This window comes from Nansenia antarctica (genome assembly GCF_963989245.1).
Source record: "Nansenia antarctica genome assembly, chromosome: 3".
Lineage (NCBI taxonomy): Eukaryota > Metazoa > Chordata > Actinopteri > Argentiniformes > Microstomatidae > Nansenia > Nansenia antarctica.
Window position 1 is genome coordinate 56,152,035 of NC_137688.1, and position 72,089 is coordinate 56,224,123.

At 44.1% G+C, this 72,089-nt stretch overlaps 3 protein-coding genes and 1 long non-coding RNA gene across 5 annotated transcripts in view; 2 read left to right on the top strand and 2 right to left on the bottom strand.

Annotated features, from left to right (window-relative positions):
- Nucleotides 1–11,924: 11,924 nt before the first annotated feature.
- On the bottom strand, nt 11,925–45,120 carry cdk19 (cyclin dependent kinase 19; the record flags this gene model as incomplete). 2 transcript variants are annotated; one of them, XM_080525506.1, is made up of 13 exons in its annotated part: nt 44,977–45,120; nt 42,023–42,098; nt 31,402–31,512; nt 30,723–30,863; nt 25,407–25,464; nt 18,230–18,361; nt 17,166–17,309; nt 16,783–16,852; nt 16,241–16,313; nt 15,930–16,027; nt 15,507–15,585; nt 13,941–14,183; nt 11,925–12,050 (listed from the first exon to the last, which is right to left on the bottom strand). In XM_080525506.1, exons 1-13 carry the CDS (start codon nt 45,102–45,104, stop codon nt 11,925–11,927), a joined length of 1,479 nt encoding a protein of 492 aa, XP_080381632.1. In that variant the 5' UTR covers nt 45,105–45,120. The 2 variants fall into 2 exon arrangements, with proteins under 2 accessions (XP_080381632.1, XP_080381633.1); XM_080525507.1 differs by lacking the exon at nt 18,230–18,361.
- Nucleotides 20,892–22,300, bottom strand: LOC308153561. The gene is made up of 3 exons (XR_013937372.1): nt 21,874–22,300; nt 21,435–21,645; nt 20,892–21,264 (listed from the first exon to the last, which is right to left on the bottom strand). It is a non-coding gene; the product is annotated as an uncharacterized lncRNA (long non-coding RNA).
- An 868-nt stretch (nt 45,121–45,988) lies between the features above and the next one.
- amd1 (adenosylmethionine decarboxylase 1) lies at nt 45,989–58,776 on the top strand. The gene is made up of 9 exons (XM_080525410.1): nt 45,989–46,283; nt 49,925–50,011; nt 53,584–53,710; nt 53,909–54,011; nt 54,186–54,228; nt 54,374–54,518; nt 54,828–54,920; nt 55,114–55,269; nt 55,416–58,776. Exons 1-9 carry the CDS (start codon nt 46,174–46,176, stop codon nt 55,557–55,559), a joined length of 1,008 nt encoding a protein of 335 aa, XP_080381536.1. The 5' UTR covers nt 45,989–46,173; the 3' UTR covers nt 55,560–58,776.
- Nucleotides 58,777–67,288: 8,512 nt separating this feature from the next.
- rpf2 (ribosome production factor 2 homolog) overlaps nt 67,289–72,089 on the top strand; it is a 5,355-nt gene continuing 554 nt past the window's right edge. The window contains exons 1-9 of the mRNA XM_080526854.1: nt 67,289–67,378; nt 67,829–67,961; nt 68,063–68,100; nt 70,640–70,679; nt 70,842–70,923; nt 71,024–71,100; nt 71,278–71,377; nt 71,561–71,663; nt 71,811–71,958. Coding sequence (XP_080382980.1) covers nt 67,356–67,378; nt 67,829–67,961; nt 68,063–68,100; nt 70,640–70,679; nt 70,842–70,923; nt 71,024–71,100; nt 71,278–71,377; nt 71,561–71,663; nt 71,811–71,958 — 744 coding nt within the window. The 5' untranslated portion in view covers nt 67,289–67,355. The remainder of the gene's footprint in view (nt 67,379–67,828; nt 67,962–68,062; nt 68,101–70,639; nt 70,680–70,841; nt 70,924–71,023; nt 71,101–71,277; nt 71,378–71,560; nt 71,664–71,810; nt 71,959–72,089) is intronic.

Below are 72,089 nucleotides of genomic sequence, written 5' to 3' on the forward strand. Positions count from 1 at the left end.
TCCCCTGGGTACATTATTCAAACCTGTCAGAGGACTTAGCTCTTTGGACACCTTAGACCTCTGAAGAGAACCCTTCTGTTGGTTTAACAACATATTTACACCACAATGCCAATCATTACTCCATGAAGATGATCAATGGTGTAAAAAGCACAAACATTTTTTTTACTAAAAATAAAAAAATAAGTATTGTGACCTGAGTGATGACCTGAGAGTGGGAGGCCATGTTCGGAGTTAAACTCACCACCAGCCTAACGCCCTGAAAGAGTGTGTGTGTGTGTGTGTGTGTGTGTGTGTGTGTGTGTGTGTGTGTGTGTGTGTGTGTGTGTGTGTGTGTGTGTGTGTTGGGGAGGGTAAAGATGAAACTGGATGGTTTAGTGTGTTAACATGGTTGTTTGTGACTTAGTGGTTCGCTCTGCTAATGGAAATGGGTTCCTCTGCTTTCTAAAGTATAGAAAAGCAGCAAGCTGTTGTGTTGAAAAGGTCAAGTACAGTAGAACTAACCACCCTAAGTAGTGTACACTCTGTTCAAGTACAGTAGAACTGATGACTCAGGTCATCACACTCATGTTAGTAGTGTGTATGTTAGTAGTGTGTATGTGAGTAGTGTGTATGTTAGTAGTGTGTATGTGAGTAGTGTGTATGTTAGTAGTGTGTATGTGAGTAGTGTGTATGTGAGTAGTGTGTATGTGAGTAGTGTGTATGTGAGTAGTGTGTATGTTAGTAGTGTGTATGTTAGTAGTGTGTATGTGAGTAGTGTGTATGTGAGTAGTACATGGCACTGTTCGGACGGCACCCTCGCAGCCCAGGTGTCATCAACACAACACAGACTGAGGAGGGTGACGACTCAGCTGTGGTTGTGGTTGATTTGCCAGAGGAGGATGTACAGGCAAAGACTGTCGAAGTTACAGATCTACATGCAAAGGTGATGTAAAAATGGCAATTTATGCATAATAATATCTAATAATAACAAATATGCATACAATGGCAATATATGCTATAAAATATGAATATGTTTCAAGGGAAAATTAATTAAATGATAACAATTTTTCAGATTTACCAGAACATCCAAATTGCCCAGGCATGGCAGAAAAAGACCTACGAGGCCCAGAAACAAAAGGGGGTCAAATCCTTTGACTTCAAAGTTGGGGATGAGGTCCTACGGGCAAACAAAAGGAAGGAGGGACGGAAAGGAGGGCGACTGGAGGCCAATTGGTTTGGGCCGCACATCATATCCTCCATCTCACCCAAGGGTGTGGTGATGCTGTCCAGCACCAAAGGGCCTCAGCTAAAGCAGGGTGTGAACGTTGCCCAGCTGAAGCCGTTCATCAGGCCTAATTTGAGAGGTATTATTATTGTTAATACAAGGACATACACTAAGTGTGTATGTGCAGTAACTGTATGTATGTGATACTTGCATAATACTGTATCCTCTCCATCAGAGTCCAGAGAGCCTGAGCCACCAGTCGTCCCTCCGTATCTGTGCGCTATGACCCCAAGCCAGGACATGCTGGTAGATATAAATGTCTACTTGATACGCAATCATCTTTTGTATGTTTGCTATTGATTTAAAGTATGTTTTATATCTATTACTTGTAGCTAAATTATGTACTGGACCCACAAAGATCTCAAATGGAGATCATTGTGAAGGAGGGGGATGTCTGCCTGGTGCGGGAGTAAAAATGTACTCAACTTGTGCTGTACATTTCTCTTCTGTTTTAGGAGAGCATGTAATGTTATCTGCTTTGTAAATGGTTGACAGATCATCAAACCTAAAGCAAAGGAGCTGCTTTTGGTGGACTCGCTAAACCCCGATGGTTTTGGCGACAGCTGTTACCATGGCGTCTTTAGGTTTTGTAACATAACGACAATAGTCAGCCCTGTTCTGTGGCTTATAAGGGAAATCTACATAATTCATAGTATTCTAATAATACAGTAAGACAGCTTATTGACCAGGGTTGTCAACTAATACAATTTAATTTATAACACATTTTCTTAGCAAACAACATGTCTGTAACAGGATACTATGAATTATAATGTTCGGCTTGTTCCAAGAAGCCTTGTTCAAAGTCTCGTTCAAAGGCTGTTTTCAAGTTATTTTGTTTACACCATGTTCAGTGGCTATCGTAACATTAATCTTTCTTAAAGCATGCAATAGTATGTTGAATGTAAGGAAACCCAGTAATATTAATTCTCTTGTCATTCTTTCACTAAGTCATATTGCAAGAGTAATTAATATACCATGTTCTGGTGCTATATTTGGGGGAAAAGAGACATTTATTATGTGTCATAGGTGACATTGTTAGGTGTTCTTGTATTGTAGCATTTTTCATATAGTTAAGAGTCAATTTGTCTGACACAAATACTCTTATGCTGGATTTTGACAGTGATCTAGCTCATCGCATCGCCCCAGGCCAGTGGGCAACCATGTACGGCAGAGACATCAAGGTACTTTTGTCCTGCATCTCATGCACTTGCACATGTCTTTATTATCCTTTTGACCACATAACTGTTATAATGCTATTAACACCTTGTCCAATTCTTTCAGGGTTTCCCTCGCCAAAACGCAGGGATTGATTGTGGTGTCTTCATATTGATGGTAAATTCCTTTCTATTCTATTGAAAATGTTGTTTATTTGAAATGGTCATAACCTAATAAGCAGATCTTTGCCTTTCACAGTATGCACTCTGTCTCACCACTGACGCTCCACTTCAGTTCACAGAGGTCAGTGTTTCTCTTCTCCGACGGTGAGGAGAGTCAAGGAGGAAACTAAATCTGTTACCATTAACATTCTAAACCATAACGGTTTGGCTGTTGTAGCATATATATATCTCTGGAAACACCCATTGCCCAAGCGCACAGAACCATTTTGACTTTACATTTCGTCTCTCAAATTTTTTAGAGGGATATGGGACACCTGAGGAGATGGTGGTGCATCGTTCTAATGGAACGGTTCCAGATTGAGGGGTAAGACTTCACTTTAAATGTAACTTCCGAAACCGCATTTGTTATACATTGGCTTACTTTTTTATTCTGTCACTATCTCACTCAAAGCCACGGGCAGAGATTTGCCCACTGGACCGATGAGGCCAGAGTGTTGCTCCAAGGGTCACTGCAGCCGGTTTTCAGGGTCCCCAAGAAGCGGAAGAGGGAACAGGAGGTGAGCATGATGCTGAATGGTAAATAATAGTGTTTTTTGTTAGTTCAATAGTTGTGATTGCACCATGCATTTTATTCCTTCAGTGTGAGCGATCTGACAGTGTGGTGGGCAGCAATGCCATAAGAAATGACCACAGCTATGCCGCAACAATGCAAGAGGAAGACGCCAAGAAAAAGAGGACAGAAGACGACAACTTGGGTATGTTTCTCTTCACCAGTACTGTATATTACTATAACCTTATATGAAAACGGTGCCACTACACCACTGGCTGTAGAACTGTTTCTATGGACCACTGTAAGAGGACTTTAAACTGTTTTTGTCTTGTAGACCGTGGCAAGTCCACCCTCCTGGGAGCGGAGTGGATGAACAAGAACGCCCACCGGCTGTAAGGGAAGGTCCAGGAGCCTGCTTTTCTGCAATTGGACAAAATACAGAGAGAGGAAATAGAGGCTAAATTGACACTGATTGAAGACGAAGAAGAACGTCAAGAATTGCTGGAAATATTTTTGTTTGAATTTGAACTTAAAATTGATTATGATTTATTTCTGTTAGAGGTCAAGGACAATCTTGGCATCCCTGTGTGCGCAAGTTTCAAGGCTCCCAGTTCGGAAGAGTGATTGATTAATTAGTGTGCTTGCAGTCGCAAATATAAAACTGAATCTGAACAGTAGTGTGAACTACATGTTGGTCACATTACCCCAAATGATAACGGTGGATGACCGATGGCCTTATTCACTTATTCCTTCCAGCTAGAGTCTGGATCTAGCTAGAGTTAGAGTCATGTCAGAGGGAGGGGCTTTTGACACGTGCATGCTGTCTGAGTCAGTCCATCCTCTCCATGGGCGTGGGTTAGATGTGGCTACAGGCCCCAAACATTTCCCAAATAAGATATATATGTATATGTACACATGCTATATTTCGGTTAACCTACACAATGTTTTTACTTGATTCCAGCTAATTTGTGAATGAATACGTTTTTGTTTGTGTATGGTCAATCCATTTTTATGTAAATATGGTTTCATGCTGTATTGATTTACAATAAATTCATTGCATTTCATTAAATCGTGTTGCTTTACTACAAAAAACACATCTGATTGAGGAAGACTACAAAACATTGAGGAAGGATTTGGTAAACCAAGTATTTCATGCGTCATATGGTAAGAAGAGGGGTGTGGCCATAGTAATTAATACATCTCTACCATTCTCTGAAGAGAAAGTGATAAAAGATAATAGGAGAAGATATGTAATGGACCTGGTAATGGTTGACCCTATTACATTAACCATAGCTAAAGGTAATTAATCTTTTTTTCATTTCATACCTATTAGTTTACTCTAACGAATTAAAATGATTAACAAGCATAATGGCACAGAGAATGCAGAGATGTGTATATATATACAAAGCCTATGGTTGAAATATATGTTGTTATTATTATTATTACTTTATTATCACATAACAGCTATTTGAAGCAAACTATGGAAAATGTATAACTGAGTAGTGAAATACTCAGAAATAGTGAAATACATTCTTAGAAATGTCTACCGTGTCATGATTACTTGAACACACACACTGTGACACATTGGTCACACGCGCGGGCACACACGCGCGCACGCGCGATGCGCGCGAAACACACACACAACACACAGTTTCAGATCTTCGGGTCTTCGTTGTCATCGTTGTCATCGCGAATCATAGCGAATCATAGCGCTACCTATGGCCGGAAAGGGCTGAACCTATGACCGGATCTGGTAGGGTCGGAAAAACCTCGCGGGTCGGAAATTCCGGTACTTACACCTGTAGCTCTGAAATGGTCTGATCCTGATGGAATTCGGTAGAACTTGAGTCCGATAGTCGTGGAATATCGATTCTGACAACCGAACACGCAACAAGCAGACATTTCTTTATGCTAGTAGCCGTTGTAAGCTATTTTAAGCGTACCTAACTCTGGATCAAGAATGTTGTTTTTGTCCACGCTTCCGTTGCCTAAACGCGCACGACTGTAAAAGGGGCGGGGGCATCATTCACCGGGGTTCTTCTCTGGTGAAGATCAAGTGAGAAAGATTGCTTTACCTTCATCAGATCCACTTGCCTTTGGCTTACCTGTATATTTTGGTCTATACCAGGACTTGAGAAACGAGATGCCCAACATTGGATTTGACAAACTCTGGCCCATTTTGCGCAACAAGTGGAAGAGTTTGAAGCAGCGGAGACAGGGTTGCCAGATGGGCTGTTTTTTGGTGGATTTAGCTGTTTTTAGACTGGTTAGGCTCGAAATTCTTTACATCAAATTATATACATCATGTCAGCTGTGTGCCAATCAATCAGGGGGGTGGCACCTGGGGTGGCCAATCAGATTTCAGGGGTGGCACGTGCTACCCCAGGCCACCCCCTGGACACGCCCCTGGCTGCACTTGCATTAATTAGTTAGGCCACATCATTTTGAGATACAACCAACAGAGAACAGATTTTAATAGGCCACATTTTGAGATACAACCAACGGAGAACAGATTTTAATAGGCCACATTTTGAGATACAACCAACGGAGAACAGATTTTAATAACAACAGCAGAAACAATTGTCATCTTCACTGTTTTATTCGCTGTCAATAGGCCTATCAAACTAGGCTATTTTACAACCCGACGGCAGTGCGCTTCAACGTTCATTCATTTGGAACTGCGAGAATGAGTAACGTTAGCCCGATTGCACTTGCATTAATTATAGGCTACATTTTGAGACCGGTCGGATCTATTCATACAACAAGGGACACAGCACTTTCCCGTTTTCCCCATATTGTCAGGGTATTTGAGCCTCGGAAAAGCGCTATATAAATATAATTTATTTATCAAAGTGGGTGTGGCTTAGACAGTTAGGGGGAGTGGCTTGTATCAAAGTGGGAGTGGCTTGTATCAAAGTGGGTGGAGCTTGTATCAAAGTGGGAGTGGCTTAGACACTTAGGGGGAGTGGCTTGTATTAAAGTGGGTGGAGCTTGTATCAAAGTGGGTGTGGCTTAGACAGTTAGGGGGTGGCTTGTATCAAAGTGGGTGGAGCTTGTATCAAAGTGGGTGTGGCCTGTATCAACGTGGGAGTGGCTTAGACACTTAGGGGGAGTGGCTTGTATCAAAGTGGGTGTGGCCTGTCGGTGGGGCCGAGCCGAGTCGGAAAATATCTGAACCGTGTCTGTGGCACCTACGGTTGCGACGCTAAAGTCCTTTAACCTTTAATGTCACACTAGGCCCAAAAGCCTGAATTAAAGTGCTGGGGTACGTTTGGGCCCAGGGAAGGGGCTGCAAAAGAGTCACACTCTTCAAACTTGACACACTCCTTCCCCTTCATGGGACATTACACGGCAAATCAAATGAAGAACTACACATCCCTGATGACAGGGAGATGACATAATATGTCATATTATGACTGCTCTGATGAATCAACCCCTATTTCATCAATTTTCTCTATATAACGACGCCGATCATTGATCGGCAACGACACTATATAATAGTTTGCCTAACTGGCCATCGGATTTGGGCTCCTAATATCTAAAAAGCACTACGGTTTTCTTATTTTATCGGATTAAAGTAGCAAAGACCAGACATTTCCATTGACCGCCAGTCAAACTTCTACACTTCTATCACCCAAAAAGGGGCGTGGACATGACGGGAGAGCAAAGTACCCGGATGCGTTGCTCTTATGAATTCAGATGGGAGGGATTAGAATCGGTGCTCTATTATTCTACCTAGCCCAGAGTCCCCGGATGAGTGCCTCTAAAACTGAACTCGTATTTTGAGAAAAACTGAATTGTATTTTGAGAACTGAATTGTATTTAGAGAACTGAATTGTATTTTGAGAAAAAACGAATTGTATTTAGAGAAACTGAATTTGAAAACTGAATGAAAATAATGAAAACTGAATTGAATACAATTCAATCTGTCCAATACAATTCAGTTTGTGCTCAGATTCAATTCAATCTGTCAAATACAATTCAGATCTGTGAAATACAATTCAATTTGTGCTCATATTCAATTCAATCTGTCAAATACAATTCAATTTCTGATGGCACTAAAATAGCTCCATAGGTTTAGACTAAATAAAACCACTACTCTTAAAACAAAGACTAAACAATACAAATTGCTGTGCCACCTGCCCAGCGGAGAGGACCCAATGACAATGAGGCAGACATCAGTGTAGAAACTCCCACACAACTTCTCACGTAAACACTCAGCACTTTGGAATTGATAAAAGAAAAGTTTAATCTGAAGCAGAAGAGATTTTATTACAATAGGGGATATAAAATAAATATACATGACTTTTTTCTAATTTAACAGTCATTTGTACAGTGAAATTAGGACAATGTATCTAAAAGCAGCTGAATAAATGTGTTTTCTTTTTATTTCCTGCATTGTGCAATTTTACTAATGAAAGCTATGGAAACACTACATTTAGTAGTGTGTGTATTCTGACCTTATCTGTGTGCACTCACACTCACACTCACACAGTACACAGAAAATGTGTTCGCGTTGACAGATACCTAGACCTGCAAAGCACGCTGGTCACATGCTATGGAGCCTGTGATTTTTTTTTTTTTAGTTTTTCCATGAGAATATAATTGTCATAGTACAGCCTAAACAAAATGACCATTAAAAATAGGGAACATGGGGTAAATAAGCTTCATCTTGAGAGACAGAGCACCATGCTACATGTTACATGAGTAGTTAACATTTCATTGAAAAGCTTTATGGTGGTCATGCATTATTACAGCAGCGCTTTGCAAATGGAGTGTCTGTCTGTCTGTCTGTCTGTCTGTCTGTCTGTCTGCCTGCCTGCCTGAACATACTGTTTAGAGGGTGACAATAAGTGCTTACATTTGGGAGCGGAATAGATAGATACATGCAACACTACTAAAGGGGTAAATGTGAAAAGGTAGTCCTAGGAGATGCACTACAATTCATATGTGTACTAATGTGTGTCTGTTAATATCTACACACACAGAAGAACTCCTTAAAAGGGAGCATTGTCTGGCTTATAACTTTCATATAACTGCCATATCTTTAGTGTCTAAACAAGACATTAAAAAACAAACATTAAATACTTTTTGATTTACCACTAAATATTTCAGCAATAACAGTGCATTAAAAGATCATTATTGTATCAATATGTTTCAATGACAAATTATTAAAATGTGTTCTTATGTACAGCATTTTAAACTGACCTAACTGTGTTTCAACAATGTGTTAGGACAATATCGATAAGAAGACACAATTCTAAATATTTTTACATTGTATATTTTGCAGTCTTTAAATTAGAGATTGGACACATTAAACTCAAAGCTGATATTTAGCCGCTTGCTGCCACATTTTATGAATACCCAGTTAGACACTACATAATAAAAAAAATAAAAAAAGAATAACGAAATACAGGAACATTTTAAAACATACTATAACAGAAGGCATACGGGAAAAAAAATAAAAAAATAATATCCTGAATATGCTTTCATGGCAACTTTTAAGATGAACACTCAGACTTAAAAAAGGCACTGTCCACACATTTAAATGCTTTGTTTCAGTCCAACAGGACAGAACTGAGGGGACTGGCGCTGACGTGAGTCCACTTGCCTGTGTGAACTATGAACTGACAGTGATGAACAAAAACAGCCCATAAGTAGCAGGGGGCCTGATGATCACACTGAGCAAAGACACACAAAGGTAAACGGGCAAAGACACAGCAAAGGTATAGGCCTACCTAGCAAAAGGGCAATAGCGCCAAAAAGTGTCACTGCCATTGCACATCAGTAACACAATAACATGACAGTGAACTACTTTATTTTGTATCACATGGCCAGTATCTAACTAGATATGATTATTAAATGTGATTATAGAGAAGAATTAACTTTAAAAAAACAGGAGCTATCGAGTTTACGAGCAACTTTGTGATAGAACGATCATTTAGCGATTGCAGGCTCTGTTATAGACAGAGGTCCCCTTCTATATACTTTATCTACAGGAATTAAGGCAGAGAAAGAACTTTTTTTTGTTGCATTATTCATATTATATGGAAATAATAAATATGATTGATTACTATCCACATATATTCGTGTTCTCTCTCTTTTTTATACAACATTTCATTTAGAGTGCAATTAACAATGATGTAAGAAACAAGTCAAGTGAATGCCTTCTTCAATAACTGCATTCAACATTAGAATGACAAAAGGAATGGATAATCCAATCATTTCAAGACCATAAGAAACCTCTGAAATGGACATAGTAAACGCATGCTCTCGTAAAATTGAAGAATTTAAGTGAAAGCTTTCTCTTTGATTTTGCATAGGAACTGTTTGACAGTTATTGCCCCGCTGTAACCTGTTAGAGCTTCGACAGAATAATACCGTGACACCTCGTTTTAGTATTTCTTTATATATATATATATATATATATATATATATATATATATATATATATAAAATTCATTAAAACAGTATCTAATGTATCCTCAAATCTTTTTTAAAAGTATACTTCAAATACACAAAAAGAGAAAAACCTTTGAATAGCTGCTGGTTTTGTTTCTGTGAAAACACTGGGTGTTCTGTGAAGGCTGTTTTAATCCACTGGATCTGTGGGCCAGACCACAGAGAAACTAGAAAAGCGAGTCCAAAATAGATACAGTGACATATCAACACCAGAGAGCTAGTTGTCATGCAGAACCGTCTAGATAACCATTAGGAGATCATCTTCATCGGGGAGCAGTGCCTTTTACTCATCTGGTGTGTTGGCATTCAACGCAACACACTTAACACATAATTCAGCAACCTAGAATTCAACAACCTGTGAACTACACCACAGGGTGATCCGAGTACCACTCAGGAAGGAGAAAGGGAAACATTTTCCACCGTCTCTGCATAATTCGTGGATGTTCCAGTTCTCTCTATGGCCACTAGGTGTCACTATGTTTTTCCAAATTCCTTCACCGGTCACAAAACAAGCTGAAGTGGTTCTCTTTATCCTGTGTATGTCCATCTCATATTTTACACAGGATAAATACTATAAGAAACCACTTCTCTACCTAGGTTAATAGTGCGTAGCCAAGGCGGAGGAGTGGAAGGATGGGGGTATGTACTGTATGGTTAACTAAACCCATCTTTGTTCTTCTAACTCTTTGCAGATCCTTTCAGCAGTGCAGTTTGTTAACTCAGTAAGAAGAAAACACACTTTGAAAACATAAAAGGGCAGAAATGAGACAATAAAAGCAAAAAACAACCGTACATGAAAAATTAAATAAAAAACATCAGGCAGCAACAGTCTCAGGGACATTATGCGTACACTGTTAGCTGCCCTGGAGGATGACACACACATTCAGTGACCTTCAACCTCTAGGTGACATGGTATAATCTGGCTACCCAAGGCATACACACATCCTAAAACCTTTGGCCACACATGAGAATATGGATGTCACAAATATGAGTGCTGAACAGAAGGGAGTGACAGATAGATGAGTAGGTTGCTGTGTGCGACCAGATGACAGGGTTTACCTATTCGGTTGTTAAGTCTGATGTCAAACGTGACGTTTAGCAATTTCCGGGTCCAAACCAGAAATTCCCCGCACCAGAGTACTACAGCGGTAGAATGACAGTTCAATCGTTTTTTTGACTCGGATCCATTCATACAACAAGGGACACAGCACTTTCCCGTTTCCCCCATATTGTCAGGGTCTTTGAGCCTCGGAAAAGCGCTATATAAATATAATGAATTATTATTATTACTGAGGCATTTCGAAGAGAGCGCCTCAGCCAACGTTGGACCCGGAAACACGTCACGACTTAACAACCGAATAGTTGCTGGAGAGAAATATAACTTACTGATCTTGCTGAAGACTGTAGAAAGGACTCGAAAATATTCTTCCCATGCAGACTTTCAGATTATAAATCCAGACCAACGTAGGTCTAATATTACAAAACAGAACGTTAGGACAAGATTAAGATAAATGTAGTATTTTTCCCTGCAATGACATCAGCTTAAGAACTGACTTTCATCTGTACAAATGTGATTCCAAAGGGGATCTTTTTCTTATCAGGAAAGGGGTTGGCTCATTTGTGTTCCTTCCACTTTGATTGTAATTGGGATATAACAGATATATCCACGGTCATTGTATAGTGATGACTATAAAGGGTTCTTTTCCTGTTTCGTCCCATCTATTCAATATTGAACAATATTTACAAAAAACATCAACGATCAAAAGTAAACTTGAAAACTCTACAGACAAAACAAGCAAAAACAAGTCTCTTGTTAAACAAATTGAAAAAAGGTGCTATACAGTATACGTATATAAACAGAGCTGCAATTATTTCTCTCAAAGAATTAGTTTTCTGTAAGTGCCATGGTTCATGGAGTCTTTGTGTAGTAGGTGTGTGTCGAAGTCACACCTGACACTTCACCTTCTTATAATCTATTATCAACCAATTTTGTCAATTGGTATAAAATCTATAGCTACCTCTAGAGGAGGCAGGGTTTGGTTTGGTTCCTATGTTGAGTTTGCCTTCATATTGCGGTGCCCTCGGGTAAACTGGAGGGCATTAGGTGGAAGAGAGGCCAGGCTCAGTGGGAAAGGGGGTGGGGTGGGGGGGGGTGGTGGGTTTAGAATGACGATTCGGTGACTTCTAATCAGGACATGGAGTGATGCCTCGGCTGGAGCTGAGGGGGTACGCTGGGGTTTGCTGAGGTTGAGGGTTGGTTTTGTAGCGATGTAGAGACCCCCCCCCTCTACTGTGTGGGGTACGGCAAGCCTCAGTAGCGATGGGACTGGTGGGAGTACTGGGAGCTCTGCTGGGACGACGATGAGTATCCCATGGTGCTCTGCGTCTGAGTAGAACCTTGGACGTTGCTTTGGTAACCGAGGCGGGAGCCGGAGTGCTGAGAACAGAAAAATGGAGAGGAACTTGAAAACGTTGGACGACGACAAGTTACAGTCACCATGGGTCCTTTATCACTCAACAACACTCGAAAAAATACCATTGTTTATTGTGATGGGTATGGCTTTCAAAGTCAAACATAAATGCTTCGTGACCTTCATTCCTCAAGAGACTATGTTGTTCATGAATGAGATGGAAAACATTCAAAATATGAAGCACAAGAACAGCCTTCAACCTGCATACCAACACACTCCCACTCCTTACTGTGGCGTTTTGATTAGTTCGTTAAATAACCCCTTCTACAGCTGTGAGGAATGGTCTGATATGACACTGGCTAACTGACAACCAGTGTTCCTGGGCATGATTCACTATGTTATATTAAATACCAGACTGTGTCTGTGGTCATGTTTCTGAGAAGGCAGACAGTCACTGAGAAATAGGGCTGAACTGGGCCCCAGGGGGCAGGAGGTGGGGATGGGGGTGGGGGTGGGGGGGAAGAGAGATCCCTGTCGGGATATGAGGAAGCAGAGCATGAGTAAAGCTACTGACGCATAAGGACTTCAATCGAACTTCTCTCAATCATCCACTTAAAGCTACAACCTGTCCTACTGCACACACTGCCTGTCTGGGATGCCATCTACACACACGCATGCACGCACGCACACACACACACATACACACACAGACAGCGGGGGAGAGAGTGGTGCACTCTGGGATAGCCCCGGGGAGAGTGATCAATAAGGGGGAAAGTAGGCCGCTGATTGTGTGACGCCACAGCCTAGCTCTCTGTCCCAGTCTGGCCGTCCAGAAGGGGGGTATTTATACATCTGCTGAGGCTTGACTTTGAAGAGCCTAGCAGCTGTCCACATGCATTCTCAGCCCCCTGCTAAATATAGCCTGGTTGGCAGGACGACACCTCCAAACAGGCCACAGCTGAGGTCCAGGCAAGGTCACAGATGTCACCTTTACCTCATCTTCTTCGTCACAAGCAACACTCTTTTTCCCCTGTCCTCCTTGTTCTCTCTCTCTCTCTCTCTCTCTCTCTCTCTCTCTCTCTCTCTCTCTCTCTCTCTCTCTCTCTCTCTCTCTCTCTCTCTCTCTCTCTCTCTCTCTCTCAGCCTGTGATAGGGCCAGAGCCAAAGCTGAGGCGCCAAGACAGGGAACAACAGGGGGCAGCACAATGTTTTGCTGTTTTTGCAATGTTTATCAGTTGAGTAAGTGTGAACTGAAGACACGACATTATCAGGCTGATATAGCATGGCTTGCATTCCTGTTCACTCACACAATGCTTCACTCTTGTCTGAGTTTGGGGGGGGGGGGGGGGGGGGGGGGTTGGGGGGGTTATGTCTACTGTGTGCACACACACACCACGTGTAGCACGTCCCTGACATTCACCTCTCCAGCAAGCATTTCGGAACTTGAGCACTTTGGGGCAAAGTTCATCGCCATGCACTTGCTCGAGTCATAGCAATCATCAATGGTGGAGCCTATTGCTGTTCTAGGTCCATCAACTCCTGTAGTTCCGCCTAACTACTGAATGAAGACATTCAGTATCGTGTGCAAGCGATGTATTGTGTACTGTTATATTGTGTACTATATACACAGTTGTATCAATTCTAATGACTGACAAATGAAACTACAGCACTTAGAGAGCTTTCCACACTGGGGCAACCCTGGGCAGGTCACACTAACCCCCTCTGTCTTCAAAAGTGTTCCATCAAACGATGAGGTTAGGGTTGCACAAATTCCCGTAAGTTTCAGAAACTTTCCGATTCCATATGGAAGCATTAGAAATTATCGGAAAGTTTCCCAAACTTAGGGGACTGTTTTGCAACCCTAGGTGAGGTCAAACCCTAGGTGAGGTCAAACCCGGGAGGGATGTCCCTCTAACCTGGTACTCTGACTGCAAGACCCCGGTGCCTGAAGACGCCCCTGAAGGCCCGAAGCGAGGTTTCTTGTTGGGAGGCCCCTGGTCCTGGCCGTGCTGCAGGCCCCCCCCTGCGTTGCCCCCCGTTGACCCCGAGGTTCCGTTGGTCTGAGCGGAGCTCTGCTGGGAGGGAGCCTGCTGGGCTGCGGACTGCTGCTGGGTCTGAGCCTGCGTCTGCTGCGCGGTGGTCTGCTGGTGCTGTTGGGTCTGGTTCTGGGAAGAGGAACACACAGAAATGTTCCGTTGGGACAGATGAAGAGAAACAGACGTCCGTATACTCTGGGTTGTAAACCCCCTGCTCTGTAGCAAGATACCAAACATTTTCCTATAGAAACAGTATATAGTAGTTAGGGGTTAACACCAATGGCATATCCACCACTGATTCTCGAAGAAAAATAACTTCATTTCACTATAAATGCCTCCTAAGCTTAGTTCAAGCTGTCTTACCCCATCAGAACTCATGAAGGAAATTGAAACCAGGCAACATAATTACTCAACGCTTGGTTAGAGAAGTAGCCAAAATGGACAGTGATCAATCATTGCCATTGTTCACGGTATTGTGGTGTGCGTTAGGGGGCCTGTGGAAATGGAGCGCTCAGATGATTCACAGGGAGAAGAACCACACTGGGAGACGGGTTTCTTATGGGCTCCACGAGGCTGCTGCACGTGAGGGGCCCGACTGAAACAATGTGTCCCTCTCACGCTCCGCCCGCCCGCCTGCCTAACTGTGTGCGACTGACTGTGAGGCAACCCTTGTATCAGGTGTTGCCTACTTGACAGCAGCTGCTAATGTGATGCCCGGGCTTCCAGAATTCGTAGAACCCGGTGAGGACAGATATCCCTTGCTGTAACAACACCTTACACAGTACACTGATCTGGCTTTGATATCAACGCACACCTACTCTCTCTCTCTCTCTCTCTCTCTCTCTCTCTCTCTCTCTCTCTCTCTCTCTCTCTCTCTCTCTCTCTCTCTCTCTGTCTCTGTGTGGGTCGGTTGGACTCATAACATGATTCTTGGTACTTGTGCTCCAAGCCTTCTATTGTCAGCAGCACTTTGGGCAGGGCCTCCTCCGCTAGCTTGTAGGCTAACAGGGGCCGAGGTGACCTCTGTGACCTTTACCTCCAGAGGCTGTTTGACCTCTACTGCAGACGGTGGCTGGCGGAATGAGAAACCAGAAGAAACCAGAAGAAACCAAAAGGCTCATTGTAAAGGATGGAATGGAATATGGAATGTGTTTGATACCGTTACTTGTTGTTCCACAGCCTGTCCTCTGGGTTTCTACCTCAACCAGCCTTTCTGTCCTGATTGGGCAGCTTGTGGTTTTTTTGGGCATTGTCTTCGCTGCCAGACACACCATCGACATCACATGGATTTTTACATAACTGTGTGACACCACTCACTCAGAGAAGGTCAATCTTTAGGTCAATCTTTATGCAGCTCAGCTGCAACAACCCAAAGCATTCCCCCCCATGACCTCTACAGCTCAGAAAGCGTCCCCTTTAACTCTTCCATGAGCTTCAGAATTGTACCTTCTCTGTTTTCTCCTCTGGCTCATCTTCATTCAGAAACTCTCGTTTGGGATAGGGTATCTGGCATCCGGCAAACACACTATGGGTGAGAATAAAGAGAGAGAGTACATTGTAATGTTGACAGACTGGCTGGGGTGGGAGAGGGCAAAGATCCTGATCTCTCTTTTTCAAGAAACCACAAAAACCACATTCAGGCCATTCCAGATAAACAACAGGAAACTAGAAATGACATCAACCAGACTATGAAATGCCAATTCACCACAGTTCAAGGCATAAATTGGAATTGGCCTGTTTTTATTTCATGGAATCAATGTTGTCCATTGTGACTGTAGTTCACGTGGTTGTTCAGTGTGAGTGTATAAATAGGTGGATGGAAGGAGGCTTTGATTGAGTAGCATAAAGACGTAGTTGAATAGGTCTCACTCAGAAGTCGGTAAGGGATCCTCCAGGAAATAGGGGTCCGATAGTGCCTGTTCAGATGTGATCCTTTTGGTGGGGTCCATTGTAAGGAGTTTCTGGAGCTGGGGTGACACATGAACGTTACTGAAGTGAATGACACCCTATCAGTCCAGCCACTGTTTGCACACCTTCACCTAGATTGAACCTCGCTATCCCATAATTTACAATGTAAAACACACTACCGTTATCTATAACTATGGTTATCTAGATAGTCTCGTAATCCAAAAACTGGCAGTGTTTTTCCACCGTTCAAGAATCAAACAGTGGTTACTTACCAACAGGAAAACTTTGCTGTCAGGCTTGACTTTATGCTTCTCCATGTATTTGATTAGGCTGCTATTTGCATACCTGTGAAGAGGTGAAGCACAGCACATGAAAAACAGACTAATCTCAGAGGCTGCCAGGCTGAGAGAGAGAGAGAGAGAGAGAGAGAGAGAGAGAGAGAGAGGATATAGTTAAGAAGTGATGTAAGTGGTGTCAAAAGGTTAAGGGGTTTTACAGTAGACAGAGGAGAAAGCCAAAGGGATCGTCACAGCGTCATGCCTCCACTTTTTGTACTCCAAAGTACAAAAAGATTTGGACAGTCCTTTATTCCAGCTGCACTACGACTCTACAACCAGGCCCTGCAGGGTGGGGGAGACCTGGAGATGGAACTTTTGGAACTTTTTACTTATTGAGCCTGCACTGTTTTATGTTTTTTATTGAATGTTTTTCTGTTTTCTGTACTGAATGTTTTCTGCCCTAACTGAGCTGTTTGACAACAAAATTTCCCCATTGGGGACAATAAAGGTTTTCAATCAATCAATCAATCACTCACGTGGTTCTCCTGAAGTCTTTCTGAAGGGTAGGGTATTCTGGCATCTTCCTGATGTCTTCCCAGTCCTTATCTGAGGAATTCAAAACACAGACATCAACTCCTGACCGTGCATAAAACAAATGTTTAGATATATTAAGTTTCATATTTTTACCACATGTGGCCTTCGATGCACTGAAATCTTTTGTGCGACAACATGTATTATCAGAAGGATAAGGTTGATTAACATATTAACATATGCTTAACACATGTATGTCACTGGTTTCATGAAATATAGTATGTACGTCATTTGGTTTTCAAGACAAATAAAACTAAGCTTAAATGCAAAGCTATGAGGGTGAAGCCTTAGGGTGTGTGTGTGTGTGTGTGTGTTTGTGCTTGAAGACCTGCTGGGAAGCCCATGACGCTGAATATTCTGTCCAGCTGGTCGTGGTGGAAGGGGTTACTGGTCTTAATGTCCTCCTGGCGACAGTGAAAGATGGGCTCTGACGTCAGCAGCTCCGCAAAGATGCAGCCAATCGCCCAAATGTCTGCAACAGGCAGGCAGCGATTAGCCTGAGTGGTCTGGGGTTGTTCTTAGCAGGGACATATCATGAGGAATGACGCCTCAAGGGCTGTGTGTGTGTGTGTGTGTGTGTGTGTGTGTGAGCGTGTGTGTGTGTGTGTGTGTGTGTGTGTGTGTGAGCGTGTGTGTGTGTGTGTGTGTGTGTGTGTGTGTGTGTGTGTGAGCGTGTGTGTGTGTGTGTGTGTGTGTGTGTGTGTGTGTGTGTGTGTGTGTGAGCGTGTGTGTGTGTGTGTGTGTGTGTGTGTGTGTGTGTGTGTGTGTGCGCGAGGAGGTCTTTATACTACACTACATAATACAAGACAGAACTCTAGTTTACCGTCTAGACTGCTAGCAACTTGCACTGAATATACCTCACACTCGACTAAACAGGAATTTTTGCCTTCTGATGGATGTGAATGCCAAGGGAATGTTAGGGGAAACTATATGCAGCGACGTGATGACAGTCCCGTTGAGGAGAATGTTGACTTCAGCCTGTTGATTCCGCCCTGGAGAGCTCTATTGAGTAACTGGCCAGTATTCTTGGAATAGAGTCTAATTATATACATGAAGACACGCCTCTTATGCAGATAAAGCCTGCAGGCCCTTACTGCCAAAGACAACATAATGCAAGTGCATGTCAACTTACACTGAGATGCAACTACAGGTAACTCTAAACACTTGCTCGTTGGTTTTGTATAATAGAATATCATTCTATAATAGAGGTTTTGTAATGTATTAATATCTCAACTCATATGTGATCTCATAATATGTGCTTTGGCTTCCATACAACATGGTTGCAGAGTATATAAACAGGCTTGTTCAGTAGGAACGTCTTTCAGGTTACACAAGAACTCGGGTTGGCCCAGTTTCCCCTCCCCTGTTCCAGGGGGGCATATGATGACTCACCGATAGCTTTGGTGTAATGTCGGGCGCCCAACAGCAGCTCGGGGGCCCTGTACCAGAACGTCACCACCACGGGGTCAAGGTCCGCCAGAGGTTTGAGCGGAGAGTTGAAGAGTCTGGCGAAGCCCATGTCGGCTACAGAGAAGAGTATTATAGAGGGGTGGAAAAAAGAAGAACCTAGTACCAAAATTGACACCAATGCAACACAGGACTCAGCCTAAGCCTCAGGGTACTCTCACATAGTGTCTCACACACGCTGTGGTAGCTAAGGCATGCAAGAGTTTCATGAGAAAGAGGCCGGTTTGGTTTCAGGCAGAATCCTTACTGGAGCTCTGAAAAACAGACCATACAAAATGACTGATCTATAGAGCTTGTCAAAGCCACTCTTTTTTTTTTTTTAATGGAATGATTTCGGTTCCATCCAGAAACATGTTTGGGGGAGGGGTTTAACTCCATGCAGTCTGTAGTTGTATAATGGCTAGGTCTGCTCTGCACACGGCCCGAGATCTCACGGGGCCTGTAGTCTTATAGGAAGGCTCTAAAGTGAAGTGGCATGCTTCTAGGTCTCACCCAGCCCCTCCCATACCAGGCATCACAGGATTCAGTTACACTAAAACAATCACTAAGCACTAACGGTCGCTTTTCAAGGGGTAAAAATAGGGTCTGGCATTGCAGACTTCTGACATCATCCCAGAAGAGTACCATGCTGGGTTATGCAATACTTGTGTCTGGTCTGAGACCAGATTTTGCTCCCATGAAAATAGACCCTCAAGAACCTGGGTGAAGGTTAACTACTGGATCCATTGTTGACTCCGTCTGCTCAATACACCCTTGTTGATCCTGCATTGAAACGGTTACCTCACTCAGCATTTCTCAGCCGACCCACTTGTACGGTGGCCGACAAGGGCAAACGCGCTGCAAATACCGGAAACGCGCTGCATATAGAGAAACGCGCTGCAAATAGAGAAACGCGCTGCATATAGCTCACAACACAACGGAAGTGTAGAAAAACGCTGCAAATAGAGAAACGCGCTGCATATAGCTCACAACACAACGGAAGTGTAGAAAAACGCTGCAATTCAGTTCACAACACAACGGAACTGTTCTCACAACGGAAGTGTTCTGGGGGGGAACGATAAGTGGAACGGACCGGAGACGTGTTTTTGAAGTTCCGAAAAGCAGTTCTGAAGAGGTTGTGGAGTGAAGAGGCGACATAAAAGGTACATATTATATTTCTTATTTATGTCTGCAGATAACATGTGCTGTATTTCAAACCGAAGGGCTCATTCTATGCCCTACACCCTATGAAGGGTTCGTAGAAGCTTGTGCAGTGGAGGGATTCTTTATTGGGAATTAGCCGTTGGATCGTATTCAGACATAACGTAGGCTGGTTCTGTCAAGATATTTGTTGGCATTATGAGGAGGACAGGTGACTTCCTTAAACCTGTGAGAGGGAAGTCACTTCCCCTTGATGTTCAACCACAATGGTCATCTGACCAACTGTTGGATGCTGCTTTAAAGAAGCTGAAAGATTTTAACCAGGACATGAAAGATGTTTCCTATGTCTTGCTGTACCCCGATGGTCAGGAAGTTCGAAACATTCCAGGAACAGACACCGCTTTCACAGTGGAGAAATACAAGGAGGCCATTGGAAAGGCCTACCAAAGAATAACACTGTACATTTGCCCTGGTGAACAATTCACAAACAGTTGTAAGTGCAAGTTTCCACCTTGTTTTAAGCTCCACTCTGTAAAACTGAGGCAATGAGTGAAATTCATCTTTATACCCACATCAATTATGCCAATTATTCTTTTTCAAAGGTTACAGTGGACAGTCTTCAAGTGAAGATGATGACGGTGTGGTTCAAATGGTTAATTTGGCATCTGGAGACAGTCCACTTTCAGACACCGTGGTCAGTTTGCATCATGGCATTTCTCCTTAAATAAAGTGAATTGACAATATTTTGATAATATTTTCATTTGATCTAATCTGTCATTTGTGTGTTGTATGCAGGTGTGGGACGGTCCAAATGAAGTGAGCACTCCAAATGAAGTGAGCACTCCAAGAATGGAGAACATTTTGCAAGGGTAAAACACAGCACAGTCAACATGAACTTTTCTTGCACAAGCAGCACAATACAGTACAGCAGTTTAAATTGTTGTTTTTTGCCAGACCTGCCAGACGCTTACAGACAGCATCTCATCAAGTAAGAAAATCCATATCCTCTAGTGTTGAATGTGTGAACCTGAAATTATGAAATGCCTGTAAATAATTTCATTAATTCACCAAGCCAAACTACATGTAATGTGTGCTGTTTTAGTTACTAAGCCAATAACACTGTCATTAAATTAACTGCTAATTTTTGGGGTAAAACTAGGATGGAGGACAAACCGCAGTCCAGGAACAAGACAAATGTGCCCGGGGTCAGAATAACTTCTACAGGTAAGCTGTGTTGACAGATGCAACCTTTACACATTTGCTAGTTTACTCAGAATTGTGTGGATTTTCAATGTATTTCTTGCATCTTTGTCAAATGTTTACGGGCAGTGTGCACCAATATGCCAAATGTGCTGGTATTGTATGTTTTAAACCTAATGTTTTTCAAAGAAACCAGACGAGGATTGACATCTGAATTTAAGCCGTAGGTATTTTTATTTTTCAGCTCAGTGAAGCAGGGTGCACAAGGCGACAGGAAGAAACCTGTGTACTCGGATTCTGGAGAGACTATCTTCTTGACACAGAAGGTTTATTTTAATTATCTCATCATAAACACACTCCCTACCCTGCAGAAGACCTGAACAGTCCCCAGATCTTTTAATTATGTCATCTTGATATCATCTTCTATTGCTGGCAGTTCCATTGAAATATTATATTTTACAACTAAACTAAATCTACTTTTTTCAGAGAAACAAACAGGAATCTTCCTCCAGGACATCCTCATGTTCGCCACAGGACTCGACGCACTGCCTCCCTCTGGGATCCAGTCACCACCCAAAACTGCTTTTTCTGCGGACATCACGCTTCCCAATGAGCAGAACCTGCGCCAACACAATAGAGATACCGATGGCCATGAATTACAATGAGTTTCAGAACAACATGGACTTTGGGATACAAAATTCCCCAGGGTTTGGACTACAGTAAACTAAACTGGCTTAACTAGATTTCAGTAGTTAAAGGGTTAACTTTGTTCTTTGAAATGTGTACTCACATATCATGACATATCAGCCATGTTCTTCAGTCTGATATAGTTCTGTACACCAGACTGCCAGGTCAAGGCCTGCATCAGACCAAGCCTTCTCTGCAGGTTCTCAAAGTGTCCCTGGAGATGCTGATCTCCACATGGACTGTAGGTAGACTCCGAAACAAACTGGCCTAGTTCGTGTGGTGGGACTTTGAACCCACAGCCAGTTCTGCCAAACCTGTGGGTAACAGTTAACTGGCACACTAACTGTACTGTTTTCATTAAAACATTTTGTTATAAATGTATCATTGTATCAAATAATCATTTTTTAGAGAAAAGTATTTCAATTGAAAGCTACTCAACAGGCAACTACAGTTGATTGCATTTTAGACAATTAGAAGTACATGTGAATTGTGAATGTAGAAGTACAAGAATGAAAAAATAATTGTAATTGATAGAACCAAACCTGTGAGGCAGGTTGTACATGACATCTGGTTTCCCAGATGGACAACGAGACTGGTGAACAGGTCTGATGGTGTGTGTGTTCCACTTTTCCCTGCATTCATCAAGGTCCCGCTGTAGCACACCCATGAACACAAACCGCACTAGGCATGTGTGCTCATGACTGCCACTGAACAAATCTCTCTCCCTCAGGTCATTCATGAGGTCCATCCAGAATTGAGATCTGAAAAAACACTCAAATTAGAGATGTAGTTTGTTGTAGGTGATGCATTTCCATGTAATGGATTTAGAATTAGCATAATGATCATCAAACAACAGAAAACCTGCAGTGCCACAAAAGGTATTTACTAAATAGAAGGGGTCCCTCTGTGTTTTAAGGTGTTTCTGATCAGTTCAGTGGAATGGAAATCAATGCTCCAACAACTAGATGTACCACCAAGTAATCAGAACGAATGAAATTCCATGGGTATTTTAAGATATACTGTGTTCCCTACTAGGGGTGTAAGAAATATTTTAAAAGTTGAGGACACCTCTGTTTGCGGAAGTATGACCACCAGCTTTCGATTCGTTGGTTTGCTGTTGAGGAGCCATACATATGACTGGCAGCCCCAGCAAAGTCATCGGTGTGTGAAGATCTTAAGCTGTTTCCATTTTGTGCAATTTGTGTAAGTCGTGGTGTAAACATCATAGACGGCAGAAAAACTCCTGCTGCTCCAGAATATAAATCTAGAGATGAGATTCTAGGTTTTGAGGAAAATAAACCTATTCCTTCTTCATCCCCATATCCCTTCCTTTAAAACTCATCAATAAAACATCACAGGGTGTGTGTGTGTGTGTGTGTGTGTGTGTGTGTGTGTGTGTTCCCTCATCCATATTCCTATTACGGTAGAGATGGGGAAAATACAGTACCAGAACACACACACACACAAACACACACACAATTATTTGTTTTTTAAATTTGTTTTTCAGATTTTTATTCCTTTTTCACCCAATTTGGTAGCCAATTGAACCCAACCTAGCATCCAATTATCCCCTGCCTATTGCGAAGGATCCGCCGCACGACCCCCGTGGCCGGCAGTCCCAGAGGAGGCCGCCAGGCAGACTAGCTGACTGGCTCCTCGAGCCCAGCACCGTTTTTTCCGGCACCCCGGGGGCGCTGTTGCGCGACGGATCCGTGTCCGGAAATACTCCTATACCCCCCCTCGGGAGCGGCCGCCCAATATGCCGCTCCCCGTGTGTGCCCCAGCCATATCCGGATCTGGCGAGCTGGGATTCGAACCCAGTCCCCGGTGGGCAGCATGCACTAGTGGCCAGTGCTTAGACCGCTACACCACCGTGGGGCCACACACACAATTATAGTATGGAACCCCAGCCAGGCTGAAGAATCCCTCCACTGCGCAAGCTTCTACGAACCCTTCATAGGGTGTAGGGCAGGGGTCGGCAATAGGCGGCCCGTGGGCCATTGCTGGCCCGGCACCAATAATATTTGGCCCAGCAGAATATTTTGAGAATCCACTTTTTTATTTTTTATTTTTTTTTACAATATCGGACCGACAGTCCAACACCGCGCCTATAATGTCCGAATAGAGAATCTACCTCCACCTGAATAATGCGTATTGTACTTGTATCCATGTTGAGAGTGAATGACACAGGGACAGACAATCAGGCAGCGGGGTGCACCGAAGCGCACTGACGCTGAACCCCTCATAGTGAATCATAAGTAGGTGGACAAGGCGTGGTGCTGAAATAGCCAACATGCGGTGTGTGGTTTGAAAAAAATAACATCAGCTCATTAAATCATTCAAACGTAATGTTTACGTATGTGACTGCAACACACATATGAACAGTAACAAAGCAAATTCTGTTTAATTTTCTGAAAAACATTGACAACAAAATCGGCGCAAAGTGGTGGTAGGCCTATGCTCCTGAAACGACAGAGCAAACGCGCTATTAGGGATAATAAGTACAATGAGCCATTCATTCAAAATATACAAAATACAATTAGGTTATTAAATACAATAACGACAGGCTTGGTACTCACTTAATGTGAAAAGTGGCATCTCCCATCGGTCACTATTTGCTTGATATCTGGTGATATTGACGTCACTTTAATCCGCAGGCAGTTTATTTTTATTTTTATGCATCAATCGATTCCTCTCGTGCGTCTTTATCACATTCATTGACGAAAAGGACGACTTGTATAGAAAGGGAACATCGTGAGCACGGAAGATGTGAGTCTCACAACGGCTCTGCATTGATGAAACCAGGTAGGATGAACGTATAGTTCGCTGTCCATTCCTCTTTAAATGCCCTGTTTCCACCGTCAACTTTCCTCTTTAGACCTTTGGAGAGTGACATGATGTTTCTCTTGCTAGCAGGTTAACTGTTTAGCTAACTTCACCCGGCACGCAAACAACCAATCCAATAATAAATAATGTGACCTTGTCTGGGAGGAGGGGGGAATAATTCCGAATAAAACGATGTTAAATAATTATTAGAATAAGTTAGGCTGCGATACATCGTCAGTCCACATATTTATTATTCAAAACTATGGAAAAGGGTGAAACTACGTTTCAACGTTGTTGAGAATCACAACACAAACTTGCTAGTCAAGCCTAATACTGCAACGTAATGGATTGGACTGCTACCTAGTTAACTAGAACACTACTTTACATTGTTAGCAGGCTCACAAAACAAGCTGTGTTAGTTGACTAGCGATGTGTACATTTTTCGAAAGAAAAGTCAAAGCATTAGAACGTGTCACATTTTTTAACAATCAATTACTTAAATTAGCCTTTGATTATGTTCTGGCCCGCCATCTAGTGGCTAAAAAAAAATTTGGCCCGGGGCCAAACCTAATTGCCGACCCCTGGTGTAGGGCATAGAATGAACCCTTCGGTTTGAAATACAGCACATGTTATCTGCAGACATAAATAAGAAATATAATATGTACCTTTTATGTCGCCTCTTCACTCCACAACCTCTTCAGAACTGCTTTTCGGAACTTCAAAAACACGTCTCCGGTCCGTTCCACTTATCGTTCCCCCCCAGAACACTTCCGTTGTGAGAACAGTTCCGTTGTGTTGTGAACTGAATTGCAGCTTTTTTCTACACTTCCGTTGTGTTGTGAGCTATATGCAGCGCGTTTCTCTATTTGCAGCGTTTTTCTACACTTCCGTTGTGTTGTGAGCTATATGCAGCGCGTTTCTCTATTTGCAGCGCGTTTCTCTATATGCAGCGCGTTTCTCTATATGCAGCGCGTTTCCGGTATTTGCAGCGCGTTTGCCCTTGTCGGCCACCGTACACTTGGCAAGGCAAGTGGATTAACCTACCTATGTGTCAAGTGTTTGAAATGTTGACACAAATCTACCGAAAACACCCTACACCCTACAATTACTTAAGTACACATGCATATTCACCACATTCCTCAGCCGGTGAAGAGGTTTTACCCATAAGTAGTGAAACAAGTAGTGCTGCTCTGTCAATCATTCATCATGTGCATTAACCTGATTGTGCAGATTTAGCCTTTAGTCTTACCGATTTTCACTCTTCCCCGTTCAGGGCCCTCGCCCATGACCAGAATATTGGCAGGTTTCTGAAGGAGAAAGACAAACAGTCAATTGTCTTGCTTCAGAGTGTATTACTGCTTAAGCTCTCACAGACTCCTCAGAAGGGCATTTTTGACATTTCTTCCCACCCACCCTCGACTGTTTTTGTTTTTACTGTTTTACTGGTGCTGTCCCTTCAGGGAGATCTTTTTTTTCGGCTAGTTCATGTAAAAAAAAGCCCCTTAGAGAAGACCGACAAGATAAACTGGTAAAGCGAGTGCTACAACCCTGCTCGGAGGGAGTCAAAATAAATACTGAAAGATTGCATCATCGATGATATTACTGATATCATTATTGATATCAATGTCTCCCCTGGGTTGGCGGGGGTAACCCACACCTGAGCCTCATGGGAACATTGGGCCCATCCACACAATTGAAGTTCATGAAGGTTCAGACGGGCACTTAAAGGAGGACCGCACTCGGCCCTCAGGGATGGCCTCACGGTATGCAAAACATGTCAAATATTCAACCAGTTTGGTTCCCACCACCCTAGCTTCCATCTGTACGTTTGCTCTGTGTTACCTACCCACGGGGGGGGTTGAGGTTATGGGTTCCCATCTATGTATATTATTTGTTTGTTTCATTTCAAGCAGGGAGCTATATCAGAGAGGAGCCATCCATTGACACCAAACCTAATGTATTACCATTTGCATTACTGTAAGTCCAAACAAACTGTCTCTATAGTGGAAATCCTTTAGAGTGCTTCTTAAGACATGAAATGAAATGTCATGCTTCATAGAATAATTTACCCATACACACTACATTCAAATCAACCGATAGTCTCAGATGAATGGAGTGTATATGGGAAGAGTATGAAAGGTAACAATAAATATTCAGTAGTGTAAATCGATTGTGTCTGTGCGTGATTCTAGTCCAGTAGGATATATACACTTATTTATTTCATCATGTTGCCTTCCGTCTGCTAGTCCCCTGAGTCGCAGTGTGTGAATCTGAAATCTCACAGGATACAATCTGCTCAACAAACAGGGTCTGTTGCTATAGGAACAGCGCTGAGAATAGGCTCTGATAGGCTCAAACGCACAACAAGACTCACCACTATCAGCAAAGACAAAGATGAGAGACTCTTTCATGCCCAAATGACTGCCTCCGCTTTCAAAGTCGAAATTATTAAGTCAATAGATTCAGCCCAAATACATTAACCCCCCCTCCCTGACCCTTCGTTTGAAAAGATCACATTTCCATTACAGACAAACAGTTATTACACAAATAACGGTCGAATAACAACAGAAAATGAAAGAGTCGTGAAAATGTCAAACGACCACAACCAAACAAGGCAAATACATTTTGCCGATATGGCCTTTCTACAGGGATCTGGGGGCTTTATATCCTCAGACATATGCAAGGTTACACAGGAATGTGAGGAGGTTCTCATGCAGTGGGTCAGGAATGGGAAACAGATATTCCTGAATCCTCTGAGGGGACTGTTAACTCAATCCCTACGGAGGGGAGTGACATCTCTTTTTACCAAACCGTACTACCCCCACGTCGAGTCTGAAATAGCCCTGTTTCAGGCCAGCCCAGCGGCACGCTACATCCCTACATGTAGGAAGTAGGCCTACAGTATCCTACAGCACCATTATTAATTCAGCTTCTTCCTTCTTGCTCTTGCTCTAGCTCCGCTGTCTGTTTTCCCGCCTCTACGTGCGTCATGATTAAGTAATGACCCTGTTTTTCTCAGCAAAAGGCATCAACCGCCCCGGTGACGGACCCCTCACAGTCCATACTGCCCATGAAAACACAGCAGCGCGGGCCTGTCGCTGCCAAGTGTACACAGGAGAGGGAGGGAGGGAGGGAGGGAGGGAGGACGCATATTCACACAAAGGACAGTTGGTGTGGCTGCTTTTTTCGGAGACACCTCAAGTGACATGTGACCGTGGGGATTACGCCGGCTAACAGACAATATTGGCATCATCCGGTACGGACAAGTCCTTAAGGACCGGTCGTGAAAACAAGCCACAATAGGCGGAGGAGAAAGAGAGAGCGCGACCTGTGGTCGCAACCTGGCGACAGGGGGGAAAGACACCTTTCAACAAAGCCTAGCCTATTCTTTTGGCTATTATCTCTAAGCGAAAAAGGCCTCGATTTCTTCAACTCGTTCATCACCCGAATCCCATTTTCTTTCCCAGAGATGGGCGGTACAGTGTATTATTCAGGTGAACGCCCCTAGCCTTAGCGTAGAGCTGCCAACTGCAATGTCAGCAGCATGGTGGGAGGACCAGGACCTACCCAGGGAAGTGGCATCTGTGCTGCCTGGTCTGGGTTACATAACATGAGCAGGGCGAGGGAGGGAGGGGGGTGGGCCAGCCTGAGCTGCTGGAGATGGGGTGGCTTTCTGCAGTGGTGCAACACGCAGCAGAGCACAGCACAGCACAGCACAGCTCAGGCACACACACACACACATACGCACACACACACACACACACACACACACACACACACACACGGTTGAGTGTTGCGTAACAGCAGAAGTAGTGGAGCCATGAAAGACATACTGTTACGAGTATCTACCCCTGTGGCTTGCTCAGAGGACTAAGACTAGTAACAACTAGTAACAAGGCCCACAGGAGATTAGGAATGCCCCCCCCCCCCCACACACACACACACACGGCTGTACAGAACACCTTAGTTTGCTGAGTCTACATAGGAAGGAATGGGACATTTCCCACTGAACAGCAGCACCTTTAATCTTTCCTACTCAGAACCATGGCACTGTGTGTGGAACTGGCAACAGACACATCGTGCTACCTGCGCAAATGATACCAACTATACAGCTTCACACACGCCAGCACGACAGTGGGATTTGCATAGAACTTAGTCCACAATAGCAGGAAGCACCAGCATTGAGAAAGCACACTGACTGCACTATGTCAGCCTCGGTCTAGAATCAGATACAGAGCAGGAACGACAACAGTGAAATTCATCCTGTGGCAATGAAAATAATTGAAAGGGGCCGGAAGAGTTGCCATTCAGATAAGGGGGCTGTGACCTTCCCCTACTGTGGGAATGTGTTTTTAGAGGAGTATGACTGAGCACAGTGGCCATCTGCTAAGATAAAAACTTGCTGGGGCTGCTGTGGCTCAGGAGGTAGAGCCGGCATCTAATGATCGCAAGGTCAGTGGTTCGATCCCCGGCTCCTCCTGTCCACGTCCCGAGGTTTCCTTGAGCAAGACACTGAAGCCCAAATTGCTCCCAATGAGCGGGCCGGCGCCTTGCATGGTAGCTTGCCACCATTGTTGTGTGAATGTGTGTGTGACAGGGTGAATGAGAGGCCATTGTAAAGCACTTTGGAATAAGGCGCTATATAAGTGCACAGTCCATTTACCATTTTGCTGGTGCAAAAGGAGGAGTACTGCAGGACTTAAGGGCCTAAGCTCCTATTAGTCGGTCCTGAGGTCAGACATGAAATCAAACACGCATTGAGTCCACCGCCCCTTCTGCTGCACCTCCTGATGACACATCCACTCAGATGAACACACGTCATAATCCTGGGCTACAGCAATGAATTCTCAGTTGATGTCAAACAATTCTCAGGGAGTGGTGGCTATGAGAACATTTCCTGAATTGGATTCTATAACTAGGCCATTATATGACATCATATTTCAACAAGATCTATTTTGGAATTCTCCCCTCATCTACCCATACCCATGCCGAGCTATGTTGTTTAGCAATCAAGATCATAATAAGATAAGCAATAAGATAAGCATCATCAAACATGATTTTTAATCCTCTCCGAATGTAATCCCTCAACTCAGATTTAACCCCCTGGAATAAAGACATTGCTGGCTTTTAGGCCTATGAGCTCTGTGAACCATTCTCCCCCCCCCAGCCTTCCTACTCCAGGCTGGAATGGCCACAGTGAGTGGCCCCAACAGATTTCTGCGTATTTATACAACGTGACAGCCAGTACACGCACCACCACGTCGCCATCTGGGGTTGCTGGGGGGGATTATGTAAAAAGGGGAGGAACCCTCCGACGGGAGGCCTCATAAGATTCCTGGAGCTGTGGAATTTGCCCTAGCCGCTCGGCCCTCTCCTGTGGCAGGAGTCACATCCACGGACTTGTGCTGGGGACGCAATGAGTGTGTTGTGGAGAGAGAGAGTAAACACCTAACAGCTGTGCACAATCAGTCAGAAGGGATGAGATTCCACACGGCCGTTCATCCGTGGATACAGACATTTATCAGGAACATTTAAAGGAACAGCCTGACCGCTGCAATCTTCCTCTATGTCACTGCAAAACAAAATAAACAGTAGCACCAAAACAGGTTGGGGGTTTGGGTCACTCAGGAAAGCGAAATATGATTAGCCAGGGACAAATAGAGAATTTGAGTCGCTGGTATGAGATATGAGAAATAATAATAATAATAATAATAATAATAATAATACTACATTAGACTTATATAGCGCTTTTCTAGACACTCAAAGACGCTTTACAAAGTGAAGAGATCGAGTAGTAGAATAAAAAGAAACAAAAAATAAATAAAATAAACAAAAAATAAATAAAAGAAAGATTACTATGGTAAATCTAAATCTATGTGTCTTTGTAGGACAAATAGAGAGACACGCACACACACACACAGCCCAGTGTAATCGGCTGGGGGGGGGGGGGGGGTTACACGGCTAGATAAGCGAGTGTGAGGGAAGAACACAACCCTGTGGCCTCGCTCCAGCTGTGCCAAGAGCTGACCTTCTGCTACAGTGAGCCCAGCAGAGGCAGGTGAAACAGCCCTCTCTTCCAGGAAATGACTGTGGGAAAACTGCGGGGGAGAGGATCTCACAGGAGTGCTACAGAGTGGTGGTGGTGGTGGTGGTGGGGGGGGGGGTCAGAGGATGGACCAGGAATATAGACAACATTGCCAAGATCCTTCAGCTCCACAGCTAAGGGGCCCAGAGTCATAACAACAAACTCTACATGGATATTACAACACCTGAGACAGAAACACCATTCTGTTTGCTGGCAAAAAACCTCTACTTCATCATCAGGGTGTGTTGGGTCTGGGATTCTCTTTTAAGGGAACACAACAAACTACTGGTATAGGCCTACGTACAAGTATATGACTTATATTAATTATTTACTGACTATATTCAGTATTTGTTATAGGAGGTGTATTTGTACAGGATGTGTATTTGGTACAGTAGGTGTACAAAGGTGTCAGTGACAATGTGTGTGTGTGTGTGTGTGTGTGTGAGTGTAAAAGGGACACTGTACTGGAACTGTACTCACCAGATCTCTGTGGAGCACCCAGTTGGCATGGAGGTAATGGATCCCGTCCAGGATCTGATACAGGAGGGACTTGACCATCCCCCGGGGCAGCTGCATGGGCTTCTTATTGGCCTTGGAGGCACGGTGGAACTTGATGATGTGCTGAAGAGGAAGAGGAGAAGAGCCATGATCCAGCCAAACGCAATGTCGTGTTTTTCAGTTCCACACAAAACCCCAGACACTGGGTCAAAGTGCCTACTTTACGCAAAAGATACTTTGAGGTGTGCTTTGCACCTTTTCGGGGACTAGTGGTCCATTGTTTATTTTCTGTTCTTTTCTTTTAACTTCATTTTTAAAATGTAATTCATGGATATGCCCGGGTTGCTTATCCCTGTCTTAAGACGATAAAAAAAAAGGCCAATGAGAAGGAGGAGCTAGATTCCTCTGGTAGTCGTAATTAGAAGGAGGAGCTAGATTCCTCTGGTAGTTGTAATGAGAAGGAGGAGGAGCTAGATTCCTCTGGTAGTTGTGATGAGAAGGAGGAGGAGCTAGATTCCTCTGGTAGTTGTAATGAGAAGGAGGAGGAGCTAGATTCCTCTGGTAGTTGTAATGAGAAGGAGGAGGAGCTAGATTCCTCTGGTAGTTGTAATGAGAAGGAGGAGGAGCTAGATTCCTCTGGTAGTTGTAATGAGACACCCACCCAGAGGTCGTGTTCGGCATAGTCGAAGAGGAGCCACACCTTCCTGTCACTGTGAGACAGGAACACTTTCTGCAGGGCGATCACGTTGGTGTGTTTTAGTTCTCGTAGCAGCTGGAAACAGACAGACAGGCAATCCAACGTTTAGAAAATCTCCATGAGTAGGAATCTCATACGGCAAAGCAAGCACACTGTATAAGCACACTGCACACAGGCCCTTTTTTTTATTGACCTTGATCCCCCCTGTGCAGGGCCGGTCCTAGGCATTTAGGTGCCCTAGGCGAGAGTATGATTTGATGCCCCCCCCCATCCCCCCAAGTTTTAGGGGCGCCACCACCACCACCACCTCATTAAGCCACCAGTACTGCCTCATAGTTCACAAGAGGCGAGTGTGACTAATCGAAGCGATAGAGACAGTAGGCTGAGACATATTTTCATAGAGACATGAAATTCATAGAGACATACATTTATTTAAAAAAAATAATAATAATGGGGGGGGCATTTGGCACCCTACCAGGCATTTGGCGCCCTAGGCGACCGCCTAGTTCGCCTATGCCTAGGACCGGCCCTGCCCCTGTGCATACAAAGACCCCACCCATAGGATGTAGTATATCAAGAATGACTGGTTTTCTGTAATACTGTGGGCTGTCCTTGTAGGCCGTATGACGTAACAACAGCCTCCCGTGTCGCCCTCACATTAGATTGATCGGATCAAGGAGATGAGCGGTGTGGGCTCGGCTTCATTCGATTGGAGAGGGGGGGGACATTAGGGAAGGACATCCGACGGAAGAGACGATGTCACGACTCATGAGGGATTGTCACCGTGTAATCAGATGAGCGTTGTCTGCAAACTCACCAGCCCCGCTCACACACAGCAGCTCCAGCCACTGACACACCAGCCAGGGATGGAGCTGCTGCATGGATCTGTTACGTAAGAGGGCGACGGACGGTTCAGCGCCACAGTGGCGATAACACACGAGCCCCGATGCGCATTGCGCAGCTGTGGTAGAGCAGAGCCCTTCCAGTCTGCCTTCGGTAGAATCAGTACACAGACGAGCTCTCTCTTTTTGATATCACGTTCAGAATCTCTAGGGACCCCCCCCCCCCCCCCTGTTTATTCATTCTCTATTTCTACAGCACCTTCTGACATTTTGATGGCCCTCCCGTTCTGACAAACAAACTAAATCCCGAATCGATTGTGCCCTTTAGACACACCGCCGTCTCGACGGGATGCTCGGTGGGGGGAAAGAGCTGAAATGGGGTCGTCATCCAGCGAGCCCGGGCGAATGAATTATTCATCCTGTACACCTAATGTGATTACTCTGTGTCACCTGACCTGCCCGTCCGTAGGAAAGGGATACCTCGGCTGTCCCTGTGAGCCTGGAGACACCTTATACTTAAGACCGGAGCCGGGGGGCGGGGTAGCTCTCAGGGCACGGCTGGAATTTCAGAGGGTTAGGGCCGATGTCAGACTGAGTTACAGGGAGGAGCGTGTACTGTGTGTGTACTGTGTGTGTACTGTGTGTGTACTGTGTGTGTACTGTGTGTGTACTGTGTGTGTACTGTGTGTGACTGTGTTACCCCCCGTCCCGTTCTGTCAGTCGTTGAAAGTGACATGCATGCACACCCACACTCAAGCGCACGCGTGCACACACACGCACGCAAACATGCACGGGCGCACACGCACGCACGCACGCATGCACACACACACACACACACAGACACACACACACACACACACACACACACAGACACGCACTCACTCACACACACACACACACACACACACACACACACACACACACACACAAACCTGTCTCCCTCTCAATTCAACTCACAAGGCTTGACAGGCACTGTAAGCTTGGAGGGGGAGGTGGGAGGGGTGAACAGAGATGGGGGAATATAATGCTCTGTATTGTATGCAGCATGTTTGATTTGGCCTTTGGATGGTGGAGAGGGGGGGGTTATTGAGGTTAGTGTTTAATTACAGCCTAATCCCCTGGCTATGACACGGCATTGTACTAATGAGCCCTGGGCTTACGGGTAGCTCTAGGAGCTGCACACACACACACCGCCCAAACCCAACGTCCACACCAGGCCTGCTGTTTTCACTGGTATTCTCAGTAAATTCTCTCTTTGTAATCCACTACACCAACACAGGCGGATCATGTGCAGTACAAATATTTTCACAAAAGCGTGTAAGGGCGCTTACAGGAGGAGAAGAGCCCCGGCGTGGTGCAGCAGGAGAGCTGCTGTCCCTGTGTCTGTGTCCCCCAACTGTCCCTGTGTCCATGTCCCCCAACTGTCCCTGTGTCCATGTCCCCCAGCTGTCCCTGTGTCCATGTCCCCCAACTGTCCCTGTGTCCGTGTCCCCCAACTGTCCCTGTGTCCATGTCCCCCAACTGTCCCTGTGTCCGTGTCCCCCAACTGTCCCTGTGTCCGTGTCCCCCAACTGTCCCTGCGTCCATGTCCCCCAACTGTCCCTGTGTCCATGTCCCCCAACTGTCCCTGTGTCCATGTCCCCCAACTGTCCCTGTGTCCATGTCCCCCAACTGCTGTCCCTGTGTCCGTGTCCCCCAACTGTCCCTGCGTCCATGTCCCCCAACTGTCCCTGTGTCGATGTCCCCCAACTGTCCCTGTGTCCATGTCCCCCAACTGTCCCTGTATCCATGTCCCCCAACTGCTGTCCCTGTGTCCATGTCCCCCAACTGCTGTCCCTGTGTCCATGTCCCCCAACTGCGTTAGTCTGGAGGAAACACTTCAGTAAAACCTTACGGCCGTGATCAGATGCCTGTAATAATCCTCCCCCCTCGACTACAGGAAGCAAAATAGCAGCCATCCTGTGGGAAATATTCTATGGAAAGACAGCCTGTGACTCAGCCTCTTTGTGGGGGTTAAGCTGAGTTCATAGTTCATTCAACCCATTGCTAGACCTGCTCTAGCCTACTCCGGGCAAGAGGGCAAGGACAGAGCTTGTGGCGAATGGTGTTATGATCGGAATTGTGTCACTGATTCTGTTTCTCCATCCAACTGGAATTCGGTTTTCTGCTCCGCTGGCTTGCCAATTAAGCTAATGACAGTGGCAGTTGATGTCAAAAGGTCAGAATATGTGGACTATCAATCTGGGTAATCCATAAAACACAGGCCAGAACCCAACGTAATCAATCTTCTGTCAAAGTACATCCCAATGTCATGATGATTACTCATCGGATACATTTTACAGGTATAGGTCCTGAACAAAATCATACCTTACAGCAGTGAGGTAAAATGACAAACTATACCTATCCTGTAGGCTATGTTTGTCAAATATCAGTGGCAAACATTGTTAAAATAACAACTGAAACCGGTAGAACGAGTAACACGTGAAAATGAGGACACTGACATCAAAACAACAAAATGCCAAATGCATTTCCAAAAGCACAGGGTGGTGACTATGAATGTGTGGCAACATTAATGGAGCATGCCGTTTGTCCCAGGCCTGTTCTGAGAAAGAAATGGGTCATGTTTTCGAACAGCTTCGCAGGGAATGCTCAGGTTGGATCAGGTCCAAATGCTCCCAGCTAGGACAGACAGCTAGGACAGACTCTGTGGCCAGGTCACAGCTAGGACAGACCCTGTGGCCAGGTCACAGCTAGGACAGACTCTGTGGCCAGGGCCGCCAGCACACTCCTAAAAGGGACACATAAGAGCTGGACCCGTGAGGTCTCTTGTTTTTTCAGGCCCCCACTGATTCTCATATACTGCACAACTCCGCACAACATTGAATCAGTTGAACTATTAAAATATGGAAGGGACATTTAGCTACATCAAGTCCTGGCAGTCAGCATAACAGATACACTGTCGAATTTCGAAAAGGCTTTAAGATCAAAGGGGTTCTGTCTCACACTCCGATCTACGGCCAAGACCATGTCTCAATGTGGCTTGGCAAAAAGGTGGGGATAAAGAGAGTGTGAGGAACCACTAGGAAGCAGCCCAGCCAAGCAGTCCTGCAGTGTGCTGTAGTGTAGTAGGGGACTGATTAACGAGTTGGCGTCTCTCAGATGGGGCTACAGAGCACTGGGTCGATAAATCCGCGGCAGGCTGCTGTGTTTAGAACTGAGACCGCTGCTGGTCCAAGTGAAACACTACGGCTCTGTGTGTGTGTGTGTGTGTGTGTGTGTGTGTGTGTGTGTGTGCGTGTGTGTGCGCGTGTGCAGATGTGCATGCCAAGCTTTTCCCTGAGACTGAACAAAGTGAAGGCAGAGCAAGCATTCTGCTCCGCAGCAGCCAGCCATTTGCTCTGTTGTCACGCCGACCCTGCTGACGCTGCTAAAAGCTGGGGCGTTGAGTAGGCTCACCATGGTCTGCTGCTCTGTGGAAGACTAGCGTAGCATATTCTCAAAAAGAATGGATACCCTCAACGCAGGTCTTCAGCCCAACAGAATGCCCCAGAAGAACATGAGGAACTCTTATTGTGATTTAGAGTCTCCTTTGTGTGTCGTAAACTATGTCAAATAGCACCTTTTGATTCGAAACCCATTCGCTTTCCACGACCATCAGTACCTCTTCTACTATTACCTTGTTATGGAACTAAATTCAAAATGTAATATCCTCTCCACTGACTAACTAATAAAGCCTATCCCTCCCGGACACCTTGGCACTGGCAAGCATATCATCCATGGTAACCGAGTGGGAGAGCCTGTCAACGAACTCCCTCTGCAAACACAACCGAAATATGGTCATGTTTGCACAGTGATCCGAATACTGAGGGAGGATAGCTTACAGTGGCTAACTGAGCCTTAGCACTGACAGGATAAACAGCATAGACTCCCACCCAGGGCCCAAGGAGGGACCCAGAGTGGAACCACAAGATGACCACAGGACCCACTGATGTGTACCAGATGTCTCTGTGTTCTGGAGCACCCATTTCTCCAGTCCTCTGATTGGCTATGATTGGCTATGATTGGCTATGTCTCTGGGTCATTGTGATGCATAAAACGGCATTGATTGATCTACCTCAACCAGCCTCCCCTGGGCCTCATTTATAAACATTTGTAGGCACAAAAGAAGGCATACGCCAATTTATGGATTTATTCAAAAACTAACTTAATGGGAGAATGTGCGGTCCTCCACGGACACTTTGACCCATGCGTAATAAACTGCAGAAATTAGAAACTGCGACTCCGATGGCAGAAGGATGACATTTGAGAAACACTTCGAAATGTATACCATTGTGTAAAATAAATCTAAACAAAAACATGATTTAGGATAATAAATACAAGCAGAAATATCTGTTTTTGCAAAATAAAGTTACGTTTAAACAGACTCAGGCAGGCAGCTACGAGTGCACAGTTTCATTGTTATCAAATGTTCGTTGCCCAGAATTTCACTGGGTGAAATTTCATTTTTTCTGCTGTTTAGCGTTTCACTGACCATTTATAGGCAACTATGGGTGTTAAAAGGGTGGGACAAGACGCTTGCTCATGTGCAATCGAGTTTGAGTTGATTGTGATTTATTAAGGGAAACCGGCGTGTTATAAATCAGAATATTTTTCTGCGTAAGCACTTTCTGTGTTTCGTCCACCTTTTCACGTGAATCCTCCGCAGTTTTTTAACGAGGCCCCTGGTTTCAATGCATGGTGTGGTGTTTCAACATGGCACGCCATTGGGGCAGTAAGACATCATGTGCACCAGTTTACAATGTGCAGCCTACGTCAATCAATGTATAGTGTAAAATATTTGAAATACAAAAACATGGGAACCAACAGAGAAGAAGATGGGTGGTTATTTGATCTTTCTTTCACCCAGACAACAGCATAACAACATTCCGGCCTGTAACAACCAACAGCAAAATATAGGCTAAACATAACTGGAGGAGACACTTAATTGTTGGGGAGAGGCAGCCATGTTATGATTGTTAGGAGAGTCGAAGCGGATGCTCATTAACGGTAAATACAAGTAAATGGACTTGAATTACTGTATTGATCTGAACAACTGTGTTAACTTTGCACCGAAACAGTCAGTTCAGGGTGATTTGAAAGGCCCGGAGGTTATTTGACACCAGTAATACTTAACTGGCAAATTTAACCATGGGGCAAAACAATCTATACAAACCCTTACATGGGTTGTGCGTGACCTGAAATTGACCAGGCGGCAGCCCTGCTCTCTTTACAGATCTATCATTAGGTATCTGTTATTCAAATCTATCTTCTATTCACATTTCTGAAAACAACACAGTTAAGTTAACACAGTTGGGCCTAAATGTTTTGGCAATGCTTTGTCATGGGAAAGAGAAGATAATAATCTCAACACCCACTTGTCGGCAGCACCCTAGTCATGTACAGTACTTAGACAAAAGCCATTGTTGATGTTAATAAAACAAAAGGGGAAAACAGGACTGGTTTCAGGGGAACGACTAAGTTCATAAACAATGTTTCAATCCATGAAGGTCAAACTAAACTCAATAGACTAAGTCTGAGGCACCCACACCTGTTAAGTTTGGAAATAGATCCTCAAAATAGATTGTGTGAAAATGATTGCACAATAAAAAGGCCTCGCTGCATTGGACAGTGGTCAGACTTTCCATGTGACTCACAAAACACTTTTGGACAACCAGTGAGAAATACTGGCAACTCTCAGGCCACTCCACAGTGAGATGCGATCAAACAACAAACTACTGCTCCATGGCTGAGGTGGGGGAAGAAAAGACAATGACACATAAAAACACCAAAAACAGGCTGAAATAAAACGGGTTTGGTTTAGTATCGACTAGACATTGGGCCAAAGGGCCCAGGAGAACATTCTGAGCAACAGATAAACACAACCAAGTGAAAGTACTAGAGACTTTCTCTTTAGCAGAGCTCATTACAATCTGAAGTTTTTACTCAGAGGCCTACGCAGGTCAGTTAAACACCCATAACCTCCTCCTCAGGATTTACCAAGTACTGTCTAAACATGATCTCCTGTGTCACAAGGGTTGAAGAGGTGAGGTTCAACAGGATGGTCCACATTATGCAACCAGCTGCTTAATTCCTGTTTAAATTGTCTAGTATCGTACAGTACAGCACAAGCAGTACAGTATATTGGCGATATACTGTACAGATTATTTGGTATCAACAAGATACAGAAACCCTCGCTTACAATGCAATGAATAGTTTCATCGGTTCTGAAGTCTGTTTTTATCTAAGATCCATTGCCCAACAAGTCTCTGGGGAAGGAAAACATTATCCAACCCACAATTCAAAAGCCTAAATGAATCCCCTTTTTAATGATTGCCTGATTTGAAAAGGTACATTCAGTTGTACTGTTATGATTTTTCCACAACTTCAGAAGGGCACCAACATGGAAAATGTGAAAAAAAGCCATTTGAATGCACCAAACCAATAACACATGGCAGTGACCCCCCCTCCCCAGCCTCCCCCCACCCCCTCCTCCTCCTCCCTGCCACCGACTCCCCCCCACCCCTCTTCCTTCGGGAATGTGGCATGCCAAACGTTAACCTCTTGCACAGTTCGCACAACGGAGCGGGTGGTGGGGGGGACGGGGACAGCACAAAGAATCCATTGTTCTGTTTAAGCAGAGCTGGTCTGGGAGACTTTGAGCGAAACCAATTGCTGGTGGCTCTCAGATTCTGCAGGCACCCCACCGCTCTGCCTGGCTTTCTATGCTCCACCTAATGGTGGTGGTGGGAGCCTCCCGTTGTACTGCTCACCCCCTACCCTACCCCCCAGGTGCTAGTTAACGGTAAATACAAGTTTGAATTACTGTATTTATGTGAACAACCGTGTTAACCTTTCAGCGAAAACAGTCAGTTCAGGATGGTTTCATTTTGACAGAAAAGGCCGGAGGTTATCTGACACCCTTAATAGTTACCTGGAAAATGTAAGGCAAAACCAACCATCCATAGGAACCCCTACATGAGTTGTGCATGACCTCGGTATAAAATGGCCCCTGGTAGCAGCCCTGCTCCCTTTACAGATATATCATTTTGCATCTCTTATTTAAATACATCCTGTATTCACCATTTCTGAAAACAACACGTTAAGTTGGGCCTAAATGTTTTGGCAGTGCTTTGTCAAAGGAAAGAGAAGATAATAATCTTAACACCCACTTATGGGTCAGGGCAGTGCCTGTACGGCCACTCCCTCCTGACCCTTCACATTCCTCACCCAGAGCGGGGGGCCACCTCCTGCTGGGGACCTGTGAGGTAGACCCACATGGACTGGATGTGGTGTTTAGGAGACTGCAGGTGTGCAAAACAACGGTACCTTCATTCATTTCCTGTATTGTATGTATGAGTGGAACTGACAATTTACTTCGTACTAGGTTTCTGTAGCTTTACTCAACACACAACATTAAATTGCCATCATCTTTCACTGAGCTCGTGAAACAGTTCTGATCTCATCATGATTCACAGACTGATCTCATGTGTTGTGTTAGATGATCATTCCCAGTGACAGTAACTTGCTCCTTGTTTGTCAAAATAATGTTGACTCAACTTGGGAATGCCTTGGGGACATAGGTCTCACATGACGAAGAAACTGTCGTCGTCGTCGTCGTCGTCGTCGTCCCCCACCCAGGGCAGAACACTGCGATCTCTGACGCTCGCCTGTGGCAGGGAGGAGGCGCCAGGAGAGAAGACAGGAAGGCCTGTAACCTGACACCTCACATCAGGGTGCGGCCACAGACTGTCATAAGAGTATCCACTATGGAGACACAAGTGAGGTGTGTAAACACAACAGACCATTGTGTAAACATCGCAGGCGAGCCGAGGTGTTGAGGGACACCTGACCGGTACCGTTGGCGAGTGGTGGGTCGGGACGGGGACGAGGACGAGGGGATTTGGCTGGGCTGGGGCCGTGGAGCAAGCCAGATGGAGCTCATCCAGTCCCTCTGTGCATCACTGCAGAGCCGAGGCGGCCGCTTGTCGCTAACACACTTGCACCTCTGCACAAAAGACCCCAGTTATCCTCCCTCTGCTGGAGCTATGGAGCTGGAGATCGCTTTGAAACTCACCACTCTGCTGACAGCCATTGACATTGTTGTTTTTCTTTACAGAGATTGCTCAGTCAAACCATAGCTCCTTTTAATGCCCCCCACTAATGGGAATATTGATTTTGAGAAAGGAAAAGAAAGTAACAAAATGAATGTTTCTCTATAAAGATGTAAGATACTGTTGCTGTGTGTAGCCAATCATCATCAAGTGAGCTGGACTGTATTGCTGGTGAAAACACAGAACCAATGTCATCACAACAGGAGAAACTAGGCAACATAACTGACATTGTGAGGATCATGTGTCACATACCTACTGACAACGGCATGTGGGTAATATGCACATCAGACCTTTACATAACACAGCATGTCTACCACATGTCTCTGCTGTTCCTCACAGAGGACATGATGAATGACACAAAGATAAAGCTTCAGCTGACACCATACCCTCCTCTTCTGCATTGTGTTAGCAAGAATCACTATGTGCACTTATCGGCCTGTGTAGCATTTTCAGATAAGGCACACTAACACTAATGGTTTAACCATTTTACTGTTCTACTAAGGAGGACCTGTGGTGTCTTGCTATGGGCAGTTGTTTAGTTGTGTGTGTTTGTGTGTGCCTGATTGACTGATTATTGGCGGCATCACACAGTACAACCGCGCAGACCATCATTGTATACACACTAGTGTATACACTTACCAGCACTACCTTAATTAGGCCCCTATACTTTCTTTTATTTATTTTTTGTGTCTTTTTATTATTACTACTCAATCTTTTCAATTTGTAAAGCGTCTTTAAGTGTCTAGAAAAGCGTTATATAAGTCTAATGTAGATTATTATTATTATTATTATTATTAGTGTGTACGCTCCCTAGCATGTGAGTAAAGATGATGTGCAGTGTGCATGGCCATGAGGAGAATCGTCCACTCTGCAGGCACTTCTAGGACATCCTATTACATCAAGCTATTACTTCCTGTAAACATGTGGGTACAAGAGTAGACTCTCCAGTGGAGGTGCAACAGCGGTCTTAGGCAGTGGCGGACTCAGGCTGTTTGAAGGGCAGGGGCTAAAAAAAAAACAGGGCACCTACTGCACAACATCTCCCCATCAGTGCACATGGTCAAGTTTAGACCATTGGAAGGGCAGCCAATAGGGCACATCCTCTAATTTTGCCACTCAAAAGGGCACTTTAGTGTGACGTTTTTCAACTGTGGGGGCACATGGTCAAGTTTAGACCATTGGAGGGGCACCAATAGGGCACGTCCTCTCATTTTCGCCACTCAAAAGGGCATTTTTGCCACTCAAAAGGGCACTTAAGAGAGGCCCTGAGTCCGCCAGTGGTCTTGGGTCCCTGTTTGTGCCTTTATCTATCTCCAGCAGCTGCCCAGTCGTGGCAGCCTCACTAAGGATCATGTTATAGGAGGAAGCTTTATCTGCAAGAGTTAGAGATTACAGTGTGCATAGTAATGGTTGTAATGCCTTCTCTGATAAGACGAATACATGGAGATTACATTTTTTACAAATAACGTTCAGAATCTGATTTCCAAGAGAAGTTACGATAGGCTATTGATTTAGAAAATCGGATTAACTCTTCATTGCCAGATTTAAACAAATACAAACATGAAAGGTCTTTGAATAACATTATTAACTCACTGCGATTTCCCTGCAAGCAGACATCGATATTCCAGTGCCTTCAATTTGTTTTAGTGCATACTCCTTCTCATCTTTCCTGCACAGAGACAGACAAAATTAAATAAAGACAACATTACAAACCAGGTTTATTTGTTTGGCAATGTAGCATACAAGGCCATTTACATGTTCTTGAACAGCATAGTTAGATTAACGATATATACAGTATCTGGTATAACGGCCGGGAGTTTATGAGGGAGAGCAAGACAGAAAAGGTGGGGAGAATACAAAAACGTTTGAGATGATAGATAGCCAGTCACGTGCTCAGGAAACAGTGGAATCTCTGCCATTAGCAATATCCTCTGGCTGAAGACTGCTATTCCCCCGCCACAGGAGTACTCTGTTGTTGTTGAGTGCAGTCTCTCCCCAGAGCCCTGATCATTATCCACATCTCGCCCCCAATGCAAACACAGAGCTCAGATTCAGCTACACCTCAAGCGGCTCATTGTGCTTTCTGACAACACACACTGCAAAAAAAAAGTATCTGTCCAAAAATTGCTGTGTCAGTTTAACACGTAGAGCTTTCTCCCTTGTGGTTTTACATTTAGAGGATATTCCTGTGCCCTTGTAAAAACCGGCTGGTGGAGAAAGGCACCGAAAGATGTGCCTGCCAGTAAAGAAATATGAGACGTATTATGGCGTGCACACGTACAGTGCACTGCGATGCAGGGAACTATTGATTATTTGAGATAAGCAGCGTTCTAGTGTGGGGAGAGCAAACCTAATATTGATTCTTGTGGAAATATTATTAGGACATGAGGAGGATGGACCTATGTATGCTTTTTAAGGCACATGGGGAAATATTCATGGTATCAATGTTATGATGAAGACCATATACTGACTATTTCACACAAACAATGGCTTTGTCTGATGATCATTCTGAATGAGTATGGGGCCTGTATGTATATCAAACATTTCCCTTCAGATGTGTCTCCCTCTCTCTGCTGCATTAGCATGTGAATTCAATAACATAATGGCCCTGATAGGTCTTGAATATGCATTTTGTTAATTTGCACTCCAATTAATTCAGCAATGAGCACAAAAGACAAACAACCATACTGACCTGTTATGCTTTACAAAAACTCCTTTTAACTCTTTCAATCATGAAAAAAAACTTAGGGAAATGTCAAGTCTACAAAAGTAAGAAAGTGAGACGAAAACAAGAACAAATGTGAGGAAGAGGTGGTGGGTGCGGGTGTGGGGAATGGATGTAATTCCAATTCTTTCACTTTGCTATTTTCTTGAGCAGTATTCAAACACCATCCAGATAATGGTAATGGTGAATTACAACTTTTCTGGGCCTTCACATTAGATTAGTGTCCAGAGGCTCCTGGAGGAGCTGGTGGGTACCTAGTGTGGGTAGGGCCGTCGCACAGCCCACAGGGCTGCCTTTTGTGCCTCGCAATAGGCATCCTGATTCACATTACCAAACTCACATACATGTATACCTCCCCTCAGTGTACACAGTCGAAGCATATCGTCTTCACAGCCCGTGAAAATAGTGACTCACAAGGCTAATATCAAATACTTAGCAAGAGGACCAAGATAATAGTATCAATATTTGGAACAGTATAGGACAACATACATCATAAGGTGCTATAATAAAATACATTATGAAAAGTGTTTCCTAAGCTACTACGTATGGACAGATGGACAACAGGACTGACAGGCTATCAACCTTAAAAAAAACACTGAGTACACTAGTCCTCTGAAAGTTATGCAAATAACTGAAACATGCTAGGCTATTTCCAGCATCAACTAGGCTAGGTTTACTGGACTATGTCTTATTTTCTCTGAGAACAATAGCCTAAAGACTAGGTCTACAATATTGTTTTTGGAGTTTGTAAAGCTTTTCTAACCAGTGAATAGTCTGTTTATTGAAATGAGTAAGTGTGTGACCATGACTTTGGTACTAAGGGCAGCAAAGGGTGGCTTGTTCTAACAGAATAGAATTAGTGTTAGAATAAGCCACCTTTTTATGATGTACTTTAGTGATGATCACATAAACACTTAAATTAATGGGTATTACTGTATTACTATTTATGACTGATTAAAAAACAACCAATGAACTAAACTGTCGAACTGTCAACAAATCATACATGCTATACAAACCACAGAAGGATACCTTAATACCATAACGGTACGAAAGAAATGTACACTGTGCTATATTGACATTGTCTATTACTTCATAGTTCATACAAGGCAAATTACACAGTATGTAAAGCTATGTGTATTGCATGAGGAACAAAACACCTAATCTATTAATCAATCAATAGTTATGCCTACTGTGTGGCACTATAGACCTACGAAAAATATGTATTGGTGAAATTGATAACTGCAAAGAGGAGAATTTGGAACAACATAAATTACAAGAATATTCCTTATGAGATGTTTGGAGAGTCTCTCTCACCTCTCACCTTGTTGGCAAAAAACATAAGAATTGCACCAACATATGCAATATGGAACATGCATAGCTGTGTTTGGCTACTCATGTTATTATAATTCTAGCACCAAAAAGGGAACATACTCTACTGCATCGAGTTCGGCTGTCTGTGCAAGGTTATTACTGTTACTGTACATAACATAATGTTGGGCAGCAAAGATTTAGCCAAGTTGATCAAAATCAGAAAATAATATCATTTACGAGTTCCCACTGAAGATATAAGTTTTTTAGATAAATAACACATTGAAAGTAGCTCCTTCCCATGAACAGTCTGTCAAAAAATAAACACCACCACTGTGTTGTTTTGGGGGAGGACCGTGTGAGTGAGTGCGTACATGAAAACAAAAACACAGACACGGGCAGCGCTCAGGGTGGTTGAAATCAATTCTCTGTCCAACGTACAAAGAAATATTGTCTTCGTAAGGCATTCTGAAATCAGTTTATTGTGTAAACAATAACGTTTTCAGATTCTTACCCGTCTTTGCGCTTAGCTTTATAAACGTGCCCGTAGGTGCCTCGACCCACTTTGCAACCTTCATATTCGAACAGATCTTCTACTCTCTCTCTTTCGGCCGCGAGCTTTGTTTTGAAGTCGTAATCCATTTTAACCCATAAATATTTCTTAATTTACAATAAAATAAAATATTAATTATTACATGCATTAATTAAATAATCTGGTCGTTTTATTCCCCCACCATTTCCTTGTTTGGGATTTTGGTCTGCTCCGCTTAATGTTCACTGGCTCGTTGACGTTTCTAATTGGCACGCAAGGCTTTATGGGGAAGGTAGTTTTCAAAAACACCAGTTTGTATTTTGAGCATATAGGTTAACGGTCTGTGAAACTACAACCCGCATTTCGCGCTACAGATACTGCACTTGCGTACTCATGAACTCTCTCAAAAAAATGCGGGGTTAATGTCATGTTTTTTTCTGATACAACTGAAACCTATTGCAACCACCGGTTGAAGTTTGACATAACATGTAGGTCTCTTTTATGTTTTAAATAGAATCTTCAGATGAGAGAGACTGGGCTAAACAACAATTTCATACTATTTCCTATTGCCATCTATTACCACCATATGCGTTTATGTAGGTATGATTACGAAAGAGGGATGTAAATGTAGCAAAAATCGTCCTTATTACACACCAGCATTTTTAAATCTGTAAAAAAATGTTTTGATACGGTGAACATATCAGAATCCATTAACAATTGGCTGAAACTTTGATAAACGTGGAGAAGTAGTAGACATTTACATTCGCATTGGTAAATATTTTACAGCTGCCAATTTAATGTATCATCTCTGTGGTATCATCATTTGAGATAGGAAACGGAGGCCTAACCTTTGTAATGTTGACAGTTGTCAAAACCAATCCTCACTTCTTGAGCAAGAATCCGTCAGTGCGATTCGTCTAACTTGAGACTGACGTATTAGAGCCGGTGAATAAAACCACTGTGCAGCTCTCATTCTGCGCTTTACACAGTATGGCCGGCGATATTAGCTAGCACTCGCTCTACAGTATTCTCTGTAAAAGGGAAGACGGTAAAACCAAGAAATTACACCTGGATTGCTAAAGGACTATACTTAATAAATTATAACGATCAAGCAAGGACTAATTAAGTAGAAAACGTAACCAACGTTTAATTTCTGTGGTTGGTATCTGTTGTCTCACGATGGAAGAGAACGGTGCACACTTCTTCGAGGGAACCGAGAAGCTGCTGGAGGTGTGGTTCTCTCGGCAGGATGAGACCAAAGGAACGGGGGACCTCCGCACCATCCCAAGGTTTGTGTTAGTGATGTGAAGACTCGATGAATACAGTATTTATTAATGATCTGCAACTACCTGTCATTTCAGTTAGCTGAGTAGCTTAGCCACTGCTCTCAGGCAATAGTTCATCTGTTAGCGACTGGATAGTTAACACATTGTTGACTAGACTTCTTTCTCGGACAAGTGAAGTGACAAGCTCAGTCGGCTCGCTAAACCACCTCAGCATCCTTCACTCGCGGGCATGTCGCGTGGTCCCTAATCTGTGGATGACCCCCCCGTTCCAACACGTAGCGCAGGCTAGCCAGCTAGCGAACGTCGTCATTCAGAATGAATTACCATCCCCCCACTCCGACCACTGGCACTCGCTTGCTACTAGCTAGCTGAGTCATTCGTTCGTTCATTCATTCAATCCGTGTTTAGCTCACCTGTATGGTTGCCCGAAGACTGTCAGAATTCAGACAACTGTCAAGCTCTTGCCAAACATTAACATTAAATCTGTCCTCAAATTACCCAAATGTGTCAAGATATTTGGCCCGTAATGTCATTTTCAGGTTGCTGCCTAGAAAATTGTTATGCTTGAGAGAATACTAGGGCCTGCTGCTGAGATGAGGCAGGAGGTGGACTATTCTAGCTTGACTGCTCGCGGGTTTTTAGTGTACTGCGCATGGTGTTTCTGGGTATCCATGCTAACTGGCTAATGGACATGTTGCCTACGGATTTGACTGTATGAGCACTTTTATAAATGACCACATCCAGTGTATTCAATATAACTCGCTTACTACTCGTATCTACAATGTAAACTCTGAAGTTGTAGCTACACATTCCACATTTGTTCGTCTGCGTCACGCACGAGGGCCCTGGCTAGTGGCATGTGGTTCTAGCGTGCGCCGTGTCCGCTGTGCGCTGGGTCGTCTGTTCTATGATGAGCCCCATTGACAGTCGTGGACTTACAAGATTTACAACATCTGCAGTGCAGAATAAACCACCACACACACCATTGGCAGAATCAACTGTCAGTCAAGTGACCGTCCATTATACTTGTGCTTACTATCCCAAATGTAATCAAATAGCTGTATGAAGGCCATATACAAATGAAATCAGTCGGGCTCAATGAATTAACAATAAACTACATGGAATCTTGGACGTAGCTCCTGGTACTTACACAGATAAGATTGGTAATATAATTGCAAGATAGGCAAACGGCTATCAAAAACTGACGAGCCTGTGATTGATTGGAAACTGAAACGTTGTAATGTCATTTATGTTCAAGCTGTCACGTTTTTCCCTGACGTTATTATCATCCAGGTCTGATTGGCCGGGGGCGTACTCGAAAGGGCAAGAAATTGTAACGCGCGTGCCTTGATCTGGCATCTTTTGTTGGTTAGGCTAGCTGACGGAAAAAAACAACAACTTTACATCAGATTTAATCGGGTTATCTTCATTTTTTCTTTAGCACATTATTTACGTAGTCATGCCCTCCTAATTATTGCACTATTATACACCCCGATATGAACTAAGCTAGAGCAAGCTAAAAGTGCTAGGATGAGAAATCGTTAATGCCCCTTTTGGAAGGGGAACATTTGGTGCTAGCCCTCAACATTTATGGCTAAGGGCATGATGGGAACAGCTGGTTGGCAAGAGTGTGGTCTCTAGTTTTCAGGTTTCCTTCCATGGTCTGTTTCTGAAATGACCACTACTCTCTTCCCTTATTAAACATGTTTGATCGCAAATGGCAATCGCATGGATTGGGACTGCTTCAGACTTATACATTGATACATTTCAGTAGGTTTATTTCGATGAAGGACTGATTAGCAGTCGTGGTCACTGTTCACCTCCCTCTCTGTGACACGGTTCATATCCACACTTGCCAGCTCTAGGGAAAGCCTGAGTTTTCTGGTTGTTAACATAATCACCATGGCTGGGTTTAGAAAGTGTGTGTGGCCAACTGACTGAATGACTGCGAGTATTAATTTACAGCCAGGGAAGATTAATGGCTCAGAGAGAGGTGTTAGTGGATCAGTGGTGCTGGAAGCATGCCAATGTCCAAATAAGTCCACAAGGGCATCTGATTCACAAATCTGGATTTCACATCCACCTCTGTCTCTCCTGACCGTTTTAGGTCTAAGGAGCTACTGATGGTAGCCTACTAGACAGGAGCTGGGTTTTGGACATCCTACCCGTCTGTTCCTCTTCATATGTTAAACGATAGTTTCCATGATCTAACATACGGTTCCTGGTGCCTATTGTCATCCATTCTGCAATATTCATTATGTATTTATCACCTCAGTCGATCTAGCCTGAGAAAGATGACCCCATCAGTAACCAGGAATAGCTACAGTGTTCATTTCACATTGACGTGAGCTGGCGTGAAAGTGTCCACTGACAGTCCCTCTGGCTTGATGTTGCAAGAGTCTAATAAAAGGAATTCGGTCAGGAAATTTGTCTTCACTAATATTAGGTCTGAGCCCTGTAAATGATCTCCACATCATTGTCTTGTTGCCAACCTTCAAGGATTATATTTGTCTGTGTGGTAACTGTGGATGGATGAGCGACAGAACGACCATTTGCAGTTGAACACATTAGGATGCCACCTTCTGTATGTTTGACCACTGACATGTTTGAGATTTATTGGGCATTGTAAAGGTTTTTGCTATCAGCAATAGCCGCATCGACGGTAATTACTACATGAATGTCCAATGTTTGTTGGTGTTTATCTTTGAGGAATAACCAATGTGTCCTCTACTTCACCTGCTGTTGCTTATAACCAACCAGGTGCCACTCATTGAGTGCTGGATTCTCAATTCAAACCCATTCCCCCCACTAGTCTGAGGTTGAGCACATTTTTCTAGATTCAAAGGTCACAAAGCTTTTTGAAGTATGGACCATTAAAAGGCATGTCAATTCATGTGGCCCCGCCGATCTCGCCGGGTTGTGCAACGCACCTAGCAAATTCCCCATTGAGCGCTGTGCTCTTCAGCCTCTACCAGACTGCTCTATAATGGGTGCTCCACACGTGCTCGCTCACTGAAGCTGCTCTTCCAAGGTTGTAGTGGGAATGTGACGCTGCCTCGACACTGCAGCTGTCCTTGAGTGGTGAATGCAGGAGGAGGGGTTGCTGGGGTGGGCGGGGGGGCGGGGGGGTGGAAGGGAGCAGTCTGCTGCTCAATTGTTGAGCAGAAAGCTATAGTGTTTGCCAGAGAGAGCCTCAGCACCAGCGTTCTGGCTGCACTATGCCAGGCTGCGAGTGCCAGGGCTCTGGATCAGTTTCAAAACCAAACCCTGAGTATACTGGGGATGTTCTGCCCATTGCATTTTCCTACTGCCAGCCTGAAACATTTCTTTGTCAAAAAATGAACCGTGAATTTGTTGAAACCATTGTGGAATTTAGTTTGTCACACACCATTGATTGGCCTCAGGTTCCAAATGACTTGCAATCTATTTATTTACCGACCAACCACATTTTGTATTGACCTGTTGTTAATGTCCCCTTATTTTGTATTTCTTTATTAACGTTAATTGAGAATAATGTTATTTATTTAGTCTCTTCTAGCAATGGAATTTGAATATCAGTAATTGCTTCTATTATGCTAAATGTAAACAAGCAAAATCTAGGTTAGTGGGTTGCATCATCCTAAACACATCTTCTTGTCTTTCAGGTTTGAGTGGGACAAACTTCTAGAGAATGTGCATTGTTTGATCATTAGTGTGACAAAGACTGACAAGCAGGAAGCTTATATACTCAGGTGAGTTGTACTGACTGTACTGCATCCTTGCACCACTGTCACCTTGGCTCATCTCTTTCTCCTTTTCCGACCAGATTAGAGAGCAGGATTTAGACAGGTCTGCTCCAGTAAGCTGCATGGAAACCGGTCTCTCCCCAGGGGTGACGAGAGAGCTTTGGTTTCTCTCTGGCTCTATTCTGGATGGCTAGTTGACCCGAGTCTTATCAGATGAGGCAGGGGAAAGTAAACCATGTAATGTTCATCCCTGCTAGCCCACACAAGCACAGGTTTCTAGGTGTCATCCTCTTGACAGTGAGCCAAGAGCCTGACCCCTGTGTGACACCCGTGTCCGTCAACAACAAGACCGTCATCCACCTAATCCTTATTACCAGTGCCCTTCCTACCATTCCTCATTTCATTCCATGCATTACAATGAGACCATCCTTTGATTTCAGCCTCCACCAGGCTCCTCTGGGTGGGGGACGGTGTTTGGACTGTGGGAAGTCTCCATTCCGTCCGATCCACACAATGCAGTGCGGATTATTATGACGGGGGAGATTGAGGGGGAGGATCAACTGTCTAGCTGCTGGGCTGATATTAAGAGGGCTGAGTAGTTGAGGGGCGGGGATGGTGATGTCACTATTGGCTTGGGAACGCCTTTAGCGCTGAGTCAGAACAGACGGCCCTTGAGATGGATCTCTTGTTTTGTCTGCCTTGCTGTAGAGCAGGGACGTCGCATTCAGCCGGCTACAGAATCTTCAGATGGAAATATGTTATAGAGAAAAACACGCATTCCTTCTGTCCTGTAGAATAGGGAACCGTCATCTCTGACCAAGAAGGGTTTATATGCGACATTCTTGAATGTTGCAACCAACTGAATATGACCTAGATAGGCGTTGTGTACATTTTACGCTGACAACTCCTACCTGCCCACTGGGTAGGGGAGTGTCTGGCAGGGAGGGAACCCTGGCAGGGGGCTACTCCTCGGAAACCAGTCAGAGGAAGCCTGTTAGACGCCATGTGATGACTAATAAGACAGATTTTTTTTTTTCATGGAGGAATGTAATCATGTGGGTTTGGAGTCTGGTCGTTGTAAACAACAATTGCAGGTCCCACAAGTGTTGGCCGAGGCCCTTTCCCTGACTGCTTTAGAAAGGGTATGCTTGCTCAAAGGGGACTAAGATAAGCTGTTTATAGCATCTGGTAATTAGGCATGCCTTCTCTAGAGCTGGTGGCAGGCTAGCGATCAGCAGGAGAAATCCAGGTCACGGCCGCTTGTCATCGTCTGCATGGAGTCTAAACAAGACAGTCCAGCGGTCGTTAGGGTTGGGTATCGTTTGGGTTTTATCCGGTACCGGTTACTAACCGATACTTTAAAAACGGTACCGGTACCAAAACGGTACTTAATTCGGTACTTTTGATTTTTTTAAAAATATATATATAATATATATATATAATAATAATAATAACACGGTCGACAACATTAAACAGCTTTTCACTTTTTTATTGCTGAGGCACAATAACCACAGTTACTCCTACAACCACAGTTACACCTACAACCACAGTTACACCTACAACCACAGTTACACCTACAACCACAGTTACACCTACAACCACAGTTACACCTACAACCACAGTTACTCCTACAACCACAGTTACACCTACAACCACAGTTACAACCACAGTTACACCTACAACCACAGTTACACCTACAACCACAGTTACACCTACAACCACAGTTACAACCACAGTTACACCTACAACCACAGTTACAACCACAGTTACACCTACAACCACAGTTACAACCACAGTTACACCTACAACCACAGTTACACCTACAACCACAGTTACAACCACAGTTACAACCACAGTTACACCTACAACCACAGTTACACCTACAACCACAGTTACACCTACAACCACAGTTACAACCACAGTTACACCTACAACCACAGTTACAACCACAGTTACACCTACAACCACAGTTACTCCTACAACCACAGTTACACCTACAACCACAGTTACAACCACAGTTACACCTACAACCACAGTTACACCTACAACCACAGTTACAACCACAGTTACACCTACAACCACAGTTACAACCACAGTTACAACCACAGTTACACCTACAACCACAGTTACAACCACAGTTACACCTACAACCACAGTTACAACCACAGTTACTCCTACAACCACAGTTACACCTACAACCACAGTTACATTGTTGAGCCAACAATATAAACATAGGTTAAATAATGTTACTGACTGTAGCTAAATATTTGCTGCTGCCTGTCTTGGATAGGACCCTCTTGAATGCTGTACCACATAACGACACCTGGGGTCGCTTGGGTGCGGATCAGACGGTCTGCCTGACCTCCACACACCCCTCACCCTACTCCCCCTCCCCCAGTCCAGCTAACACCATCCATCCTGGGCCTACCTACCTGCATGTTTAATCTCTCAATCCCCCGTCCCTTTCCTGGTTAAATAAAACAAAACAAGAAATCATAGAGGGCGAATGTCCACTGTCCCCCTCTTTAAATAAATAAACGGAAACATTATTACTAACCTGAGGAAATGCTGTCATCATCATCCTCAATGGGAATGGCGATCTCCGCCTCCCCCTCTCCGGAGGTGCTTGCTGCTCAGCCGAAGGGCGGGTGAACTTGCGCAAGCTGTCAAACACGGAGCACCCTTCTACCCTTAAATGTATCGCGTGCGTTGTCAGGTGTTTCATCAAGTTCGATGTGTTGCCTGCTTTACACACGAATGATTTAAAACATTTTGAGCACTTCGCGTTGTTTTCATCGAGTCGGGTGAAATGCAGCCACACTTTAGAACGCTTCATTGCGGTCTTCGGCATTCTCGGTGACCTCGTAGCTAGGCTAGCTAGCGAAATTAGATAATATGATTATGATTATTATGATGATAATAATATCAATACAATAATACAATCACTAACTATATTACTACACTTACTATAAACTCACTCTTCTTCTTCTCAACACAACTGCTCACCTCACTACCACGCACGCACTGATTGGAAATTGGAAACAGGCGATGTCACTCACGTCACGACTCAAGTCACGTGTGGTTGACTGTTGCATGACACCGGACACCAGGGGAAGATTTTTTTTGTGTGTGAAAAGTACCGAAATGAGGAACCGAAATCTCCTTTGCGATTCGGTACGGGTACATACCGAATGTAAAGTAACCGGTACCTACCGGTACCGATTTTCGGTACCCAACCCTAGCGGTCGTCACTAAACACTCGACCGAAGTCCTACAACCTGAGAGCTGAGAGCCTAGCCCATACCTTTACTAGACTCTCTCAAAAATGTTCATATGTAGGGGCGCTTAGGTGGCGTAGGGGACTAAGCGTTGACCATGTAACCGCAGGGTTCCCGGTTCGATTCCGGCCGCGGACATATCCTGCATGTCATCCCTTCTCTCTCTCTCCCATACTTCCTGTCATATCTCTACTATCTCTATCACAATAAAAAGAAAAATATGGAAAAATAACTTTACATTTTTGTTCATATGTTTGTCATCTTCTAATTTGTCTCCACTTGTCCCCTTTCTGCCCTCAGTGAGAGTAGCATGTTTGTCTCCAAGAGACGTTTCATTTTGAAGACATGTGGAACCACCCTCTTACTGCAAGCACTGATGCCTCTGCTGGAACTCGCCAGGGAGTACTGTGGCTTTGATGCCATCGAGGTTAGTATGACACAAGCAACCATGTGACTTCTACATGTTCCATTAAACCAATATGATTGTAATATCAGCTTATGGTCATATGCAGTATTGTTTATGTATTATGTCCTGTTTTTGTTTGGGAGAATGATCATGTGTTACTGCTCTCGGGGGAAAAGGTATGAAACCTCATCTAATCCAATCTCTCTCCAACACCCACAGAATTTCTTCTATTCTCGCAAGAACTTCATGAAGCCCACCCATCAGGAGTTCCCTCATCGGAACTTCCAGGAGGAAGTGGAATTTCTCAGCCAGATTTTCCCAAGTAAGTCAATGTCTAATGCTCAGTTGAATTCCCAAACTGTTCAGTCACATATTGCATTGAAGTGAAAGGCTGTAAGAGTCACTCCGCGTGCCATGGTGAGAGGAGTCAGTGAGGAGGATATGAGATATTGGTACATGAATTGAGAAAATTAAATGTTGCCCTCCTCTTTTCCAGATGGAGCAGCCTACTGCATGGGACGTTTGAATTCTGATTGCTGGTGAGATTATATGAAGACTTTTAATTAAAACTGCGTTCTATGAATGGTGACTGATGCTGAGGAGTGGGTATATTGCCATTGAGAACGATTTTGCTTTGTCTAGAACTGCTGTGTATATACGTCATGTTTTGCTATTTACCCCCAGGTACCTGTTTACTCTGGATTTGCCTGAGTTCTGGGAGAACAAGCATGCGGATCAGACGCTGGAAATTCTGATGAGTGACCTTGAGCCAGCAATTATGGACCAGTTCTACATGAAAGACGGTGTTTCCGCAAATGATGTCACTCGTGTAAGGACCACTAATTAACTAATGGCATCATTAGTACATAATCATTTTCTTAAGAGGGGGGGGGGGGGTCCACTCATGGGCACTGTCAAGTACTGTAGTGGCTGCCCAGATCACGCTATCATCAACACTGATAAATTGTCTTGATTCATTTCCGGAAGACATAAATCATACAATTATTCCTTCCTTGGATCAAGTTGGGGTTTTGAGTGGTTCATCGTATATTTACTTTCTGCTGCGTTTTTATAGAGCACATCACTGATATATATACTGAGTACTTTATAGATTTTTTTTCTGTCTCTGTTTTCTCAGATGAGTGGAATTCGTGACCTGATACTAGGTTCTGTGATTGACGCCACAATGTTCAACCCTTGTGGATACTCCATGAATGGAATGAAGACTGACGTAAGTGGATTCTGCCGATGTCTTGTCGACTCTCGTGGCACCTGAAAAGCCTCCTCTGAACATCTTCACCTCTGGACATCTTCCTTCTGTTTGTCCCACATCTTCACCTCTGAACATCTTCCTTCTGTTTGTCCCACACCTTCACCTCTGAACACCTTCACCTCTGAACATCTTCCTTCTGTTTTTCCCACAGGGAAGTTACTGGACCATCCACATCACTCCAGAGCCAGAGTTCTCCTACGTCAGCTTCGAGACCAACCTCTCCCAGACATCCTACGATGATTTGATCAGGAAGGTAGTGGACGTCTTCAAGCCAGGAAAATTTGTGACTACGCTTTTTGTTAATCAGGTGGGTCGATGTTCAAATGAGGGTTACAAGTTCTTCATTTTATTCCAATTCTAAATGTCAGATCCTGACTGTACTTGGAATCTTCAATGTAAACAACCTTTCTTTGATGGCGTTTTTTTTCTTCCCCCCATCTTTTTCTCCTGCAGAGCTCAAAATGTCGCAGTGTCTTTTCTTCCGCCCAGAAACTTGAGGGGTACAAGCGCCTCGACCGCCAGTTGGCCCAATTCAACGATTACAATTTTGTCTTTACCAGTTATGCCAAGAATCGTCAGCAGAACCAGCAGAGTTGATCATCAAGAATGAAAAAGAAACGTAAAAAGAAAGGCGGTCGTGTGGGGCTCCTCCTCAGCGGCCGTGGTTCTTCCCTAGCAGAGGGGCCCCTCCCTCTCTGCTGCCATTGTTCAGGATCTCTTGGCTCTGAAGAGCCCACGGGCCCTAGTTTAACCTCCAGTTTGAATTGTATGCATTGTTGTACCTATGACTTAGAACTCTTGCATGAAAGCTCTTTTCTCTGTTTAGATATTCTAGCTCACTCTTGCTGTGATCTTGAAGTGCATGTAGAGGAATTAAACACGCTCTGTTTGAGGCTGTCCACCCGTGCCCCGCGCACCCAGTGCAGCGTCCCTTTCCTGCAGGTCTCCCCCCTCATTCCCCACAGACAGGGCTTTCGTGCCCACTAGGCCAGGGTCCTGGCGTGCTCAGATGAGTCCGCCTCTGTGATGAGCTTACCGTTCCACTGTCCTAGTAAAAAATCCAAACCCCCACCATTCTCTCGCACTGATTTGCTGCTTCATTTGACCTGTTGCACGTGCGCATAATTTTTGTTTTTGACCTTTCCGAGTGCACTTTAAGAACACACCGTGTTTTATAGCTGACCCAAGCACACACCTTGGTATGAAATAATAAGGCCAACCTTTTTGTCTTTTTTAAAAGTCTAAATTAATTTGTGGTCTCATTGAGTTGATATCTGCAGTTGATATTCATGCCATAACATTGTTGTCAAGTTAATGTCAGAAGATATTCCATTAATTCCATGTTTAAAAAGAATTGCCATACTTAATGTTAGTGTTACACTACCAGAGGAATGGATGGAGGCTGAGGGGGGGGTCAAAGTGATTTGGTTGCACATGGCTGTAAGCGGCACTGGAGCCAAAGGAATTCCTGCTTTGTGAGGTTTTAAAGCAGTGCTGTAATTGGGTCAGAATGCCTCTGTTCACTCAGCCATGCTTCTCCACCTCGACAATCATTTAGCCTTTGAATGTGTCTACAAATAGACTTGCTTTTCAGTTTTAGTCCCAGGCAACAGTATTCATATAGAGTAAGTCATTTAAGATGTACTGTACAGTTGCTTCAGTGTTTGGAATGTCTAAATGTACACTTTTACCCAGGCTCCTTTTACAGTATGCTGTACCAACAGGAAGCCTCTGGTACTTGAAATTCCCAGTTATTTACGCACTCTAAATGTATGCGTTCATATGAATTAGATGAAAATAAAAAATAGTCAACTGAATGTAGAGCAGCCAAGCAAAAAAAGAAAAAAGAAGCTGTCCCAACTTTGAATGTACAGGTCCCCATAGAGAGGAGCTCGATGAGGGCTTTATCAGAATGTATATGACTCAAGGAGACCCAGTCCCTTTAGGTAGCTGTGGTGTGGGTCAGAACAATGCCCCTCTGCCGTCCAGCATGTCAGCCATTGTCCCCGGGCCCCAGCAGGTCTCCCCTGGCCCCAGAACCATGCTTGACATAGTGGCTCTCCTGGCTGCACCGTGTGGCCCTGAATGGGAAATAATGAATCAGACACTTTGCTTAGTGCAGCGGTTGCCCAGCAAAGCATTTTTCTTTTTCTAAACAATGTACATCCTCTCTCTCTTTCCCCATCTATACAGACATCGGTAAGCACACAATAGAGGCCCACCAATCTGAGCATGCCAGGCTGATCCCGGATCATTCCACACATAACTGTTGCATAAACTGCCATTTTATTAATTTTATTGTGCGCAGACGTTTTTGCAGTGAATTGGTCTAAAATGTGACTCCATTGCAGTTTTTTGGAGTACCATCAATGCCCTTTGTTCAGTGAGGGAAAAATCCTGTGACACTGGTGCATGTGACTACTAGTGCTGTATTGCTTGACAGTGTAGTGTGCTGCAATCTGTTCCTCATGTGTAAGTAGATCAATGTGCTTCACCTTCCTCATGTTTTATCAGCTAAAAATGTAGATGAGACTGAGGCATCCTGATGATGTTTTATTGAGACAGGTTGGAGACTCTTCCCCTTTGGGATGGGATTATTTGTTTGTACTTTTCCTCCCTTACAGTGCTCAAGGCAGGTCCTAATCTCTACAGTTGGTGTACAGGTATGGTTTGTAATTTGATAACGGTTTTGATAGAATGTTGAGGATCATCATCTCCATTGGCTGCTCAGTGATGTTCATGATGCTTCCCCTGCCAGAGAATGCAGATTGAGTTGAATTTGCTGACAGAGCTGGAGCGGATGGGAAACGTTTGTTCTTTTTTCTTTTCTTTTTTTTTCTCTCCTAACTGCATTTAAGACTGCAGTCATGACCTGCCTTCAGCACTGAGGATTCTATCCTGGGCTTTTCCACCAAAATGTTGAGAATGAAGAAAACATCAAGCTGTTTCGGATGGCTTGTGTAACACTGAAGTATGTGGATCACTTGATGGCAGAAAAATTGGGCTTCCTAAAACTAATGTTACGAGTGGACCAGTAGAGTGAATTATGCCTTTCATGTTAGGACCTTAGGCAAAGTTGACAATTGGAATGGCTTCCCTCCATGTCTGTTGTGGGTTTTGGAGTGGTTTCTTATTTTTTCCTGAGGACCAACCTTTGCTTGGTGTCCTTACCTGAAATGTTATGACTCGGATGCCTGTGGTGATCTGCCTTCTCAGTGTTATAGGAGCTGAAGTAAACATTACATTTGCACCAGCACTGCTCACAAACAGAGGTAACTAACGGCAACTGTTTTTGGATTGTCCTATTTAGACGTGAACATCTGAGTAGTGGGTAGTCCTGTTGGTGGTTTGGAACATTATTTTTATTTTTTTTATTTTTATATATATATATATATATATATATTATAAACTCAAATGCATTTTTTGCAGGTTAATAGTAATATTTTTACAAAACATTTTTGTAAGGAATGCATTTTTGCTGGACCAATCATTTTTTGTTCTTTATTTGTCCCAACTGTTTTGTTGTAAAACCAGTGTTCCAAACATCTTTGTTCTGAAGTTAATGGGTGACCTTTGGAAGCAAATTCGATCGTGTATTTTGTTCTGACCTTACTCTTGAATCTCATAAAGGGGTTTAAGGGAAGGGAAAGTCCAAGCCTCCCCGAATGTGAGAGCGGGTGCAATTGCAGGATGTATCAGGATGTACTGAAGGGAAACTTTGCTGTTCTAATTCTTTTGCTATTCTTTGGATTGTCAAGATGTGCTAAATATATCTGTACTACGAGCTTGATGCTTTAATAAAAAAAAAAGATTGCTCTTTCCTCTGTGTGATTTTGTGTGACTACGAGCCATGGGTGTAACATGTCAACATGAGTGCTGTAGTTAATTATCCACTGTGTCTTTATAACCAACCACTGAACTGTAGAGAATCCAATCCACCCAGTGTAAATATTGTACCAGTGAATGGAGACAGAAGGAGTAAACTACTACAATCAACTGTACATATAACTAATAGTCCTGGTAAAGAGGCTCTCTGTTGTACCTGATGTCCCCTCTAAGCATTTAAACATTTACCATTTAAGAATGCCTCATTGATGCAGCTAGTTTCATTAAAGCGTTAGAAGTTCTTGATGAGTGAGATACAGGTAATCTAACCAAGGAGTGGTTTGACAACGTAACTGATAAGAGATTTCACATTTTGCAACATGCTTGTGGCATTGACTGAAGAAAAAAAAGTTGTAGTTTCAGATAAGCCTTTCCACTACCAGAATCAGTTGACTATATCACCTAAAATTTGGTCAGGAGTCAGGCTTTACATAATTATGCTGTACATGCTTTTTTATTTTTTTTATAGAGGTCAAGCCTAAGAGAAACTACCAGAATGGGAAATTTGCATTACAAGTTTCATGCATCATTGGTTAGTTGAGTGTGTCGTGGCAGGGACCCACTACATAAACTAGGCTACGCCTACTACACATGTTGCTTTATAATAATGTATGGTTAGAATAGTATTTTATATTGTTGTTTTATACTACTAATAATATACTAAATAATAATTGTTGTGCTGTATTATCATTAAGTAATGTATTAGCAAATAGGTAGATACAATACAGGTTTTTGCTGTTTTACCTTTCAAGGGGGACAGTGGACAGGATACATTAATTTGTTGGATATTGCAGATTGTTTCACTTAACTGTGTATGGCAAGCAGGGGCGCCGCTAGAGATTCTGGGCCCCATGACAGAATATCATTTTGGGCCCCCCCACCTAAACCACCCATCAACCTAAACCCAGTTGAAGTTGATGAACTATTGATGCACTGCAAGAAATCCAATGATGGACATCTTTTGTAAATGTAATTTAAAATTACAGTTAATACAGGAATCAACAATTCAGCAAAGAAATCTCAACATTCTTTAACTTATTAAATTAAGACTTGAACAACACAAGGACAAAAGTATAATTAAATGAAGATTGGAACCCAATTATAAAAGTATAAATCACACAAAAAGTAAAAAATATAATTTTAATGGGGTGGTATTGTGTCTAAATAAATGTAGATCTTGTAAAGACCAGTTGGCCATAATACTGTCAGGATTAGATCCATGAAGAATTACAGCAGAGAGATATTTACTGACTCAGCATTGCTTGTTTCACACAAAGACAAACGTGTCTTAAGTTATACAAGAGGGAGCAACACAGACATGGTGCCAGCGAAATTGAATAGTGAAATGGGAAGATTTTTATTTTTACACTGCGGCAGTACTGTGGAATAGTATACCTGGAGAGCTAAAAACTATATCTAGCCTAATGCACAACGATTCAAGATAGGAGTAAAGAGATCAAATCAAATCAAAGCTAAACGCTGGGCCTTCTTAGTAGCAAAATATTTAATAAGATCCTTGAAATCTAGTGATGAAGCCAACTTGCTGTGCTGCTGTCATTGTCCTTTGTTACTTCTTGCTCTTCTTCTTCTGCCTCTTTACCTCTTAAATTTTTTAATTTTAATTAATTTTGCCATTTAGCAGACGCTTTTAATCCAAACAATTACGAATTACAGGGACATTCCCCCTGGAGTAACTGAAGGCTAAGTGCCTTACTCAAGGGCACACTAGTAGTGGTGAGGTTTCAGGCGGGATTTGAACTCACAACCTTCCGATAACAAGTCCAACTCACTATCCACTAGACCACCACTACCCCCCCACCTCTGCTCTCCTCTCTGGCTGCCTTGCTTGAAGAGGGCCCTGGCATGGAGTATCCATAGGTACATAATTCATAATATGTCCTATAATAGTATTAACATAATAATACATACATTACACCAGATTAGCTAACTTAAATGTTATCTAGCTAGCTAACAATATTATTAAGATGCCAGTGGTCAATGTTATTGCAATTACTGGAAGAACTATTAACTAAATATGAATATTAGCTAAAGTTGTATTCAATGCTTGCATGGTAATGCAGCATACATTAAAATATTCTAAATCTGTTTGTTAACCCCAAACTCCTACTGCTCACCTCCTTCTCCTTCAACTGGGAGGCTGCATCTGTGCATGTAACATTATACTAGCTAGCTATAGCAAAAGTGCATAGCTGCTGGATACAAATTCACTGAGCTCTAATAACCTAATAATATTTGGACCAAAATTGCACTCATCTCATACATTTAACTGAAATTATACTGACAGTGCACTGTAAGTTAACTATACTTGAAGTTAATGTTAATTAGCTATAGTGAGCTAACTAGATCATCCACGCAGTGATTAGATCACTAAACCACTGTTTTTAGTGATTTTTTTACTTTTCTCTTTTGTGACCCTGACTTTGACTTTGCCTTTCACGACATCGTCCACGCACGCACACGTACATTTGATGCATTTCCAATCTGGCTGTCCTCCATCTGTCCCACACACATACTACAGCAGGACATGTTGGTCATGGAAACCTTGTCAGAATATTTGCGGTAACGTTCCTCTAGTCTAGCAGCTCGTGTGCGGTGGACTGAACCATGCAATGAATAAAGAGAGGGGTAAATAATAAGGCTTAATTTTGTTAAACATAGAAACAAAACTCCAGTTTGTTTCTTTTGTGACTTTTTTTAATACATATAATTATAATTAGAATTCGGCTACATTAACGTCCTTATGATAATAATAATAATAATAATAATATTTTTAAATATTATTATTTTATTTTTTATTTTTTTTAAAGATTCTCATGGGCCCCTGTCAGTGCTGGGCCCTTAGAATCGTCCTAACTTACCACCCCCTAGCGGCGCCCCTGATGGCAAGGGTATAACCAAAATATGACAATAAGCTGTGTGAAAAGGTCACCTGATGATGAAATCATAGTACACTGTGAAATAAAGGTACACTGTGTCAACTCCAAGATCTCCAGAGACCCATCCCACCCTGGGACGAACACTTTGTTCGGCTGCCCTCGGGCAGGCGGTTCAGGACCATGTCCGCAAGGACAAACAGACTGAAGCTCAGCTTCTACCCTAGGGCCATTCAGGCCCTGAACACAGCAAAGACCTAGGTTCTAGGCCCTGGACAATCTAGACAATTTGATGGCAGCTACTAGATTGTAATCAAGTGCAATACTGAAACACAACTGTGAACATTTCAAACGTGCAAACTGCGACACTTTAAATGAATGTGCAATAATTCTATGTGCAATATGACAACCCTCGGGTACATAAGGTTCAGAGATAGGAAATGTTAGTGTTATGTACGACAGTGTCATTGTCTTTGCAGCACTTTGTTGCCCTTGTTAGAGCTTTACGACGGTGTGTGTGTGTGTTGTCAGAATGAATGGCACATGGCAAGTAAACGGAGCTCAGTTTGTATACCCGTGTGGATCTACGTTTCTTAGCACAACACAAACATAATATTGGCGACGAAGATGGCTGAATTTACTTTGCCACCACCGGCACCTTTCTTGTCTCTGCCCGGCGAGCCTCCGATTCCGTGGGAAGGATGGCTGGATGACTTTACTGTCTACCTAGACGCCATGGACTTCACAGAAATGTCCGACAAGCGGAAAATGGCGCTGCTCCGTCACTGTCTCGGTACGGAGGGTCAGAGGATATTCCGAGCCCTCGGCTGCGCTGAGACCTACGAGGAAGCTGTCGCTCTCCTCACTAATCACTTTGCCGGCAAACAACGGGTGCTTCTCCGGCGGTACAAGCTACGAAAACGGCTTCAACGCCCCGGTGAGTCTGTTCTGAGCTACGTGACCGATCTCAGGGATCTGGCGCGAAAATGCAACTACGGGGTGATTCACGATCAAATCGTACGGGATCAGCTTATTGAAGGGACATTGTGTGAGAAAATCAGGGAGAAATTACTTTTGGAGCCAGATGAGCTAACACTAGATGATGCTCTAGCTAAAGCCATGCAGGTAGAATCAGCTTTACAGTGTACTAGCATGCTGACTGCCAGCTCACGCTCCGACTCCGCCCCCACGGCCTCACTCACGCAACAGCTTCAGCCTGCCTACCAGGACAGCCAAGAGGACACAGATGCGTGGTTCCCAGTGCAGCAAGCTCGCAGACAGGGGAACACAAGTAGCTCTGATAGCTGTAATAACTGTGGGGCTAGCTCACACAATGCACGGGCTCCTAACTGCCCAGCTCGAGGGCAGACATGCAGGAACTGTTTGAAGCCCAACCATTTTGCTAAAGTGTGCAGGTCTGCTCCTGCGGCTCATCCCCCACAGTCCAGACCCCGCTCAACTCGCAGCGACCATACTGAAATTAGAACTGTGTCTACAAACCATGTGAGCTTTAAAACATGCACAGTGCAGCTGGGTGAGGTCAGCCTTCCCTTGTTACTGGATACAGGCGCGGCTGCGTCTCTTCTCAATCTCAGCACCTACAACAAATTCTTTGCCCACCTGCCATTGCAGCAGCCCTCCACTCCTCTGTGCGGATATGATAGCTCTAAGATAGAGATTGTGGGCATCCTTCAGGTACCAGTGCACTATGGATCTAAGCACATGTCTGCATTCCCATTCCACATCGCTAAGCGGGGTGCCAATCTGCTGGGCCTCGACCTGTTCACGGGCCTGGGATTCACACTGCATGACGACAGTGGGTCAGCCATTCAACATGTCACCTCCACCTGGGAGCAGAAATGGCCAGCGCTGTTCGATGGACTGGGTTGCCTCACAGCCTTCACACACAGACCCCTGGTGAACACAGAGGTGTCACCAGTCATGCAGCCCCTGCGCCGGATCCCTCTCGCTCTGAGGGATGATGTCACAAAGGAACTCAACATGCTGCCGCAGGCAGGCATCATCGAGCCGGTCAACGCCGCCCCCTGGATTTCAAACCTGGTCATCGCTAAGAAAAAGTCAGGGGGGTTGAGAGTCTGTGTGGACCTGCGGTCTGTCAACAAGGCGGTGATTCCAGATAAATATCCCTTGCCTACCTCAGAGGAGCTGACCACCCACTTCTACGGCTCCACGGTTTTCACAAAGCTCGACCTGCGCCAGGGCTATCTCCAGGTTCCCCTCCACCCAGCCAGCAGAGACTTGACAACCTTTGTATCGCACGCTGGGGTCTTCCGGTACACCCGAATGCCTTTCGGGCTTAGCTCCGCCCCCAGCTGCTTCCAGAAGGTCATGACCACCATCCTTGCTGGTATCCCTGGGGTCGCGGTGTTCTTGGATGACATCGTGGTCCATGCCCCAGATGTGCCAACACACAACGAGCGGCTTCACAGGGTGTTTGCAGCCCTCCTGGACAATAATCTGACCCTGAACACAGAGAAATGCTCCTTCGCCGCTACCGCCATCGACTTTGTGGGGTTTCGCCTCACAGCAAAGGGCATCACACCTCTCCTGTCCAATGTCGACGCCATACACCGGATTCCGGAGCCCACCTCTGCTTCCCAAGTAGCCTCATTCCTGGGCATGACAGCTTATTACCTACGGTTCCTGCCCCACTACTCTCAGACCACAGCTCCCCTTCGCCAACTGCTCAAGAAAGAGGAGCCATGGAAGTGGACTGCAGCATGCTCAAGGGCGTTCCACTCGCTGAAGATCCAGCTCACCACAACCCCCATCCTGGCCCACTTTGACCCGTCCAGCCCTACCCTCGTCACCTGTGACGCCTCAGCCGGGGCGGTGGGCGCCGTGCTCTCACAGGTTCAGGACGGCGTCGAGCGGCCAGTTGCCTTTGCCTCCAGGGCTCTTAGCCCCACCGAACAGAGGTATTCAGTCGGCGAACGCGAAGCTCTAGCCTGTGTCTGGGCATGTGAGAGGTGGCACCTCTATCTATACGGCCGGCGGTTCACCCTCCGTACAGACCACCAGGCCCTGACCACACTGCTGTCAGCCTCAGGCAGTGGGCACAGGCCTCTCCGTTTGCACAGGTGGGGGGAGCGGCTCAGGCAGTATGACTACCAGCTCAGGTTCACCCCGGGGAGGGACAACGTAGTGGCCGACCTCCTCTCTCGGTCTATCGAGGCCCCCACCCCAACTGTCTCTCCGGATGACGACACAGAGCCAGAGCTCATCCAGATGTTGCATGGGCCCCTGCAGACAGCAGTGTCACTAGAGGAGCTGCAGCGGGAATCGGAACAGGACCCTTTGCTATCCACCCTGCGCACCTACATACGCACCGGATGGCCATCACGGGTGCCGGAGGATCTGGCCCCGTTCGCTAGAGTACGGCACGAACTCTCATGCTGGGGGGACGTCTGTGTCTCCAGGGGCCTCTGCACTGTGATCCCAAGTGGCCTGCGTGTCATGTCCATGGCGCACGAAGGTCATTTGGGCATAGTGAGGGTCAAGCAACGATGCCGCGACCTGGTGTGGTGGCCAGGCATCGACCGTGACATCGAAACAATGGTCAAGAACTGTGCACCATGTCTGCTCAGCGGGAAAAGTGGGTTGCCAGCCTCAACACCCCTGCAGCCTACCCCGTGGCCGCCCCGCCCATGGGAGCATCTCCAGCTTGATATCTGTGGAGAGATCCATGGCCGAGGGGTCCCGCACCACCAACGCTTTCTGGTGGTGGCATACGACCTCCACTCCAAATGGCCTGAAGTGGTCCCAGCAGGAACGGTCACAACACGGACCATTATTGACATCCTGGATGGCCTGTTTGCTAGATGGGGTCTGCCACTCACCATCACCACAGATAATGGGCCCCAGTTCATCTCAGCAGAGTTCTCGGACTTCCTCCGCACCAAGGGGATCAAGCACATCCGCACGGCATACTTCCACCCTCAGGCCAACGGGGGGGTGGAACGTTTCAACCAAAGCCTTAAAAATGGGATCCGAGCACATCTGTTCCAGGGGTGCACATTCCAGGCCGCACTCAACCAAACACTGTTGCACTACAGAGCTAGTCAGCATGCAACAACGCAGACCTCTCCAGCATCCCTCATGCTTGGCCGTGAGATGGACTTGCCACTGAACAGACTCAGGTCCCGGGATGCAGTGACACCTGCAGCAGGCAGCACCCGAGATGCTGCTCAAGCAGCAGTGGCCACACATCAGGGGGAGATGAAGCGACGCTTCGACAAGAAACGTGGAGTAAAGACCACCACCATCAAGGTGTCCGACTGGGTTCGGGCCCGTAGGCCCCAGCGACATAACAAGATGGCATCTTTCTGGTCTCAGCCCCTTCAGGTGACACGTCAGCTGGGGCCAGCCACGTTCCTGCTGAGCGACGGATCCCGCTGGCACGCCAGCCGACTGCGGAGGGTGCCTGGTCCTCCTGGGCCTGCCATGGCCACACTGCTGCCAGCAGCCGGTGCAGCAGAGACAGATAGAACTGTCTCAAAGGCCTCGAGTCCTGTACTGCTAAGGGCAGCTAGGCCGCCCCAGGCTCCGCCGCAGCCACTGCCTATGTGGCCTCCACCCGCTCAGCCTCTACCTGCTGTTCCTCTTCCTCACCCTCCTCCACCTAACCCTGGCTTCCTCGCAGGGTCACAGCCCAGGGGGGAGGTCGATAGGCCACAGCGGGAACGGGCTCGCCCTGCACACCTCCAGGACTATGTCACTAAATTTCACACATAGGCCTTCAGGCCCTACTCCTGTTTGACTGTTACTTTAGTTGTTTGAGTTTTGGAAAGGGGGGGGAAATGTTATGTACGACTGTGTCATTGTCTTTGCAGCACTTTGTTGCCCTTTACGACGTCACGTTACGTACGTCTGTTAGAGCTTTACGACGGTGTGTGTGTGTTGTCAGAATGAATGGCACATGGCAAGTAAACGGAGCTCAGTTTGTATACCCGTGTGGATCTACGTTTCTTAGCACAACACAAACATAATAGTTAGGATATTTATAGCATAGCATAGAGTACAGCACAGTGTTTTGTTTGTATAGTATAGTATAGTGGATAGTGTATATAGACTTTATTTATGTAAACCAGCTCTTTTCCCTTCTTGTTTTTAGTATTTTTTTCCTAGCACCAGGGGAGCCCCCCTCCCAAATTTCGTTGTATGGTACCTGTACTATATTAATGACAATAAAGACCATTCATTCAACTAGTAGATTTAATGCAGATAAATCCATGGACGCATGGAAAGTCGGGTGTGGACATCTACTGGTCAAAACGTGCAACTACAATATTGCTTTGTAAAAGCTTTGCAATTTTCTTTAATTTTTTTCCATACATACTATACTAACGTAGTAGATAGGCCTACTTTATAAATGAAACACTAGAACATCGTTTGTGGGTACCAGAAAATAGACGACAGCAAGTAGGGAACTACCATTATGGTTGTAGCTGAATACTTAAACGACGGATGTGACGTATATGTATCTGCGACCAGAGTGTTGTCATTCTACCAGCGACGTGTTTTCCGCTGCTAAATTCACGTGGAGAACTTCCAGAGCAAGCAGCAGAACACACGAGTAGCTACAGCCGCCAAAATGACACAACTGGACGGAGTAGTGTAAGTTTGATGGATTTATTGATTTTGGCAACCAATGTACTTAATCCAGAATGCGGTCAACGACTATAAACTAAAACCTGCGAACTACTGTAGTGTACAGCTAGCAACCTCAGTTGCTAACTGTTAGCTGTCTAGGCTAGTTTCGGCAGCATGAGACAACTGACAAGTGCCACTGACACGTAAAGCCACTATCAGTTACATTTTTCAAATAATGAAACACCAATTTTGTGATGAATATTACTTATAATCATTGCTGTCTGTGAGCGTAGAACAACTGTAGACCTACCTCATTCCTTAAGCACAACAGATATGGCATTCATAAACCAAGTGGTAATTGCAAGTTAAAAAGCCTTTGCTCTTATGTTGTTTTGTTGGTGGCCCTGCATGCAGACATCACTGTGACTGTGTTTTCCATGGCTAAAGTGTCTTTATAAATGACCGTCTCTGCAGAAAACCTAAGACAAAGCGTGCCAAGCGCTTCCTGGACCACAGAGCACCCAAGCTTACAGAGAACCTAAAGAACGCCATGATCATGAAAGGGGGTAATGCCAATATGACTGTCACTCAAGCCTTAAAGGATATTGTAAGTGTTCTGATTTAAACCTTGTTACTTAACCCAAAGTATGCAGGCCGATAACTAAGAGTAGTTGTTTTTACTTAATCTGTGTGCTTGTTTTCTCCCAGTATGCCTTAAAGAAACCGAATGCTGTCCTGTACAAAAAGTAAGTGAGTCCAGGATGTGATATGTATTGTAACTTGTGTATAACAAAATTAAAACAAACCCAGCCTAATGTTTAATTTTACCCCCACAATTGTTAGCTGTGCAGTACTAAATGGGGTGTAATGCCAAGTGAATGTTCTGGATATACAGTAATGTGAAAAAAATTAGGACGCCCCTTGGAATATGTAGTTATTTTTTAGGACATTATGGACATATCAATATTTCATCATCTTTCAAACAATATCTGTAGATAATGGTGATGTAATTGAACAAAAAACAATGACATTTTAACTTTTATCTTTTATTTTATTTTTTTTACAAAAAAAAAAACAACAACAATGCCAATTCCTACAGAGGAAAAAGTTAAGACACCCTATGCTCTAATACAGGGGTGGGCAATAATTTTTTTCCCAGGGGGCCAAATGAGCAACTGAAAATATTTGTGAGAATAAATGGGTTTCAAAATAAAAGCAATGCGGTTTTAGTCCACCCATAAGATAATTCGAAAAAAAAAATATATATATATATATTTTTTTATTATCATGCGATCTTTCGCGGGCCGGCCAGAATCAGAATCGTTGTACTGCCCGCGGGCCGTACAATGCCCAGGTCTGCTCTAATACCTGCTATTTCCCCCTTTGGCTGAAATAACCTCTGTGAGACATTTCCTATAACTGTCTACCAGTCTCTGACATCAAGTGGGAGAATGTTTTTCCCACTCCTCCATGCAGAATTCCTTCAGCTGTGTGATGTTTGAGGGGTCCCTTGCATGCACAGACCATTTCAAATCATCCCACAGCATCTCAATAGGATTAAGATCCAGACTGATGTGGCCATTTCAGAACTCTCCGTTCCGGGGATTTACTGGAATGTTTTGGGTCGTTGTCATGTTGCATGGTCCACATCCGCTTCAGCTTAAATGTTTGGACAGATGGTCTCATATTTTCCTCAAGCATCCTCTGATACAATAAAGAATTCATAGTGGATTCTATGATAGTGAGCTGACCAAGCCCTGCTGCAGCAAAGCAGCCCCAAACCATGACATTTCCATTCCCATGCTTCACAGTTGGTGTGAGGTTCTTGTGCTCAAATACTGTCTTTGATTTGCATCAAACATGTCTTCCGTTACTGTGCCCAAATAATTCAACTTCAGATTCATCTGACCAAAGCACGTTGTCTAGGTGACCTCTGGCAAACTTAAGTCTTGCCCTGATGTTTTTTTGTTTCCTCCTTGCTCACCTCCCATAAATCAAACTTGTGCGGTCTCTTTCTGATGGTAGATGTAGCATATACTTTGGCATCAACTGTGGCAAGAGCTACCTGTAGGTCCTACATTTTACAATGGTTGGAGACTTCTTTAAGCATCTTGCAGTCTGCTGTTGGGCTGAACTTGCTAGGACAGCCTGACCTGGCCATGTTGGCCGTTGTTTTAAGTGTTCTCCATTTGTAAATTATTTTCCAGAGAGTGGAATGGCTGATTTCTAATTGTTTGGAGATTTTTTTAAATCCCTTGCTAGACTCATACACATCTTCAACCTTCTTTCTGAAAGCCTTAGAGAGCTCTTTTGATCTCGCCATGGTGATACCACTCACTTCAACAATCAAGAGCAAACCAAACTAAATGTGTGATGTTTAAATAAGACAGGCTCCTCCTAAATCCTCTCTAATGATGTTCTAATCATTTACACCTGAAGTGGTGCACTTGATTCTAATTTAGGCATTTTAAGTAGTAATAAATGTGGGTGTGTCCTAACTTTTACCTCCCAACAAAATTGCTTTATTAATTCCATTTTTATGTTTTTTTCCAGTTGTATTTGTTTAATTATATTACCCCCATCTCTCAATATTGTTAAAATGAAGTTCAAATGTCCATATGTTTAAATATGTTGAAAAAGATTTTCATGGGGTGTCCTGTCTTTTTCACGTGACTGTAGTAGGGATGCCCCGATACCGATCACTGATAATCTATGAGCAATATCGGCCGATACACTGCCGATAGTATGGGAGAACTTGGTGATGGTATGCATAATATGAGTTATGCACAACTCAATTAGACATATTGATAGTAACAATAAACAGACAGAGCAGCTCAACACACACTGTGTTGTCGGCCTGAGTAAGCACAGTTGAAGCGAGGGAGTGACTGGAAATGCCACTGGTGCGCACTGCGTAAACATCACAAATGTGCATTTGATAAGTAAGTAATCTAGCTAACTATGATTGGAAATGAAGTAGTAGTAGTTTTAGTTTAACAAGCATACGAGAGTGGATCGTTTAGGTTAATGAGCATGCAACAATTAATTGGCTCACGTTGTTTGCGTCATTGGTCGGTTGTCGTGATCAGCATTATCGGATTTCCCAGAGCTCATATTTTTACAGATTATTGGCCAATTCCCATTGCTAGCCGATCGATCGGGGCATCCCTAGACTGTAGTCATAAAGAATATGGCAACTATGGTACTTTAGTTATTACTGTAATTGTACTTGAGTAACATGTGTTTACCCTTTATGTGAACTAAAGATTGGCTTTATTTTTTCAGGAAAAATATAACCAGGCCATTTGAAGATTCTACATCATTGGTCAGTTAAAAAGAGACATTGCACAAATTATTTTTTGCCTGACAACCAATTCAAGTGTATATACTAGTCGGTGCTGTATTGTCTACTACAATATATATTTAGATTATTCTCAGCACTAAAAGACCATAATTGAACTCCCTAATGTATATATTTTCTTCACAGGAGTTCTTCTCTAAGAAAACAGATTGCTCACTGTTTTTATTTGGCTCACACAACAAGAAGCGCCCAAACAATCTCGTATTTGGTAAACATTTATTTACATGTATTTATTCAACAAAAGATGCATGTTGACCTTCAGAAGAGAGTCTGATCTTCTTTTTTTATGTTTTTGTGATCTTTTACAGGTCGTCTGTTTGATTTTCATGTGCTGGACATGATTGAGCTTGGAATTGAGAAGTATGCCTCGTTGAGTGAAATCAAGGTATTTACATTTTCTAAGATGACATGTAATCTTGGGTACATGATAATATTACTGATGAGAAATGCATTAAACTAACAGGCACATTTGGTATTGGATTAAGAAAAATCAACAGTGTTCGATCAACAGTTTCTCATTTAATACCCCTCTTCCTCTCCAATTGTTTCCGTCGAATTGCAGAGCAGCAAATGTCCAGAAGGGACCAAACCTATGCTGGTGTTTGCAGGAGATGCTTTTGAATCAGACAGTGAGCACCAACGTCTAAAGAATCTCTTAACAGGTACAACTTCACATGTATGAGCCCCAAGAGAAACTCTCAATCATTGTCATCCAAAAATAGCATTTGGTCCATTTTAGTGTTGCAAGATATTTCGTTGGTTAAAAATGCAATTACTGCGATGAGAAACAATTAACAATGATAGTTAATGAGTTCTAATTCCACTCTGTTTGATTTATCCTACAGACTTCTTCAGAGGTCCTGCTGTGCCTGCAGTTCGTCTGGCTGGTTTGGAGCATGTTCTGCACTTCACCGCTTTGGAGGGGAAGATTTACATGCGCAGTTACAGGTATGTCTGGCTGCTGGGAAAATGCTCTATCATCATTCACTATAGACTGTGGTGCAGTGATATCTGCATGTACCTTATTGACTGCTGCCTGTCTCTCACTCCTGAAATGTGCTGTTATCTGAACTCGATGCTCTTTGTCTAACCCAGATCTCTGCTGAAGAAGTCTGGATGTCGGACACCGAGGATTGAGCTGGAGGAGATCGGGCCATCCTTCGATTTTGTTTTAAGAAGAACACATCTCGCGTCAGAAGACCTATACAAGACAGCTAACAGACAGCCCAAGACTAGCTTGAAGGTAGCAAATATGTCTAGTTTACAGCCAACATCTTTCAAACAACAGTGTTTATCCTATCCCTGTGGTGCAGAATGGCCCGAATGGCAAGAGAATGTTGAATGTTTCTTATGGTGCCATTTCTCTTTTATTAC

Coding starts and splice junctions, on each gene's coding strand:
- amd1 (XM_080525410.1), top strand. CDS start 46,174: ATGGAAGAGAACGGTGCACACTTCTTCGAGGGAACCGAGAAGCTGCTG. Junction 46,284..49,924: donor GACCTCCGCACCATCCCAAG/GTTTGTGTTAGT, acceptor CTTGTCTTTCAG/GTTTGAGTGGGACAAACTTC. Junction 54,921..55,113: donor TGAATGGAATGAAGACTGAC/GTAAGTGGATTC, acceptor TTTTTCCCACAG/GGAAGTTACTGGACCATCCA.